This window comes from Giraffa tippelskirchi, chromosome 4 (assembly GCF_054371585.1).
Source record: "Giraffa tippelskirchi isolate mGirTip1 chromosome 4, T2T-mGirTip1v1.2.pri, whole genome shotgun sequence".
In the NCBI taxonomy this organism is placed as follows: Eukaryota; Metazoa; Chordata; class Mammalia; order Artiodactyla; family Giraffidae; genus Giraffa; species Giraffa tippelskirchi.
Window position 1 is genome coordinate 31,914,528 of NC_137278.1, and position 71,380 is coordinate 31,985,907.

A 71,380-nucleotide genomic window follows, 5' to 3' on the forward strand; every position below is an offset into this window, starting at 1 on the left:
TTCTTGACTTCCTACTTTTGCATTCCAGTCGAGCGACTTCACTTTCACTTTTCACTTTCATGCATTGGAGAAGGAAATGGCAACCCACTCCAGTGTTCTTGCCTGGAGACTCCCAGGGATGGTGGAGCCTGGTGGGCTGCCGTCTATGGGGTCGCACAGAATCAGACACGACTGACGCAACTTGGCAGCAGCAGCCCCTATAATGAAAAGGACATCTTTTTTGGGTGTTAGTTCTAAAAAGTCTTGTAGGTCTTCATAGAACCGTTCAACTTCAGCTTCTTCACCGTTACTGGTTGGGGCATAGACTTGGATTACAGTGATATTGAATTGTTTGCCTTGGAAATGAACAGAGATCATTCTGTCGTTTCTGAGATTGCATCCAAGTACTGCATTTCAGACTCTTTTGTTGACCATGATGGCTGCTCTATCCTGTGCTTTTCTAAATTTCTTGCAGCACACAGCTGCTGCTGCTGCTGCTAAGTCGCTTCAGTCGTGTCCGACTCTGTGCGACCCCATAGACGGCAGCCAACCAGGCTCCGCCATCCCTGGGATTCTCCAGGCAAGAACACTGGAGTGGGTTGCCATTTCCTTCTCCAATGCATGAAAGTGAAAAGTGAAAGTGAAGTTGCTCAGTCGTGTCCGTCTCTTAGCGACCCCATGGACTGCAGCCTACCAGGCTCCTCTGTCCATGGGATTTTCCAGGCAAGAGTACAGGAGTAGGGTGCCATTGCCTTCTCCAGCAGCACACAGAGAGAAATATAAAGTACAGCAAGGTTTTTGCTTCAAATATAATGTATCTCCCTCTCCCTCCACACCTCCCAGTTCCCTCCTCTTCTCCCTCCCTCCTCTGCAATCTGGTCATTAGGCATGGCTATGCAGACCACGGCCTCCCAGAGATGTTGGCGCTCATGTGAAAAGGACAACCGAGCAGGGTGGCCGCCCTGTGTGCTCTGTGGCAAGTCGCTCAGTTGTGTCCGACTATTTGCGACCCTGTGGACTGTAACCCACCAGGCTCCTCTGTCCATAGGATTCTCCAGGCTAGTATACTGGAGTGGGTTGCCATTTCCCTCTCCAGGGGATCTTCCCGACCCAGGGATCAAACCTGAGTCTCCTGCAGCTCCTGCATTGCAGGCAGATTCTTTACCGCTGTGGTGAAAGAGGAGAGTGGAAAAAGTTGGCTTAAAGCTCAACATTCAGAAAACTAAGATCATGGCATCCAGTCCCATCACTTCATGGGAAATAGATGGGGAAACAATGGAAACAGTGACAGACTTTATTTTTCTGGGCTCCAAAATCACTGCAGATGGTGACTACATCCATGAAATTAAAAGACACTTACTCCTTAGAAGGAAAGTTATGACCAACCTAGATAGCATAGTAAAAAAGCAGAGACATTACTTTGCCAACAAAGGTCCGTCTAGTCAAGGCTATGGTTTTTCCAGCAGTCATGTATGGATGTGAGAGTTGGACTATAAAGAAAGCTAAGCACAGAAGAATTGATGCTTTTGAACTGTGGTGATGGAGAAGACTCTTGAGAGTCCTTTGGACTGCAAGGACATCCAACCAGTCCATCCTAAAGGAGATCAGTCCTGGGTGTTCATTGGAAGGACTGATGTTGAAGCTGAAACTCCAATACTTAGGCCACCTCATGCGAAGAGCTGACTCATTGGAAAAGACCCTGATGCTGGGAAAGATTGAGGGCAGGAGGGGAAGGAGACGACAGAGGATAAGAAGCTTGGATGGCATCACTGACTCAATGGACACGGGTTTGGCTGGACTCCGGGAGTTGGTGATGGAAAGGGAGGCCTGGCATGCTGTGGTTTATGGGGTTGCAAAGAGTTGGACATGACTGAGTGACTGAACTGAACTGAACTAACCCACTGGGGGAGGCCCTGTGGGGGTCAAGAAATTGTCCACAAACAAAGAAATTAGGCAAATAAGTATCAATAAATATATTGAGGTTAATGGGGGTCAGATTTCTCAACTGTCAGGGGAAAGAGTTATAAATATGAAAAACAGGAATGGTGGAATGAACTCTAGATGTTGGTTGGAACTCGAGAAATTGATGTGAACTCATAGATAGAGAGGCAAAGTCAGTACAGTTGTAAAGTGTGTGTGTATGTGTATCTATGTATATACTATATATATATATATATATATATATATATATTTTTCATGTTCTATTGAGAGAGGCCGCATGTAGAGAGAGCCTGATAGTAGAGATTGCCATTAGAAGTAAGTAAACCATTCTCCACTAAAAGGAATCCGGACTCCTGTGATAAATCTGGAACATATTTTTTTACCAGAAAGTAAGGATGTATTCAAAACATAGTGAGAACATTTGGGACTTCCCTGGTGGTCCAGTGGTTAAGAATCTGCCTTCCAATGCAAGGAATGCAGGTTTGATCCCTGATTAGGGAAATTAAGATCCCACATGCTTCAGGGCAACTAAGCTCACAGGCTGCAACTAAAACCCTACACAGCCAAGTAAATAAATAAATTTAAATATATATATAATAGGAACATTAATTTCAAAAGGACACAGAAGCCAGCTTGATGGCACTGCCACTGATCAAATCTGGGATAATCTGAGTGTCAAAACAACTCATAGTAAAAAAAAAAAAAAGAAACAAAAACTCATAATAATGATGGATTACAATTCTTTGACTATCAAAAGAATCCATGAGTCCATACTGATATAAATAAGCAAAAAACAGATAAGGAGAAGAGAAAGCTGTTTCTAACACATTAATGTCAACTAATAAGTGTAGGAAAAATCATGGATTTAAAAGGCCACTGTTTGTCAACCATATAGCAATAGTTAATTCAAGCAGGAAATTATCAATGGATATTAAAACCGTGGGTGAAATTTAGAGGAGTGGAACGTTTACGTAACTTCACAGTACCTCCTCACAAGATACTTATTACTTACAAATGGATAAAGGGTGACTGCTTTACAGTAGAGAAGGCTGGCAGACACCACCTTAATAAGTGATGAAACTGAACATTACCAGTACAGGACAAAGCAATGTCATCACGTTCCACCCGACGGGATAAAATAAAAGGACCACAGCATCACTTCTGTGCATCACCTGACTCTAATCAAGGGAGATCTCAGAAAAACCTGAATTGAGGGACGGTCTACAAATTGACTGGCCTGTAACATTAAAGAATGTTAAAGTAGGTATAAAGATCAAGAATAGACTGAGGGATTTTTCTAGATAGGAGACTAAAGAGACATGACAGTTAAATACAACACATGATCCTGGATTGGATCCTTTTGCTATAAAGGTCATTTTTGGGACAGCTGGCAAAACTTGAACAGGGTCTCTGGGCTAAGAGTATGCTGCTGCTGTTGCTGCTAAGTCGCTTCAGTCGTGTCCGACTCTGTGCAACCCCAGAGACGGCAGCCCACCAGGCTCCCCCGTCCCTGAGATTCTATAGGCAAGAACACTGGAGTGAGGTGCCATTTCCTTCTCCAATGCATGAAAGTGAAAAGTGAAAGTGAAGACCCTCAGTCGTGTCCAACTCTTAGCAACTCCATGGACTGCAGCCTACCAGGCTCCTCCGTCCATGGGCTTTTCCAGGCAAGAGTACTGGAGTGGGGTGCCATTGCTAAGAGTATAGGGGAGTTCTTAGTGTGATTCTTACAACTTTTCTGCAAGTTTTAAATTATTTTTTAAAAACACAAAAAAACATAAACAGTGTGTCTAGAAAACAAGTCCTTATACTCCCCAGGCCCAGCTTGCACACCATTCATGTGACTTTTGGGAAATTACTTTGCTTTTCTGGATGTACTTTTCCTTATTGCAAAAAGGAAGTTTTGGATGTTAACAAATAATCACTTTGGTCTTCTAGCCCAAACAAGGTAGCAGCCCCTCACCACCTCACTCCATCCGGTTTTGAAGAGGAGGCATGTGGTTGAGCACAGGGTCTCTGAAGTGCCCTCTGTGTCCTCTGCCTTTACCACCCTCGAGGGCAGTTCTGGTGTTTATGCAGGCAGGTGGACTTGGTGCTTGAAGGGCAGCCCCACCAGAGCATGACTCAGAATCACAAATGGCTTTAGCCACCTTTCTCAGACTTGAGTTGAGTTTTCAATGGCATCACTTGGAGGTGCTCTTCTCACAAGCAGATCCCTGACAAATCCCCCTAACGCTGGCTTAAACCTCTGGGGGTTTGTCTGGCACCATTAGAAGTCTAGAAGTAGACAGACTCAAGCTGATGCAGCAGCACAACACCCCCCTCCCCACCCAAGGGCTTGATCTCATGGTCTCTCCACTCCATAAATCTTTACTTGTTATGCTTGTTGCCTGGAGGTTGCAAGGTGGCTGCTGCTCCTTGAACCAGTCTGACACACTCCTATCTATGAAGCTTGCATTTGTTTTCTCTCTCCTGGAGTCCACTTCCTTACTTCTTTCAAGACTCTACTCTAATGTCACCTTCTTAGTAAGTGACTACTAAGGGAGTGACTACAACCCACCATCACCACCTCCATCATCACTACCATCAGTACCTAGAGCTCCCCGTCTCCTTTCTCTCCTTTTTCGTGGTCACACATAATGTCATCTGAACCTGCAAGAGGTTTTTCTTGTTTATGTCTTTCTCCCCATCCTAGAGTTAAGCACCATGAAGACAGGGGCTTCTGTCTGTTCTGTTCACTGCTGTACACCAAGCACTTGGAACAGAACTTAGAATACAAGGGTAACAGGTGCTCAATAAATGTTTTTTTTTTGGTGAAGAATGTACTTCAGGGGGTGTGTTTGAATTCTAGGCAGGAAGTGGAAAAATGGGTGTTCAGGAAAAGCAAAAACATTTCCAGAAATCCCTAGCTGACTTCCATTTACATCTCCTTGGCCAAAACCATGCCCTATAGGTGTCATCCCTGCACAGACTCTGGGAATATGAGTATTTTCAGTTAAGTGCACTGCCCTCCTTGAACAAAATTATTGTGTAAGTAAAGAAGAAGGGAAGAATGGATATTAGAAAGGCAAACTGCAGTGTCCACCACATAGATCTATTCTAGATGTAATAAGGTAGAACCTCTGACGGTAGTAATTTTAGTGCAGGTTATAAGAAAAACAGCCAAGAAAAAAAAAAAGATGATCCCAGAGCAAATTTTTCTTAAGCCATTCTGTGTGATGGATACACTGGTTGTGAACATCTGTTTTGTTGACTGCCTGGAGCACACTCCACCCCTACTGCTACCCCCACCAACATTTTTGAGGAATATATTTCTACCATCATCACCTCATGTACGCGTGGTTACAGAAGTAGGGCTCTTGGAGGTCATGTTCGTGTATCATGCTCCTATCCATGGGACCCAAACCACTGAATTGGAATCACATTCCCAGGAAGTTGGCACTGGGACTTCTAAGTCTCTCCGAATGACTGAGTCATGTAAACACAGCTGTTGGCAGATGTATTTTCTAAGTCACGGACTGGAGCAGCTGAGGAAAGATCATGAACCTCACACAGAAAGAAGTGCAGTGAGATAAAGAGGGTCCTTGTGGGGTCTGAGTCCCTGGTACTAGGTTGTTCCTGAGAACGTAGTCTGTCCTCGCCCTTGGGGGTCCACAGCATGCTTCTGAGTGTCCTTATTTTGTTCAGGCCAGCTTAAGTGAATCTTTAGTAGTAGCAAAGAGTTCTAATTAACACACATTCAGCCTTAGGCAACTGAAAACAGAAACAAGTGACTCTGTGGAGATCAGGTGCCCAGAGGAAGAAGAGAAACCTGGTAGTTGCCTTATCAACAACAAAGCTGTCTACAAGAGACCCTAGCCAAGGGTAAGCTTCTGCCCTCTGGCTATTTCATTGGAATTCTGGAACCACCTAGCTCAGCCACTCAAGTGAGCGCACAGCTAATAGGAGGAATGAGTGGCTTTAAAATAGAATCTCAAGGCTAAGAGTCTGGAGATTTGGTTTATTCCCACCACTCTTCCCTTTTGTCCCTGGCTTGCACTACTTGTAGAACATGTAGGGTGCCTATCAGTTCCGAGGTGCAGATGGGCTAGTGAGAGGAGGCACAGAATCAAAAATTATAGGCTTCACAGCCTCATCACTAAGCCCACATCTTTAGCCAAGTTAATTTCCCTATATCTCATCTGTAAACTAGTGACAGTAACTCCTATCTGGGAGAACTACAGGTGTATGAAGATTGGGCACCCCAGGTGGCACTAGTGGTAAAGAACCTGCCTGTCAATGCAGGAGACATAAGAGACACTGATGCCATCCCTGGTCAGGAAGATCCTTTGGAGGAGGGTATGGCAACCTGCTCCAGTATTCTTGCCTGGAGAATGCCTTGGACAGAGGAGCCTGGCGGGCTACAGTCCAAACCCCTTGGACAGAGGAGCTTGGGGGGATACAGTCCATAGGGTCACAGAGAGTCAGACACTACTGAAGTGACTTAGCATGATAGCAAATTATTGATACCTAAAAATACCTGACAAATCCCTAAAGCAGCAGAGCCCTGGAACCCCCTTAGATCTCAGGGCTGGAGCCCAGTTCAAAGGAAGGAGGCCCCTTCAGGAAACCATCAGTGTCACCATTTTATATTTTTTTGCTGTGCCACGGGACCTGTGGGATCTTAGTTCCCTGACCAGCGATCAAACCTGGGCCCCACCACTGGACTGCCAGGCAACTCCCTGGGCTTCACGTTTTTTTAGCAGCAACTACTTATTTCCTGTAAGACTGCCACACTACAGGGAGCCAGCAGACAAACTCAGAGGGAGGAAAAGAGGCCCCGGGAAGACAGGGTAAGGAGAAGCTAGTTTTTAATTATTTTAATTCAGTACCCACCATGTGCCAGGCATACCGATGTGCTTTTCCCACATTATTGCCTGTTTTAATCTCTCTTGGCTGATAAACAGAGAAGCAGAAGGGGCAGAGCTGTGAAATGATACTGACAGCTAATGTGGACAGCGTCTAGGCAGTTCTGAAATCTGCTCATAGCTTGAAACTAGCTGGGAGGGGGATGCTAGCCTAGAACACTAACAGCTGCTGCCGTAACTCAGGCACAGGCCTCAGCCCAGAGCCCGAGCCCTGCTCCTTCGGCCCCACTGCTCAGATGGAGCCCCTGTTATGAAGTAGCCAGTGTTCCCAAGTGCTGATCACTCCCGCTGGGCTCCAAATATGCTTGAATCCCTCTTGGAAAAAACCAAGGAAGAGAAAGAAGGGAGACCATAAAAAAGAAATGCAGAAAGAGTCAAGGGCAGAGAAGGCAGGCAACCAACTTTGTAACGATACTCATTCCTTTATTATCGACTGTGTTAATTTGAACAGGGCTGGGGCCTGCAGGCTGCTGGCAGCACTGAGCTGCAGGTGCATTTCAGCTTGCTTGACAGAGAGATCTCATCCTAAGCCAAGGAGACAGAGGGTAGTGTTTTATATATATATTTATATATTACAGATGTCCTGTATCATCAACTGTATAGAGTGAAAAGAACGGGCCACTGCATTGTTAATCGCTGTCCTAAATAAAGACCATAGCAACAGACATGGAAATTTGGTCCTAATCAAGGCCCTTACTTTGTCAACCAAGTGTTGGATACATCAAAAGGAAAAGAAGAGGAGAGACAGAGAGACTGAGATGCAGCCACCCCGGTGGCCCTGTTCCCAGCATATCTTACACGGAGTGTAAAGTGTCCCCTGTGGAGGTAAACACACACACACACACAAACACGCACACACATACACAAAACTGCAGGCAGGAGCTCCTCCTCTGACCACACCTTGGGCCCAGCCCTCTGACTGGGGGTGGGGAAGTTGGGTACATTGTGCTATAAGACTGTGAGGGTCAAGTGAGCAGACACTGCAGAGTCGATATGTCCAAGTGATGAATAAGGTTAACATGTGAGGCTTCATCTACCAACAAGAAAGAGGTCAGTGGGAGAGGCTGCTCAACGCAGGCCTGGAGGTCCCTCTGTGCCCAGGCCACCTGGAAAATTTCTACACGCCACTCCTGTCCTAGCCACAGCCGAATCTCTGATCTGAATCCTGAGTCTCAAACCACCTTCTGGGCTCTGATGAAAAATGTTGTTTCCTTGAAGGACAGGAGCCAGTGGAAAATGAATGGCCCAACCACCTGATGTCATAGTTACAGCAGCAATGATAGCATCATTGAAGTAAACCAAACCACAGCTTGCTCCTCAGGGCAGAAATTGAGCTGTGTGCAAGAAGGGTTCATTTCCTGATGGAAAGAGAATAACCAGGTAGTCACTCCAGGCCGCCACCTCCCACACACCAAATGTCAGGCAGCCCTGTCAGTCTTATGCTTTTCCCCCGTGACTAAACTCCTCATATTCTAGTAACTGGTCGTTCTGCAGTCCCAAACTATGTGTTTTCATTCATGAAAGTCATTGAAAATTAATCTTTCTTTCTGGTAGAAATTTACCGGAGATACCCGGAGACATCTTGGGATGTCACAAAGGGAAGTGAGAGGATTTCCTTAGGGACCAATTTGCACAACGCTGAAGAGTCAGTCTTGTCAACAAAACAGTGCCCAACAAATGTGATTCAGGAACAGGGGTAACGGGCAGAGCTGACAGGTTGTGCCTGGGTCTCCGTCTCCTGTGCTCCATGAGAGGGGAGAAGCATCAGATTCCGGTACCTTTGTTTAACCAGAGGGAGGACACTGATCCTCCCACTAGTAGCGGGGATACAAGCAGCTGCAGGGAATGATGAGGGCTGGAAGCAGCAGCATCTCAAAGATGGAGAGTTGGCCTAATTCCTTGCCGGCCAAAATGACTACTTTGCAGAGGGAACGGAAACAAATGGACGTCCCTTGATGACTGTCCACACTGTCTCCATTACTGTTCCATGTCCCGGAGGTGCCGAGGAGGCAGCAACTGGTCGGTTCACAGTTCCCTTCCCCGAGTTGGGAAGGTGGGCAGGAAGCAGTTCGGGAAGCCTTGAGTTCTTGCCAAAGTTGAAAAGCATGGGCTGTGCGGATGGGGTCACTGGAGTCCTTGTAAGGAGCCCGAGAAGCGGAAAGAGGCTGTTTGAGGCCCGAAAAGCGGAGAGTGGGGCTCTCCCTCCATCCGGAGCACATGCTCAGCATCAGCAGGATGGATGTCTCCTGTCCTCAGCACACATCTTGTATTTCTCTAGTCCCAGAAAGCGCTCAGCAGCTGCTCACCGGCAGCGCAGGAAGAAATGGGAGATTCCAGGACAAGCCAGGTAGAAAAAGATACACATAGGCACCTGCGTCTTTCCTTCTGGGCGCAACTGACCGGAAGGAGAGTGAGGTCTGACTGGGGCAGCGGGGTGGGGTCTAAAGTCAAGAGGAGGAGGAGGCTGGGCAGTGAGCACAGCAGGGTCAGGCGAGGGCTCCTTTCCCACACGAACTGAGTTCCACGAATAAATAACATTAATTAAATAAAGGAGGCTAAGAGCCGGCAGAGGCACGCCTGCCGGGGTCCCCCCCATCAACATACGCACACGCACATGCGCCCACACACGCACACGCACGCACGCACACCGAGCGGCAGCGAGATGAGCCAGGGTTGGCCGCCCCGTCCCTGGGGGTCTGGGCGGGGGGGTACGGGGCAAGCCCGACGGAAGGTTGTCACTCGTGGTCGAGCACTGTCGTGGGGCGCAGAGCAGCAGAGGCGGCCAGCGAGGCGTGTGCGGTGGGAGGTGGAGGCCGCTGAGGACTCTGGCACCTGCAGGGGTGCGGATGAGGTTGGGGGGTTGGGGGTGCAGGAAACAGAGAAAAGTGAGAACTTTTCTTTCCCTCATCGAGTCGCTGTAGGAACTCAGCCCCCGCAGCCCCAATTATCAGTCTCCCTTCACGCCCTTTGGGCACAACCACAACCCTCCTCAACGTCCACCAGCCCCCACCCCCCACTGTGGTTTCCGCACCAAGTCCATTGCCCACTCTGACCGTGACGGTACTGACCAGGATCTGGACTTCCGGACTTTAGATGTGGAAGGTCTTTCCAGAAAGCTGTCCAACCGCATGAGCCTCTCCATGTGTAGTGCACGGGGGTCTTGGTCTTGGTCATGAGAGAATTCCATCTCAAAGACAGCTGGCGGGGACACATCCAACTCCAGAAACATGATGTTCTCAGCCTGTGGTGGGAATATCAGGCCAGAGGTGAGCACTGGTCCTGATGGCCAGCATCTTCTGGGCACTCAGGGAGATAATGGGAGTAGCACGGGTGATGAGGCAGGTAGAGGAGGCAGAGGTTGCAAGCATTCACCCACCCTTTCTATTTCCCAGTTTCTTACCCTGTACCTGGGGTGAGACCCCATTGCCATGGCAACCCGAGCATACTGGCTGATCGGCCTCTTGTAGCCCACTGCAGACGTTGGCCGCTTCTTCATTTGGCTGCTATTGCTGTAGGGAAGAGGCTATATTTTAAATCAATTTCCTCTGAACACAAAAGGAGAGTGATATCATGAAGGATTACATATCATTCAGGTAGTCAGGAGGCCGCACAGACTGCGAGTTCGGAATTTGCTTCTCTTTGCTCTGATACAATCTGACAACTCAAAAGAGTAATAACACAAGAAGACATTTCTTCACTCTTGTTGCTTCAGTTTATTTTCCACAGTGAAAAGGTCTGACTGAAGACTGGAATGAAGAAAGGCAATCCAATCTTATTTTAGCTGTCAGACTCACAGACTGACTCCACATACTACACAAAACCATTAATTAGTGGTTCTGCTTTTCATTTTCTTTCATAGGTTTTAACACAATAAAATGATTAGAAACTCAGGCTTGAAATGCAAGAGTTCCAAAATAGCCAAAACAATCTTGAAAAAGAACATAGGGAGAAGATTCACATTTTTCCAGTTTCAAAACTTATTGGTGGTACTTTAGTCGCTAAATTGTGTCCAACTCTTTTGCAACCCCATGGACTGTAGCCTGCCAGGTTCCTCTGTCCATGGGATTCTCCAGGCAAGAATACTGGAGTAGGCTGTCATTTCCTTCTCCAGGGGATCTTCCTGACCCAGGGATCGAACCCGGGTCTCCTGCATTGCAGGCAGATTCTTTACCAACTGAGCTATAAGGGAAGCCCCTCAAAACTTGTTACAACATTGTAATTCAACTATACATCAATGAAAAAATTAAAAATTTATTACAAAGTTACAGTAATCAAGGCTGTGTGATACTGGCATATGCTATGCTATGCTATGCTATGCTATGCTATGCTAAGTCGCTTCAGTTGTGTCCGACTCTGTGCGACCCCATAGACGGCAGCCCACCAGGCTCCGCCGTCCCCGGGATTCTCCAGGAAAGAGTACTGGAGTGGGTTGCCATTTCCTTCTCCAGTGCATGAAAGGGAAAAGTGAAAGTGAAGTCGCTCAGTTGTGTCCGACTCTTAGCGACCCCATGGACTGTAGCCTACCAGGCTCCTCCGTCCATGGGATTTTCCAGGCAAGAGTACTGGAGTGGGGTGCCATTGCCTTCTCCGTAAGAATCTAGAAATAAACCCTTATGTTGATTACAAGCAACTGATTCTCTGTAAGGGTACCAAGACTATTCAATGGGGCATGAACAGTCTCTTCAGCAAATGGCACAGGTACAGTTGGATAGCCACACACAAAAAAATGAAGTTGGATTCTTCCCTTGTACCATATACAAAAAACTAACTTAAAAATTAATCAGACTTCAATGTAAGTGCTAAACCTATAAGACTCTTAGGTAAAACAAAGGAGTAAATCTTCATGACCTTATAAAATGGGAGAAATTATCTGCAAATCATCCATGCAATACATGAGTTGTATTTAGAATCTATAAATAACTCTTATAAATCAACAATAAAAAGACAAATAATCCAGTTTAAAAATGGACAAAGGATTTGGATAGCCATTTCTCCAAAGAAAATATATAATGGTCAATAAGCACATGAAAAGATCCTCAACACTATTAGTTATTTATGAAAATGCAAATCAAATCCACAGTGAGATACCACTTCATGATATCTCATTGGCTACTAGGATAACTATAATCCTGGAAGACAGATAATAACACATGTTGCTGAAGATACAGAGAAATTGGACCCTCCAGGCATTGTTGGTGGGAAAATAAAATGATGCAGTCTCTGCAAACAGTATAGCAGTTCTTCAAAAAGTTAAACATAGAGTTACCATATGACCTGGTACTTCCATTACTAGAGGTACATAGTCAAGAAAACTGAAAACATATGCCCTACAAAAACTTGTACATGAATGTTCAAAGAAGAATTATTCATAACAGCCAAAAAGTAGAAATAACCCAAATGACTATACATTTATGAAAAATAAACAAAATGTGGAATATCATAGAATGGAATATTATTCAGCAACAAAAAGGAATGAAGGACTGATGCATGCTACAACGTAGAAGAACCCTGAAAACATTTTGCCAAGTGAAAGATAGTAGATATAAAAGAGCACATGTTGTATGATTCCATTTATATGAACTATCTGGAATAGGCAAGTCCATAGAGACAGAAAGTTGATAGACTGATGGTTTTCTAGGGATGGGGACACTGGGGAGCTAATGGGTTTGAGGTTTCTTTTTGGAGTGATGAAAATGTTCTGGAATTAGTGGTGTTGTTATATAACTGTGAATATACTAAAATCCACTGAATAATATACTTTAAAATGGTGAACTTTATGTATGGTTTTATCTCAATAAAGCTATTACTTATGAAACAAACAAAACTCAAGCTTGGCTTTTAAAACATGCATATTCTTTGGCCCAAATTCCCATTCCTAGGAAATCAGAGATGGGGACAAAAATTTTGGGTGTTTGCTGCAATATTATTTACAAGTGCAAACAATTAGAAACAAACCAAATGTGCACCAGAATGGACAAGTTAAATTCAGTCATGCGAAGAAATATTATGCAGTCATATTGTTTTTGGCTTTATGTAGCCATGAAAAGATTTCTACAACATATTAAGTAAAAAAGCAAATAAAAAGATGAAATTTATTTTGATTTTAAAGAAGTGTGTATACATGTGTGGATGCTCAGAAAGAAGTGTGGATATTCAACGAAATGTTAATAGTAATTATCTTTGGATGGTTTTGCAATTTTTCAAATGTATAAGTTTATATCTAATAAGTTATTTAAAATACTCAGAAAAGCACAGAAAATAATATGTTATCTGTTTACCTACCATCCAGTTTTTCTAAATCTTAACATTTTGTCATACTTAACACCAAATCTTTTTTGAGAAGCAAAATGTAGGCACAGTTTTTAAGACTTTCCTTCTCCAGAATTAATCCCTCTCTTGAGTTTAGTGATTATTAATGTCAGGCGTGTTTTTATATTTATTTATATATGTATATATTCATAAACAATATATATAGTATTGTATACCTATTTCTAAATTTTGTACTGTATAGTACAGATACATTTTTTGTGTGCCCAAACATGTCTTTTATATTTATCCATGCTGCTCTAGATTAGATTATTACAGTTTAACTATACTGATTATCTTAAGGTTTCAATATAGCATTTTATGTTTTTTATATATTCTCTTATTGATGGACATCTAGGTTAATTCCTTTTTATCTCTCACTTTCTATTTAACACAGTGCTGTTGAAAAGATTTCTGTATGTATAGGTATCTTTAAGTATATATTCCACAGTTTCTTTGGGGTATATACCCAGGAATGGAATGGTTCCAATGTGCATCTTCAGTTTTACTAGATATTGCCAAAGTGGCTATGTACCTACAAGAAAGTTCCCATTGCTTTATATTCTGGCCAACACATAGTATGTTAGACTTTTTACTCTCAGCAACTTAATGAGTGTGAGGTATTTGATTATTCAAAACAAATAAAAATAGGAAAGAAAACAAGACAGTTATTTCCACTAAAAGATTAACAGGGTTTAGAGTCAGGCAGATCCAAGTTTGAATGTTGGCTCTACCCCTTAGGCTTTGTTACCTTGGGAAGCAGCTTATTATCTCTGAGCTTCAGGTATCTCATCACCATCCTACAAAACTGCGGAGATTAACAAGACAAGCACGTAGCACAGTACACCGCAAGGGCTCAACACATGGCAGCTGTGATGATTATTTATTCTCAGCTCCACTTGCTAATTTCAAACAGCGATACGAACGAGCAATGAAAAAAGCCAAAAGGCAGACAGAAGATAGAAGAGAAGAAACAGGCTGAGTAACTCAGAGATAGGACATTCTGTCCTTGACTAGGAGAACAAGCCGTGCAGGACCTGACAGAACAATGCCAGCCTTCTGCCACAGCAAGTAGTGAAAAACCAGTCTCAGGTTTTATATAAAAGAATGTTGGACTCCACTTGGGGTTTCCACCAACCCCTGTTCATAGATGAAAAGGAAGGAAGGAGGAGGCTGTGGAAGCCCCAGGTTGCTCTGCTGCTGTGGACCCTCTGCGAGGTGGGGAGGTGGCTTTTGGCGGAGAGGAGCAGGAAAATCAGTAAAATAGCAGCTTATCATTTATAAGGTGCATCTCTGCATCTCATTCAAACTTTACAACAACCTCCTGAGGTTCAGATGAAACAGACAAGGAGACTGAGGCTCAGAAAAGCGAGATGCCTTGTGCGCCCAAGGTCATACAACTAGGAAGAGACTGGGAACTGAACCTTCCCAAATACTCCTTTTAGGATGCCACGCTGTCTTTCAGGAGCACACACAGAATTGTCTGGGCCTCAGCGTGCCTTGAAGGCTGCAGGCTCTGGGAACGGGACAAGCGAACAGGGCTGGACGAGCAGAGCCGTGGATCAGTGTGAACTGGCAGCCTGACCCAATAAAGATGCCAGGGCTATTCTGGGTGGCAGGAGGGAAGAAGGGGGTGGGGGAGGGGAGTCTGTAATTGGGACACCAAACTTCCCATCTCCTCTCTCTCTGCCCCAGGCCTACTTTCCATGATTGATCCCTCTGTAGCAAGCAGGTTGTGGCTGACAGCCCAGAATGGAGGCCTGGCTCTGGAGTATCCACCCCTCCCGAAAGAAAGCCACAGCAGTTATCCTGTGCTTAGTAGATCCTCAGAGTTCTCTTAGGACCCTCTCTCTACATAGCTTCTATCACAAGGTTATATATATTCTCCTCTTAATATTAAAAATATCAGTCCCATCTCAGAGGCTGATCCCAATCTCATTGCCAGCTGTCTGCTCACCATACCTTTCTTCTGTTCTGAAAACCAGCAGCCAACATCACAGGGTGTGTTTTATCCTTCCACGTCCTTTACAAGCACCCACCACAGCAAATCTGACTTTTCTCCGTGATCGATCAGGTCCCCCCGTCCCTGTAGGTCAGCTGTCTACCTTGCAGCATCCCTTGGCACATCTGAACTCCCCCTGCCCCCTTCCCACGGCCCCTCCACATGGCTCACCGCCTGCCTGGGAAGGCAAAAACTTCTCCTTGTTTCAGATTCTTTTTCAGTTTTCACAGACCTGGGAACAAATCTAGAGACTCAACCCAGAGCTGAGAATGTTCTGATTGAAGTAAACTTTGCCTCTGTAACAAAACCAGCTTAACCTTCTATCTTTATTCTGTTTAGAGCAAGGAATGCTCTCTCTAAACTTGGAGGCAGCATGATTTAAAAATTAAAATCTAAAACAAAAGCAACAAATCAAACTGTCCTTCTATGGCACTTGTAAGAGATGACAACAAACTGGTTTCTCTGGAGTCCCCTCAATCATCATGTTGGCTTATTGGTATGACAACAACCATTTATGGACCATCTCCTCTGTGCAAGGTAGTGGCCTAGAACAGCCCCCCACCTCACCAACACATACAGACACACGCGTGTTATTTCATTTCAATCTTGACAGTCCTGCAGGGAATTTTGTTTCATTATCCTGACTTTGCAGGTGAAGAAACTTGGGTTCAGAGAAGTCAAGAAACCTTCACAAGGCAGAACAGGGACCAGAATTCCAAATGTTCTACATCCCAAATCCAGTTTCTTTCTACTGCATCATGATACTCTGAAAAGAATCTAAGGTGGCCAGGAATGCAAAGAGCAAAGGGCTAAAGTTACAAATAGAATTTTTGAACTGCAAACCATGGGCTGTAAATACTGCCAAATATACAACCCTTAGAAGACAGTTGTGTATAAATACAATTAAGAATAAAGTCTATTATGAGAAGCCAAACATAAAAGGTCCTACTTGTAAAACTGTGATGGTTGAAGGTGGCTGCCAAGATTTTTTTTTTTCAAAGTAACTTTAACCAAAATTATTTGTGATTGTGGAACAGACCTTACCTGAAGTTACTGTATATCAGAGAGAGACAATGGAGAAAAAAGAAAAAGGGATAGACTTCCAAAATAAGTTGATACGAGTGTGTTTCAAGAGCTCCCTGACAATAACTCCTTGGTTTAGAAAGAAACGCAGGAAAGAGTGTGGGGGTAAATGCCTGCAGCTAGAGAAGGAGAGGAAATGTTTTTTCCAGCAAAAGCTTTCTAGAGGGACAGCATGACTTTTAGGTAATTTCTTTCCAACAGTGCTTTTTTCCTCTCATTTTGAGCAGCCTTCAGTGTCTCATCCCCAGAACACCACAGGCCAAAGTGAAGCAGAATACTCCACAGGTGAATTGAGCAAACGGGACAATGCTTTCATTAGTTAAATATGTTTTGGGACAGAAGAGGTTTTCAGCCCTGATCAAATTATATTGCAAACAGTGGGACCCAGTCCTCCCAGAGAGGCAGCTTGTTCTACAGTCTCAGGCCCCAGAGCTCCCCGAAATGGGGGAAGCTGCATCCAAGGCCCTCTCCTCTCTGGCTGTGAAAGGAGGGGCTTGGGGAACAGATCCAGGCCAGTGACTCTGACACCAGCATGCTACCCTGGGGCTCTCTGTGCTGAGTCATTATCTCACTCGGGAATTCCAATTAGGAGGAAAGTGTTTTTACTTTATTTTAACCACCAACTGCTGCGGAAAAAAAACTGCTTTCATAAAAATCTTCCTAGATCTGTTACTGCCTCTCTGTTGTATTTTTGTGAGTTTTTAAAAGTTCTGAGATAAATATTACTTATTGTAGTTATTAGACAATGGACAGGTGACATTAAAAAAGAAAATAATTTGGAGCAGTAATTCAGAATAGCATGTAGTTGACTAACTGGTATTTATTAATAAGTCTTTTTGAAGTAATTTATTTATTGGAATTTTTTCTTAAAGAAATCTATAATACCTGTTTATATCAATCGTATTTAAGTACAGCGGAGAACGCTGGGATGTCACAATTGCCTTCATACTTTTTACCCTTACCCAGATTATTTTCTACACAAAATATATACTCTGCATTCCAAAGAGGTACATACAGATTCTGTATGAGACAGCATGGTTAAGTTGTGAATATACTTAACTGTAACTTTGAAAAAGCTTGTGAAAGTATTTTTGTTTACAATTTTAATATAAAATTTTATGGGAACACAGTCCATTTGGGATCCAGACAGAAAGCTGCTAATGGAGACATACAAATTCGGGCTGGTGAACAACTGTATGCAGATTTAAGCCAACAGGGTATGTTATGTCGAGATTGATTCTTCCCAAAAAGTTATGGAAATGAAAACACTATAGAGTAAGCTAAAGTAAGCAGCTTTTGAGGAATGAGCCAAATTTTTAGGCTTCCCAATGACAAAGAAAACACTGAATCTTTCTCTCTTTGCCTTACTACGCAGGAGAGGGAATAATTCAACAGTAAGCAAAGATACCGACTGGAGGACTTCTATTTTACAAGCTGTTACTGGTATCTACTCTAAAAATTATTTAACATGTGCTATTTTAAGATAGCTGTTTTAATTTTTTTAAGGCTGTGTATGGATTTTCAGTGTATGCAAACCACTTTATTTTTGCAAAAAAAGAGAGAAGTTATTTTAGAAGTTTTAAAAAATTTTGAAGTTATTTGAGTAAAAAGAAGAAAGTAAACTAAAACAGAATAGAATCAAGAATGGAAATTCATAAACATTAAGCAGAAAGTGTATTTTAGCTTCAGGCAAAGTACCACCATGCTTTGAAGTCTGGATTGTGTGCTTAGGCAGTCAAGTAAAAATTGCAGGGACAATGTTTTGAGAAACGAATAAACTTCTCTGAAGCATGAAATTTCCAAAACTCAAATCAAGATCCCTTTTCAGTTCCAGATTACAGGAAGAGGCATGACAATTAAATGCAATGCACCATCACAGGTGGGCTGGTGTGGGTGGGGAAGAATTGCCTTAATGGATATTATTGAGCTAACTGGCTAAAATTGAATATTGCTTGTTGTGTATTCGTCCGGTGTCAATACAGAATTTCCTGAAGCTGATCACTGTACTGTGGTTATGTAAGAGAATGTCGTTGTTCTTAGGAAATGTGGGTAAAGGGTTGACTGTCTGCAACTTAATCTCAAATTGTTGGGGGCAGGGGATTAATCAAGCAAGATGTGGCAAGATGGTAACAACTGGGGGGTTTTGGTGAAAGACACATGGGAATTCTTTGTATTCTTGATTTTCAAAATTAAAAATTCAAATATAAATCAACTATACCCCAATAAAATTTTTTTTAAATAAAGTTAGCCAGTAAGGAAAAAAAAAACCCAACATGGCTTCTTAGAGCTTCTCTCATCCATCTCTGTCTAATGTAAAGAGATTCCTCTACCTACAAACTTTCAGCTCAAGAACTTTGTAAGCACAAAATAACCTTACAAACCAGAAGCCTCACCAGCATCTTCCTCCAGTAGATGGCAATGAAAGAGTAGTTTCTGAACCCAGCTTCCCAGTAGAATCAGCTGGAGGCTTTGAAAAAACAATTAAAAAAAAAAAAAAGTCCTGGGATCCACCCACAAGACCCCTTACATCAGATTCTCTGAAGCCCAGCTCAGAGGTGATTCTAGATGCAGCCAGGGTGGAGAACGTCTGCAATAAATGATATACGACTACAGGTCTCCACTTAGATTGGAAAGGTGGATTTTAAATCCAGACTGACACCATTGAAAAGTCCTTTACTCATGAACTGGCTGCTTACAAACTTACACATGGGGTATGTATGTCAAGATACATACATACATGGTTCTTCCTAAAGAGTCATGGAGATGAAAACACTGCAGAGTAAGCTAAAGCAAGCAGCTTTTGAGGAATGAGCCAAATTTTTAGGCTTCCCAATGACAAAGAAAACACTGAATCTTTCTCTTTGTCTTACTAGGCTAGGAGATGCAATAATTCAACAGTAAGCAAAGATACTGATTGCAGGACTTGGGCAGGATCAGCCCTTCAGAAAGTAGGCAAATCAAGTAGGCAATCGGATGCTCCAGTGAGGAGTTATGGATCTCTAAAATTAGCTTCCCACTCCAGCTTTGGGGAGAGACTCTTGCCCTAACTTGGTATTAATATTCCTAGGATAGATAAAGAATCGCCAGGGAAGTGCACTGGTGTCCAGCCTCCTGAGCACCCCTGTACACAGATTTTCAACGAAGGGACAGTGGTTCAGCTGGGTGAGGCAGGCACTCGGCTGGGTGTGCCTGTCCAGTCTTGTTCTTCAGGGCCACCAGCAGAGGGAGCTGCACACCCAGCCAATGGATGCAAACTAAGAGCTAGGATGTGGAAACAGGTGGAAATGCTGAATCACCCAGCTGAGTAAGGCTACAAAGACCTCACCTGTCTACCATTTTTTGATCTGATTCTTTTTCTGTTTTCCCCACTGGACTATGAGCTCTGACTGCGTCTTATTGACTTTCTGTCTGCAGAGTCTCCCACAGGGTCCGACACACAGAAAGTGCTTGGCAATATTATCTATTGATGCTGTTTTGGGCATCTGACAAATGAATATTCACCAGACTGGCCAAATGTTAGCCAGCTAGTATTTTCTGGACCAACGAGACACTGTATCTGACGTTCCTTCCTTCACGGAGATCCCTGTATTTGGTCCTGAAAAAACCCATCCTCCATCTCCCCCAAGCGCCTGGCCACCCCCAACCAGGGGTGAGCTTGAGAGTCCCTAGGCCCAGACAGCGGGATGAGAGACTCACGCTCCACTGGGAACAAGGGGCTGAAACTTCCACTGCTCCTCCTCGCAGTCTAGGAAAAGCCGGTTCATGATCTTGTTCTTCTCCTCTGGGGGGATGAAGTTCTCGATGATCAGGTACCTGGGAGCAGGAATGAGGTAGAGATGGGGGTTTGGGGAGTGAGACCACGCAGTATAGGTGAAGGTCGCAAGAGGAGCAGCAAGACACAAAGAGGCAGAGGGAACAGAGAAAATGGAAAAAACCAAAAAGTCGGGGGGGAGGGGGTCCCTAGAGAAACAATAGAGCCTGGAAATCACAGTTTCTCATGCAAAGATTATAGATTCAGGGCCTTAGGAGTTACCTCTGGGCAACACCCAGCATGCACTTTACAAGGTTCATCTAATGCAGGCAAAGGACAGGAAGGAGAAAACAGGAGGTAGAAGATACTCCAATGGGTCCCTCCCCCATCCCTCAGACACCTTCCATTCCTATGGGTCACGGACATGGGTGAGGAGACAGAACTGAAGCCTTCAGGAAAGAGAGGAGCCTGTCAGGGAGAGGCCCTGAGCCCGAGAGATGGCTGTGCGGGCCCCAGCTGGGAAGAGAAGGGGCCCTACTTGAGCTTGAGTTCCCGGGTCTGCTCATTCTGAGCCTCCTCCAGGTCCTGCCGCACGCGGATGTACTCATCGTGCTGGTCCTGGATCTCCGCCTTCACCGCCTGCAGCTTGGCGTAGAGCTGGCGGGGGAAGGTGCAGCTCAGAGGTGGTACGGAGCAGCACCCAACGAGGCTCGACTCCCCCAGCCTGCAGGCTCAGGGTCCACCAGCTCAGTCCAGGATGAGGCCAGGGTCCCCGTGTGAATGTCCTTCCAACCATCGGATCGGGTTATTCTAAGGGCTGCCCCATCCCTCCTACACTGTGACCTGCTGGCCCGCTCACTCTCAGCTGCTGTCCACATCGTGCAACGCTCAAGTTTGATGGGACCTGGGGAACCTTCTGGTCCAACACCCTCTTTTTATAGATGAGGAAACTCAGGCACAGGTTTGCTCAAGGTCACACAAGGTGCAGAAGAGTCTGAATCAGGACCCGAGGATCAGGACTACTGGTCCAGGGCTCAGGGGAGCCTCAGCCAGTTTGGAAGGTGGCCCATCCCACTCCAGCCTCTCCAGCGGCTCTCCAAAGGAGGGGTCTGGGGAGGGCAGCCCTGACCCCCCCTGTCTGTCCCACTCCTAACACACCGCGAGGTGTGGAAACTGGAAACTGCCGCTGGAGCTGGGCCTCTGCCAGGCCTTCTCTGGGGCAGCCACCTCAGCAATCTAAGGGCTTTCCAGGCTCTTCCAGAATCCAGGCTGGAATCTGTGGCTTCCTGCCCTAGGCCCTCAGCTCATGCACATGCCATTCCCTGGCCATGGACCTCACAGGGTCCTGGTGGCCGATACTCTCATCTCTGGAGGGCCTTGTGCTTCCTCTCTGAGCTCTCCCAGGCTCAAGTCTCCACTCCCCTGGCCTGCTCAGTGTCTGACTATCCAAACGGTGACTCACTGGTGACACCACAGGAAAGGGGGAAGTGACCCAGGACCATGAGGGTGGCAACCCTGCAGAGCAGAAGTGAAGGCATTCCCAGCCTCTCTGGCCCCTCCTGAAGCAAGAGAAAAGGTTCTATTCCACCCAGACCCCTGCATCCCCCGGCTCCTCACCCCAGCACCCAGGCAACGTAACTCAAGGGGTCAGCGGTTCAAGCAAAGTGGGGAGGGGTTGCTAAAGCACACCCCCTTCCTCGGGCAGGTGACTGCCAGGCCCTCACACACCCGGACCCGGGGTCCTGTTGTGGCAACTTACCTTCTTGAGTTTCTTGGTTTTGACCTCCACCTCCTGCTGCAGGGACGTGTAGGTGCCTCGGAGCTCCATGGTCTCCTCGTCCCGGAGCATCATCTCTTGCTGCATTTCCCGCTCACGGCGTTTCTAGGCCAGGGTAGGGGACAGGGCTCAGAGGAGCAGCACATACCGGGAAGACCCAAGGGAGCTCTGCCTGTCAGGGAACCTGGCTCCGTCGTAGCCACAGGAGCCAGGAGGGTGCAGAGAGTGTCTCGTGGCCCACGTCCATTGCTCCCACCCCATCCTCAGTGGAAGCCTCTCTGAACCTTCTTCTCAGCTCACAGGGCCATGCTTTTGCAGGCACTGCCCCACGTGGAAGGAGACCCCGCCCCTAACTGCTGGGGCCTTTCAGGGGTGTCGACCACATCCACTGATGCCCAGGTACTGGCTTTTCAACTGTCTCAGCCTCTCCCGTGTAGTATCACAGCTGATGGGTAAGACCAACAAACTGTGGTTCTTGATGCTTTCAGAAACAGCTCTACATTTGGTGAAGAACTCACACCTTTGTGGAAGGTTCAGGACCAGGTGCCCTGTAGAGGCTGACATCATGGAGAGCCAGCACCTGGGCGGGTGGACCCATGGGATGCAGACCGTTAGGTTCTCAGCCCTGTAATTCCAGGGACCCTGAGTTCATGATGACTCACTGCCCTCAGCCCCCCAGACCTAACCTCAAGGCCATGCACTCCCCAGGGATCTGAAGCCCCCAGCCCCACCTGCTCAGCAATCTCCTGCCTCTTTAGTTCGAGCATCTTCTGCTGCTCGTTGGTGTGATCCATGATGTTCCTGCCCCCGATGAGCAGCTTGCTTTCCATGGCCTGCGGACACAAGAGGGGTGAAGAGATGGCTTTTCAAAGGGCCAGAGCAGCCCCAGCTTGGGAGGTTTGGCTTCCCTGCCCTTCCAGGAGGAAACAGAAGATGTGTCCCAGATGGGGGCTCATGACCCTCACCAAGAAGGAAGTTTTCCCCTTCAGCCTCGTGGGCCCCAGCACAAGGCTCCCATTGTCAGCAAGACCACTGGGTGAGACAAGGCAGGGAAGCCCTCAGAGAATACAGGGCACCTGATCTATTTGCTTTGGATACGGATGGAAGGCTGGTTCACCATGCCCAGGGAAGGGAATGCGGGCGGCGATCTAATCCTGGCAACCAGGACCAGCTGGTGTTCAGGAGGCGGGGAGATGCAGGATACAGTCCCTGAGCAGCCTGGCCCTTCAGTTAACTGGCTCCTGACTCAGGAAGGGGGCTCTCATTCAGGCAGCAGGAAAGGGTCTGCTCGTCAGCTGGAAAACAGAAGAAAAGCCATAGGGAGAAGACTCCGCAGCACTGAAGGGCGTTTGGAGATGGCCAGAAAGACTTGAGCTCCACCCACTCACTGCAAGGTCTCAGCCCAATTACCCTTCATCTCTCACATCTGTAACCCTGGGGCCGCCCCTGCTCTGAGAAAGATAGCCAGCAGACATCCGCTGAGCGTTACTGGCCAGGTGTCTCCAACTTTACCCCCAGAGAGACCTCAATCAACAAGGAAGGGAGCTAAGAGCAACTGGCCTCAGGTCATGCAGCTGGTTAACAAAGAGGTGAACCAGTCTCCCCACTGAGTCCTGTGCTATGGGCAGCCCCTCATCTGGCCGCTTGGCACAGACATTGTGTAGGTGCTTATTGAATCTGAAGCTTAAAGAATAACAGCCACGGATAAACTGTGCCAGTTCTGACTACATAAAATGCATTTTCACTGTTGCTAGTCTGAGGGTGCTGCCCAGCTGTTCTCTGATTTCATCCCAGGCCTCCTGGAAGGTTGAAATCACCTTGAGCCACCAAAAGAAACTGGCTGCCTCCCCACTGGAATTCTTTCCAGTGGAAGTTGCTGACCGACTGAGGGCTCTCAAAGCAGGGAGTGCTGGCAGAATAGGGGAGCAGGGGGTCCCTGTGTCCCATACATCATGGACGACAGAGCAGGACAGGAGTTGAAGGTGGCTTTTGGAGGGGGTCAGAGGTGGGGCTTCTCCCAAACCAGATGCTCTAGAGAGGACTCGAGTGAGGAAGGCACAGGGCCACAGCTGATGCCCTGCTTTTTTCTACCTGATTTAAAGACTGGGGATGAGGGTGGAGAGAGAAGCACAGGGCAAGGAATCAAGAGGAAGAAAGCAATTCTTTTTTCCGCACCTGCTATGTGCCAGGTGTCTCACACTTATTTCTGCTCATAACCCTTTAAGCAGTGGATCTCAAGATTTTGGTGTACATTAGAATCACCTGGGGAGTTTTTAAAAGGCTGTGTCCAGACTACCCCCTGAAAGTGTAAGTCGCTCAGTCGTGTCCAACTCTTTGCGACCCTGTGGACTGTAGCCCTCCAGGCTCTTCTGTCCACGGAATTCTCCAGGCAAGAATACTGGAGTGAGTTGCCATTTCCTACTTCAGGGGATCTTCCCAACTCAGTGATCAAACCTGGGTCTCCTGCATTGCAGGCAGTTTCTTTACAGTCTGAGCCACCAGGGAAATCCCAGACTATATCCTACCACCAGTTAAACTGGAAATGGAGGGGGGTAGGGAGGTGGTGAGGTCCAGGCATCGGTGGATTTTAAAGGTTCCCAGGGGATTTTGGGGTGCAATCAAATTGGAGAATCACTGCTTTCTGCAGTCCCCAGAACCAGCATTATCTGAGAACTTGTTAGAAATGCAGAATCTCCGGCCCTCCACAGGCCTAGTGAATCAGCATCTGAGACCCCCTCCAGTAACTTGTGTGACATGCTTTAGGGACAAACTATAAGCATCACCATTTTTCTGATGAAAGCTCAGGGAGGTTAAGTAATCCATCCAAGGTCACACCATGGCTGTTGCATATAAATGGAGACTCCAGACCCAAGTCTGCCTGATTCCCAAGCCCAGGCTCTTCCTGCCACAGACACCGTGCAGTGTTTTAGGAAACAAAACCTGCTAAAAGAAAAGCAGCATTTTCCAGCAAGAGGAATCATGTTTGACTACTCTCCAAGAGTTCCCTCAGGGACAGAATAGATTATTCCAGTCCACGAGGAAGCCAATGGTCAGAACTTAAGAGGTTAAAGTGCTCCTGGCATGGTCCTATATCAGAGGTTACTCCATGGGGGAGGGGGAGAAGGAACAGAGAAACAGGAGGTGAAGGAGGGGAAGGAAACAAACAGGCATCTCTCCAGATGGAAAAATGTTCAAATGTCAGAAATCATGCAAGAAAGGGTGCACAGGGTGAAATTCCAACTTCACAGATGCCCCCAAATCCCTGCAGGTGGGAAAGAGCAGGAGAATTTCTAGGCCATGTGAACGGACCGAAAAATGGCAGATGAGCTTCAATTAGTTTTACATTGGGGAAAAAAGTAATCCTAAATCTTCAGTAAATGATAGCTGTGAGCAGTCAGTTATAAACCACAAAAAGAGGAAAAGCAAGGAATAATTCTCTATGGTTCCCAGAAGACATTGGCTTAATACGCTGCCACAGCTAAAAAAGCCAATAGTATCTGGCCAGGTACCATCACCAAGGCTTTTCTGGAAACAAAACAAAAATCATTCTACCCTAATACAAAACCATGATGCAGCTGAATCTGGAGTACTGTGTATAGTTCTCTCACTGCATCTCTGGGGACTTGAAGGAGAGAGAAGATTCAGAAAAGGGCAGCTAAAACCATCCAAGGGCTTAAAAAAAAAAAAAATAGAGGACTCTTTAACTGGCAAAGACAAAGAAAGGTTAAGAGAAAGGACCTGGAAACTATACCATCAAAAGGTGTGAAAAGGAAGGATCTAGGCTTTTCTAATCAACCCCTAGTAGGGAGAAGAATAAGAGCTTATACCTTGAATTTTTAGGACAAAGGAAGTTCTTCTTTACAGAAGATAATAAATTTATGGAATGTGATATCTCAGGAGTACTGATTGAATAACTCACAGTTCATCACAGGATTCTGGGGACATATTTTTAACCTTTTATTTGTCTTTCTCTGCTTCCAGAAAATTTCATTAAAGTCAAAATAAGCACAGAAATAAAACAAACTGGAAAAAAAATTCACATATTCCCCATCATAGCTAATTAGCTTTTTACCCCAGATTTTTCCATATGCACACATCATTTTTTCATATCTATAGACATAGGATAAATATAAGTTTGCCGCTGCTGCTAAGTCACGTCAGTCGTGTCCAACTCTGTGCGACCCCACAGATGGCAGCCCACCAGGCTCCTCTGTCCTTGGGATTCTCCAGGCAAGAATACTGGAGTGGCCTGCCATTTCCTTCTCCGAAATATAAGTTTATATCCTGCTACTTCCACACTATTAAATAGCTCAAGAATTTCCTGAACTAACACAACATTGTAAATCAAGTATTCTCCAACAAAAATTTAAAAACGAAAGAATTTTCTGTTAATGATTGCATAATATTTGAGCTTCCCTGGTGGCTCAGACGGTAAAGAATTCGCCTGCAATGCAGGAGATTCGGGTTCAATACCTGGGTCAGAAAGATCTCCTGAAAAAGGGAATGGCTACCTACTCTAGTATTCTTGCCTCGAGAATTCCATGGACAGAGGAGTCATAATATTTAGAGTGGATAATTTATAATATAAACCCCATTATAAGAAATTTTGTTTGGCTGGTTAATGTTTACAATAAACACTCATGCATATTATTTTTTTGAACATGCTGCTCAGCTTATAGGCTTTTAGTTCCCGGACCAGGGGTTGAACCTGAGTCACAGCAGTGACAGCGTGGAGTCCAAACCACTGGACTGCCAGAAAATTCCCAATTTTTTATCTTCTAGATGATTTTCTTAGAAGGAAATTACACAAGTGGACAAAAAGTTATAAACATTTTGTGTATCTTAGAACATACTGTCAAGTTACCTTTCTAACAGTTTTACCACTTAAAACCACTGCCAGCAATAAATAATGGAACCACTTTTATTCGAGTCATAGTCATGAAGTATTATCATGATTTTAAATTTGGCTTAGTAATAAATATAAAATTGAGTCTCCTATTTATATTCTCTGTACCTCTGTGGTAGGCTTGCAAAGGTTTGCCCTGTCCTTTTCCAACATGCTCTTTTATGCTTGCTTTTTTTGTGTTTTGAGGATTTTAAAGTGAGGAGATGGATCTGACTTAAAACAATTCTTTGTTTATTCAGCCCCCACCTTCTCCGGCCTACCCACACCCAGCTCAAGAAGCCCAGCTGGACACAGGCAGACTTTAGGCTGCCAATCAGGCCTGGAATCTGATGCATCAGTCAAGGCTACCAGGGCTGCCAAGTCCCAAGGCTCCTCCCACTGCCACCCTCATGCCATGGTTCCCAGGATTGGTTTCTGTCCTGGTTCCTGCTCATCAGACTTCATGTTAGGCCTCCTCCTTGGACTTGGAACTCTGTTTCAGGGTCTCTCCTTCTGGCCAGGGCCTGGGCTCCAGGCAGAGAATTTCTGGGAGATGCCTGACTGCCCATATCACCCCATTCCATTTGTCCACTGCTCCTACACATCTCTGCCTGACCCGCCAGGACCCAGCACAGACATGGTCTGAATGACAGCCAAATATGCCTTATTGGTTTCTTGCCAAGTCTTGTCCACTGGCCCAGCCTACACTGTCAGTCAAGCTGGCCTGATAGAACCTGTCTTGTGCTAGAAAAGGGGGCTGGTCCTGGCACAAAAATCTGGGGGTGGGCCCCAATCCAGGTGCAGAGTCTGAGCTCCCCCTTCTCCCCAGCCTCAGTCCATTGCTGCCTGCATCACACCCATGCTCTGAGACATGTTATGCGTGACTTCGGTTCTTTGCTTTGAAACAGTTTTCTGGTGGTTTTTTCTTTTTTGCTTTTCTCATTTCTCTGAGGATACCAGTAGCCATCTCCTCCTTTTCCTCAGAGATCTCTGCCTTTATCACCTAAGGAGGGCAGGGGACAAGGATGCCTCAAATCCCTGGGCCCACTTCAGGCTACAAGGGTACGAAGCAGAATATGGGGTTTCCAGTTCCCAGGAAAACTTCCCCAGAGCTCTTAGCTGCCCCAGTTAATGCTGCCTTTGCGATTTCTCAGGGAAAAAGAGTCCAGGTGGGTGGAGCCTGTAGACAGGGCTGGGTTTGGTTCTACTGGTTCTGAATATGTCCAGTGTAACTAAAAGGCCAGCAGAGGCTGTAGGGGCGGAAAACAGGGCAGGGAGTTCCAAGGACATGGTCTGACTCTTGTGAGAGGGAAACAAATCACCGGATAATTAAGGTGACCTCAGGGAATCATCAACGCCAATGCCCTGTGCTTCACAGAGGAGGAAACTGAGGCCCAGAGATGAAGACTTCTAAGTCTAGAATCTCATAATTAAGGAGTCAGTGTGTGTATCTGTTGAGGCTTCCCAGGTGGTGCTAGTGATAAAAGAATCTGCCTGCCAATTCAGGACCCGCGGGTTCAATCCCTAGGCCGGGAAGATCCCCTGGAGGAGGAAATGGCAACCCACTCCAGTATTCTTGCCAGGATAATCCCATGGACAGAGGAGCCTTGTGGGCTACAGTCCATGGTGTTGCAAAGAGTCAGACACAACTGAAGCGACTGAGCACATATGCACATGTGTATCTGTTTCTATACTGACTACACACTTTCCAAATAATTTCCCAATTTGATCAGGGCCTTGATTCCAGGTATTAGAGGCAGGTCAACTGCTGTGACAATTAGCAACTTACTGACCAGAGACATATTAACACGTCTTTTGTTACCTGAATGTTACTGATTGGAGTGTTTCAGTATTCACTTACATAACAAATCGCCGGCCACAGGCATTATTAGTTCCTGCAAAATTCCCCCAGTTAATAGCCAAGATCACCACAAGGACCAGGCCAGCCTGCAGATACAGCCTGGGATATTCAGAAGCTCCCCTCTTCTCATTCCGGGAACAACTGAAGTGCAAAATCAGGAGTAGAAAGGAGGCCCAGTGTTCATTAAATGCTGGTCTGGAAAACCAGCAAGGAGACAGCCAGGCACAGCCAGCCACCCTCTGAGGAGATACCATCAAGTATGATTTTACAGAGAAGCCAAACAGGCTCTGCCTTGTGACTGTCAGCTAATCTATAACATTCTGCAAGAGACAGGAGTCCTGGCGGCCACTTGCCATATGCCTAGGCTGGGTTGGGTCCTTTTTGCATTTATCATCCTATTTAATCATCACAAGAACCTCACGAGATAATGAATATGATCCCATCCTCAGACAGGTGAGGTGACTAGATTAAGGTTATGGAGACAGTAAATGGCAGAAGTAGTATTTAAACACCAGCCTCCTGATTCCAAGTCCTTGTGCTACAGTTTTCTCCTAGATTCAGGCAGGAAAGTACCTTGGGGGAAAGCAGCATTTGGTCTTTGCATCTTTGCCAACTCAGGAATCATCAGGAAAGCTCAGGGCACCATTTCTTTCTCTTCCAGATGAAACAGGCGGGGTTCTGCTGAAGATGCTTCTGCCTGTGTGAGGTTCTTATGGGGGTCTCTGAGATGAGTGGGATAGAGCTCTTAAGCACATTCTTGTGGGGAGGGCATCAGTTATCACTAGGGTCCCTGAGAGAGAGTGAAGCCCGAATGCTCACAGGAAGGGCCACCTCACAAGTTCCATGGTGGAAAGAAGCAAAGAGCACTGGGCCCGTCAATCAGAGAACATGAATCCTGGCACACACTCTGCCATCCTATTTGCTAAGAAATCTACGGCATCAGCTCTTGGACTTCAGTTTTTCTCATCTGTAAAATGGGGTAAATACTGACTAACCTTGCAGGCTTTGGTAAGAATGGTGAGCTGGATAACAGGTGAAGAAATACCTGGTAAATGATAATGTACAATCAAATGTCAGAGGTTACTTCCTGTTGCAGTACCCGACTGACATCTATCCACCACTCATCACACAGAACAGAACAAACAACCAGTGCAGCAATCCTGGGTCCCACCTCTTAGGGAATACAGCCACGCCTACAGTCACAAACCTGTTTCTCCTTTTGTGGCCTCTGGTTATAGATATTGAGGAACCAGCAGTAAGGGAAGAAGAAATGAAAGAAACAATGGTGAGGGGAAGAAGAATGCTATTTTCAGTGATTCTCTGCCCTCAGGAACATAAATCAGGAAACTGAGTCTGAGTTTCCTGCCTTGGGTCTCCTTGGATGCCTCAAAACACTACATGCTAGTAATTCTCTCATCCAGAAGAAGGAACAATTAGGACTTTCCTGGTGGTACAGTGGATAAGAATCCACTTGCTAATGCAGGGGACATGGGTTCAATCCCTGGTCCAGGAAGATTCCACATGTTGCAGAGCAACTAAGCCCAAGCACCACAGCTACTGAAGCCCATGCACCTAAAGCCCATGCTTCATAACAAGAGAAGCAACCTCAATGAGAAGCTCTCATACCACAACAAAGAGTAGCCCCTGCTCACTGCAACTAGAGAAAGCCCTTGTGCAACGAAGACCCAATGCAGTCAAAAGAAGAAGGAACTATTAGAGATCAGGAAACATATTGGCCAGAGAATGAGATGAACTGGATTCTACTTCCAGTCTTGCACTGGACAGGATACGGATGCCCAGAAATGCTTCAGTCCACCTTGGAGAAAAACAGGAAGAAAAAAATCAGCTCATCTGCTTGAGTAGGAAAACCACGATCACTTCAGATCTGATCCTTAACTTTGTCTTTCTCCTCTACTTCATTCACTTATTTGCATTTGCATCGTCCTAGAGGGTTTCTCTCCAACACTGGGAAAGAAAACCCAGCCAGACAGAAGAATGCTATTAATACAATGTCAGAACTAGATGAGACCAAAGGATGCATAAAGTGTAGACTCCATAGTTTACAGACCCTGGGTCATTTAGCCTCCAGCTTCCAGGCAATGCTTGATCATTCCTTTCCAGCCCCCACTGTTCCTCATCCAGGTTGGTCTCTAAACCTGGGCTTCTGACCTGCTGCTTCCACTGTGAATCAGCAAATAGTGCAGAAAGCAAGGAATCACTGATTGATCATTTCTTACAGAACCGGAAGGGGAACTGCCTTGTCCAAGTCACAGGATTACCAAAAACTGAGTACCATTAAGAATTATTCTTGACCCTGGGTCTCCCTCAATTATTCATTTAAGCCAATCTTCCAACCATGTGTTAACACATTTCTTTTACATATTTTTCTCCCTTAAAAATTCTAGATTTGTTTTTAACAAAGTAATAGAGTGAAAGTGAAAGTCACTCAGTCGACTCTTTATGAGCCCATGGACTATACAGTCCATGGAATTCTCCAGGCAAGAATACTGGAGTGGGTAGCCTTTCCCTTCTCTAGGGGAATCTTCCTAACCCAGGGATCAAACCCACGTCTCTCACATTGCAGGCAGGTTCTTTACCAGCTAAGCCACAAGGGAAGCCCAAGAATACTGGAGTAGGTAGCCTATCCCTTCATCAGCAGATCTTCCTGACCCAGGAATTGAACCAGGGTCTCCTGCTTTGCAGGACGATTCTTTACCAACTGAGCCACAAGGGAAGCCCTATATGCTTGCTGTTAAAAAAAAAAAAAATTAAAATATGAAGTGAAAAATAAAAGCCTCCTTCCTATTATTAATAAAATCCCTAGAGACAACCATTATTAGTGAATTCCTGTGATTCACTCCAGAAATTTAAACAATTTAAAGACAAAGTTAACCCTACCTATTGATTTATATTCTTGGCCATAGTGTTCAAGAAGATTTGTTGATTATACGACTGAATGGCCCCAGACTGAGGTCTGAGGCTGGGGTTTGCATCATGTGTAAGGACACAGATGAGTTAAGCATCTTAGCAGACAAGAGCTCCCACTGGGGCCTATTAGCCAGGGATCTGGCATGAAGCCCCCTTTCTGAGTTGGTGATACAGGGTGGAGGGAAGATCATGGGCTTTGCAATCAAGCAGATATCAGTTCATATTCCCTTGGATTGTTCCTTCATTACTATGCCTTAGTATCCTCATTTGTCACATGGAGATTAAAACACTATTTCATGGTGCTATTGTGAGGACTAAATAAAACAACTCGAGAATACAGTGAGTAGTAGACATTGTGCACGCATGCTCAGTCATGACTGACTCTTTGAGACCCCATGGACTGCAGGCTGCCTGGCTCTTCTGTCCATGGAATTTTCCGGGCAAGAATACTGAAGTGGGTTGCCATTTCCTTCTCCAGGAGATATTCCTGATCTAGGGATTGAACCCATGTCTCTTGTGTTTCCTGCATTGGTAAGTGGATTCTTTACCACTGAGCCACCCAGGGAGCCCATAGTTGACATTAAGCATGCACTAAAGAAATGGTGGCTACTATTATTATTCCAATTGTTGTTATTATTCTCCTGGCTCACTTGAAGAAAGAGAAAGCGTGCAGGTCCATTATTTACCACTACAGACACAGTTCAGCCCAGGGCCTGGTACCCCTCAGTTGAGTACATCTGAGAGCAAAGGGAGACAACTAGAAAGTAAGTCTTGAGTCTGACCAGGATTTAATGCCCAGGAATTTCTCAGGATATTCAAAATTCTAGATATATAACAACTCCCCAGTGCAGGGACTCTACAAGCTCAGAGCACTGGAATCTGCCTTACACAGACTTGTCATGGCTGAATGGTTAGACTGGGTGGAAGTGAGACCATTTCTTATCTACTCAGGCTACCTGATTCAGCAGCTCTCAGGCCCTATCAGCCCCAGAAGTGCCCCCAGACTGGCCAGGGGCAGCAGACTGGCAGGGCACAGATGGGAGGGCGTGCCCTTCTCCTGCTGAATTCCAGGCCCTTCCTCCTAGTCCTCAGAGCACAATGAGAACATTATCATAGCCACTTCATCCAATCTTGCGCTGTCTGGGGGCTGGAGATGACTAAGGGCAATATGATAATACACTCCTCTAGCCAACACACAGAAAGAGAAACCTAACACTGGACCAAAAGGCCTGCTGAGTCCCAACATAACTTGAATCCCAGAACCTCTGATGGAAATGTACTAGTCTTACGTACTTCCTGCAGGTCAGATCTTTACATTACAAACTGCACCCAGCTCATAGCAATTCTGTTAACTGATCACACTGCTAGGGACAGGAAGGAATGTAAGTCACTGCTCTTAGTGGTGCCAAGAAGCCATGGACTCTGACCTAGATGCCAGACCCAGCCTGGAGCTCTGGTTACTTGCTTCTCTCAAGGATCACAGAGGACTCAGCTGGAATGGGTGGTGGCAGCGGTGGGGAGGGGTGGGGGGGGCAGTATACACAGTTCCCTGATCACTTGGCCCTATAAGTCTCAGAGGGTCTGGCATGGGGCTGGTGTCCCTGGGGATATGGGGAAGGAACCAGACCAGCTTTGGGAAGATAGGTGCTCCCTGGATTATTGAGGATTCTTTAGAGACTGGACACACCCCTTGGAGACTAACCTCAAGATCATGTCAGTGGAACGATACTATTTCATGCTCTCCCTTAAAGCACTTTTTCTTCCAATTGGTGTTTCTTCTCCACAGAAATTCTGTTGTCCATCTCTTCATCCACTATCTCTCCATCTTTCTCCCCAACTCTGACTCCATTTGTCTTTCCTATTTCTTTCCTGTCTTTCCTCCCATTTTCTCCTTCTCATTGTCTTTCTCTAACCAGTCATGATAGAGAGCTGAAAATCTCTTCTATTATTGGTTGAATTCATACATTAACATTTAAATCCTACCACCTTAATTTTCAAAAAGATGAACTGAACATTCTATATTTTGCTTTAAAAAAAATACTACTTTTAACAATAAAGGACTTTGAAGAGGAGGGGACTTTAAAGATCACCTAGTTCAATGGCTTTTCTGGCTTGTGAATCCCTTTAGAGCAACTATGATATTCAGCTTCTCCTTGGACACTTCCAGGGATCGGAGACATTATCTCTTGAAGCAGATCAATCATAACTATCAAGAAGCTCTTTACATTGAGTTTAACCTGCTGCCATAATTCCCACTCCCTGGTTACCAGGACAACCTGGGAGATAAAACAGTACAATAAGCAGAAGGGCAATGAGAAACATCTTAAGTTCAAAGTATGGAGTAGAGGAGTTGGCTGTTAGGTTCTCCTATCACTTTCTTAGGTAGGTGACATGGGAGAGAGATAACCAGGCTCTGGAAGGTCTTGAATGACAAACTAAAATGTGATGTGTTTAACATATCAGAAAGATGGCCAAGTGAAGACATCCATTAGTTAATCAAAGATAACAGTAATGAAGTTATTATTTATGAACGCTTACATGCCAGGAACTGTGCAAAGTGCTTTAATGTTGATTATCACCTTCTCAAGAGCACTATGACATAGGTACTATTATTATCCCACTTTATAGATGAGGAAACTAAGGTCTCAAAACTGGTAAATCAGGCCTGCCTGACTCTGATATCACCTCTGAATACAGCATTCTACAAAAAAAGGTCAGCAAAGACCCAGACAGGAGATCTTGATTTGGGAGTCACTTACATTAAGGGAGGGAGGGTCAAGAACAGTGGGCCATGGGTGTCATTTGGGCTCTCTTCTACAGATGAGCCCCTCAACTCCATTTCCAGTCCTGCGCTTGTTTTTAAACTCCCCTGTTGGGACTCCCTGGCCGTCCAGTAGTTAAGACTCCGCCTTCCAATGCAGGGGGTGTGGGTTTGATTCCTGGTCGGGGAGCTAAGATTCCCATATGCCTTGTGGCCAAAAAACCAAAACATAAAACAGAAGCAATATTGTAAAAAATTCAATGCAGACTTTAAAAAAATGATCCATAACAAAAAAATCTTAAAAAAAAAACACCTCCCCTTCTCCATCTCCTGCTGTTCACTGGACTCTGTCACCTCAAATTCAACACATTTACACCCACTCCTGTCATTTTTCACCACCTCCCCAGCAACCAGTCCTGGTATTCGTAATTCTTTAAGCTCAAGAGAGGATCAGAGTTTGTGTCAAACTGACCTGGACTCAATTAGATTTGCCATATACAAACCACGAGGCCTTGGGCAAGTCACAAAATCTTGGTTGTCTCAAGTATAAAATGTAAACAGAATTAACACTTTCTTGGAAGGTGTCTGTGGGGATTACATGAGATAATCTGGATACAATATATGGTATAGGGCCTGGCATATGACAAGTGCTATGTGAACGGCATGATTCTTGCTATTACTGTTGTTTCTCAAGCTTCAGACTCCTTCTCTTGCAAAACTATTTATGGTGAACCCCAATGCTGAGAAGTGGGGGGAAGAAGAGGGACCGACAGAGAGACAATGAAAATTCAAGCAGTCTGTACTCTCTGTAGTGACCTCATCCCTCTGGCTTCAGGGGCAGCTTCTGCAGGGTCTCTTTCCCATACCCACTACAGAGAGAGTTGGGCTCTAGCCAAGCAGCCCCCTCCCTCCACTGCCTCCAGACCTACTCACGTGGGGATCAACAAGCAGTGTGTTGTCTCTACCTCTTCCAGTCCTCTCTTCATTTCGAGCCTGCATTTTGTATCATCTGCAACCCTTGCCTCCTCTACACACCCTTCTTTCCCTCTAAAGATCTAGAACCAAAGCTTTATAAATCATCTAGTCCAAGCCCTCAAAAAATTAACCTCAGAATGAAAACAGTCATTAAAACATGTTCCTTGCACAATGAAAGTGGGCTTTCTCTCGATCCACCCACACACATTGCATTCTCACAGCAGTGAGACCGTGCACTGTGCACAAACACTGGAATTGCCGTCATGCAGAGCCGTAACCTCAGCCGTGGGTCTGGCCTGTGGCTTGACCAACACCCCTACCTCTCAGGTCTGGTACATGCTCAAGCCCCCTGGAGACACGGCCGAAGTATGGATGGCTAATGACTACCCAGAAACAGGGCGCTGATGACAATCACAAACCCTTACACGTTTGCACACCTCAAACCCCCTAAGCCTCGAGGTAAATGAGAGGAGATGAAAGGAGACTCCTAGGAGATAGGCATGGTGTTTGTAGACAGTGAGGGGAGAACAAAGGGAATGGGGACCCTAGAGGTGGTGGGCAGGAAAAACGGGTGAGACAGACTGTAAGATGAGTCAGAGAGAATGAATGAGGGCACTGGGTCACATCAGCTACTGCTCAACTGCCCCCAGGGGCGGTGTGAACTGGAAGAAGGGAATTGAGGAGGGGGATGAGAAGGGGGGCTGATGTCATAACTCAGAAAGCGGGAGCTGGAGTGTGTCGCACATGGGGAGCAGAAACTCATTTCCAGGAGGGACCTGAGCTCCCGCCTTCTGAGAGCTCCTAGATCCTTCTCACCTGGCTCTGCTCCCGCAGCTGAAGGTTTATGGCAAGGCAGCTGGGATGGCAGGGGAAAGAAAGCCTTAAGCCAGAAACAAAGATGTCAGTCCCGGAGATCACTGGACCCCTGCTTGGCAGACAGAAGCCACCCAGTGGCTGCTAACGCCCTCCACTTATTTAGTGCTTTCAACTTATTTCAAATGCTCTCACACTAATGATTTCACTTCATCTTCAGCACAACCCTGTGAACCAGGCAGGCTTGGGATTACCTCTACCATGCTCTTCCCCTCATTACCCAGTGGAACCCTCAAGAACCTTCAAATTGTTTCCTCCATCCTAAAAACAGCCAACTCTGAACCAGCAGTGCCTTAGGGAGGCTGGGGTCCTCTGTCCAGGCTCCGTTCTGAGCTTGCTGGTTGCTGTTGGTCCTGGGCTGGGTGTGACAAGAAGTCACAGGATGTGGAATCATTCCTCTCCTGGAATTTCCCAGACGCCCCTCCCGCTTTGCTTATATCTGAAAGCCTGGCACATAATGACCATGTCACCCAGTCCCCAAGGAGCTGCGTCAGACTTCCCCTCATTAGGCAAATGGAAACCCGAGGCCTAGAGAGGCAAAGGCCTTTGTCAGAGTCACACAGAGAGCACACACGGAGGGGTTCATGAAGACTTGGAAACAGCACAGCATAGACCTGGGTTCCAGTCCTGACTTTGCCACCTATCAATCCAGGTCACTGAGACCATCACCAGCCTTGGCTTTCATCCCTGTCAAATGGAAATAGTAACACTCATCTCTGGAGGTTGCTGCGAGGATTCCATGAGATCAAAATATAAGAGTTACATAAAAATGAATTACTCTGACTATCAAGTAGCCAGGTAACAACAGCAGGACTCTAGTGTAATAGAAAGAAGCTGGACCAAGTATAAAGAGTCTGGCTCTCCTTAACTCACCTGTGTGGCTCTAGGCGAGTCTGGGCCTTGGTTTCCCAAGGCCTCTGGCAGTTGTAATAAGGGGGATTCAGTGGGCTATGCCTCTACTGCAAGAATTCTGGCACTGGCCACTGATCTCTTGACTGCCCCATTATCTGTGCTCCAAGAATCTTATGGAGGGAGCCAGGGAGTAGCCAGCAATGGGAGATCTATTGTTCCCAGTGGAAAGGATCCCAGTGGATCCTTCGCTCCATCCCTTCTACCCATTTCCTCAGGGTGCCAAAGAGCACCCTTTTAGCCTCTTTTGCCCCCTGACTTTAAGGATGGGTAGAGGCGGAGAGCAATGGGTAGTGGTGAGGCTCTTGGTAATGAAACTCATGACACACCACCCCTGTAAGATTTCCCAGTGGAAAGCACTGGACTGCCCAGAATTCCTTCCACTTGGGAGAGCTGAGTCTAACTGTCCTGGCTTTCACATCCTGCTTCTTCCAGGAGTGCCCCAAACGTGCCAGGCCCCTGATCCTTTCTTTGAGGAAGCGGTTCAGCATAATCCTTGCTGAGCTCCTGGTGGTGAATTAAATATTAAAGAAGCAAGGCCAGAACCCCCTGGGTGCAGCAGCACATTCTCATAACACAGACAATGGTGTGCAGCTCAACTGTCCCTCCTCCAGCTGCTGCCTCACTCCCTCCCAGGCAGTGCTTCCCTTAACCCCAGCCCACACTCCTGAGAGACACTAAGAAACGACAGTGTTTTGCTCTCCCCAGCAAGACATCAGCTCATGGTTCCCTGCATCCTTCCTCCAATCCTCAGTGTTAAGGACTCTATGGACCTGGAAACCCCTGGGACAGGGACTCCTGGCATCTGTGACAACATTTAACAGGTCGGTGGCCGGCCAGGCAGGGGGACCTCTGCAGCTTAGCTCCACTGGGGCCTGGAGGTGTCCCTGGGGCTGGGGGAATGCTGAGGCCCTGAGATCTCTCAGGGCAATGGGTAATTGGGTCTTACTGGGATGAGGCCTGGGTGTAGGAGCTAGCTGGTTTGCTGCTCAGATTAGAAGAACCTCAGAGATCACCCAGGCCAACCCTCTATCTTACAAAAAGGGAAACTGAGGCTTGAGGAAAGGAAGACACAGTGAACACAGGGTCACTCAACGAGCTATAGTACATCTAGCCCTAGACTCCAGGTCTCCAGTGTGGAGCCAGAGGCGCTCTCCTATCCTATGCATGATCTCCTTCCTAAGATTCCAAGCAATAGGCCCTGTGGACTGCTGGACTGCCTTCATGGGGAGTAGGACCCATTCATAGTCCCGCCTTGCCATTCAAGAATTAAAAGGGCCCAAGGGCCACTGGTTCCAGCTCAGCTCTGCTAGTTTGTAGGATGGAACCTCATGTCATTTTTCTGAACCTTAGCCCCTCACCTGTAAAAATGGGAGGTTAACAACCAGGACCCCGGATAGCTACCGTGAGGATCAAATGAGAGCATGTACACAGTTATGGAAACTGTGAAGTGTTATCCAAATGTCAGGTATTAAAGCAGCGTGAGGTCTGATGGTGCTGCAAAGGGAGGACATTACAAGGGAGGTGGCTAAGCAAGAGTGAGAACCCACACCTAAATGAGGCTGAATGCCTGCCCGGCTGTCCATGGACCTGACTGGTTCTGGGGGCCACCAGCAGAGACTGCCAGGCAGCAGGTCAGGCCAGCCTAAGCTCACTGGCTTGAGAGACTGCCTGCCCACTTTTGCTGTGTGTGTGAGTGTGTGTTTCCTCTTAGGTGCTCTTCAGCAGCTCTGCCTGGCAGCCCAGAGCTGCAGAAATTTGCCTGGCTTCTCCAGGGGAGCACTTGGCAGGAGGGCAGGACACTTTGCTTCAGGCCAGATCACAGACTCTCAAAGCAAAGCCTGCCAGCCCAGACCCCTCTGGGGGCCTCTGGAGAGCCCCTGCTCCCTTGGGGGCTCTTACCTTGTACTTGGCAGCAAGCAGCTCTGTGGCTTCCCGCTCCCGCCGCAGGTCTTCCAGCATCTTCTCCTTCTCCTCCAGCAGCTTCTGCTTCTCCTCGCTCACCAGACTGCGGTCGTCCTGGATGGCCGCCTTCTCCTCCTCTAGCCGCTCCTTCTGCTCCTGCAGGTAATTCTCCATGTTCTTGTCCAAGGCTGTCTCCAGGATGGGCTGGGGCGGGCGGTGGTTGTTGTTGTTGTCATCCTCCTCTTCGGCCACCCAGGCCTCAATCACTGGTCCCTCCGGGTACCCGGCTGGGGCTGACACGGCCTTCTTCCTGCGGCTGCTCTTCCTGCGGAGTCGCTTTCCCAGCATCCCCTTCTTCTCCAGCTGGGCCTTCAGGCGGGCGATCTCCTCCTGGAATTCCCGCAGCAGTGTGTCCTTGGGGTCCTCGTTCACCCGGGGCTTGTTCTTGATGTTCTTGGCCCGGTTGGCAAAACGCAGGGTGGAGAGGCTCTCGTCGTAGCTGTGAGAGGCTGGCCCCAGAGTGGCCACCATGATGGTCTTGGCATTTCCCCCCAGAGAGTCCTGGAGCAACCGGGTCAGCTTGGAGTCCCGGTAGGGGATGTGGGTGCTCCTGTTACCCGAGAGAGCAGCGATCACGTTGCCCAGGGCGGACAGCGACAGGTTGATTTTGGAGGCTTCCTTCGGCCTCTCTCCACCACCACCACCACCCCCTCCACCACCGCCACCACCAGTGGGCTGTGTGGCGGTCCCTCCAGCGGTGTTGGGGCCTGCTTTGTGCTGCCTCTCGCTACCAGCCAAGTCCACCAGGTTGAGCTTGCCCACACGGATGTGGTCCTGGCCGTCTGAGCCATGCTCACTGCACTCCACGGTGATGACGAAGATGGCATGGGAGCGGGAGCTGACCTCATTCATGTGTGTGCTGCCCACTGCCCGGGTCTGGTTCCCCAGGTTCATCACGTGCTCTATCTCCTTGACATTCTTGGTGACGAAGGAGGACAGGTCCTTGATGTAGACGCCTGTCTCAGGGTTCTCCTTCAGCTCGAGCCTCTTGCCAGGCTCCTTGGAGAGCAGGTCTCGAATCTCCTCCTGGTAGATCTCTAGGTAGGAGGCCCGGACCAAGTACTGCTGGTTCTGGGAGCGTGAGATGTGGGTGAAGATATGCTCAAAGGCATTGGGGATGACCCCGCGGAGCTCGGGCTCCACCCAGGTCCCCTGCATGGTGTAGGTCTTGCCCGTGCCTGTCTGTCCATAGGCAAAGACGGTGCCGTTGAAACCTTGAAGCACCGAGTCTACCAGGGGCCTCACAGTTTCATCATACAAGTCTGCCTGCTTGGAGCTGGCATCATACACGGCATCGAAGGTGAAGGTCTTGGGTAGCTCCCCCAGGGCAGCGCGGGGGTTCCGCAGGGTCACCTGGCCTAGTTTCACGTCCATGGTCAGGATCTGCTCGTGACCAGCAGCCTCCTCCTTCCGGCTGAGGGGGCGGCACCGGGCCACCACCTTCAGGGCCTCGCTGGCCTTGGTTTTACTGGCCATCTTGCTGCTCTGTCCTTCCTGCACCCCCCCCAACCCCCGGCTCCCCTCCGCAGTCTGGGTAGTCCTGCTGTCCTCCCTAGGTCGGGATCAGCGGGGCCGGCCCAGCCCCCAGGTACCGTTCTTCAATCCGCATGCAGCCTCCTAGGGTGGAGATGCTGGGAGCTGGCCCCGCCGCTGCTGCAGTCCGGGCCTCCACCGCTCTCCGGTCCTCGCTGCACCGGCTGCGGAGGGAGAATTAGGCAGAATCGCCCAGCAGCCGCGGGAGCAGCTCCTGCCGAACGGCAGTACCCGGAGCCCGCCCCATGCTGGGGCAGAAGAAGCGCTACCGTAAACAGCGACGGTAACAATGAGATAAAGGAAGAGGAAAATGGGATGGGGGTGGGCGGCAGGGCTGTATTCTCCTCCTCCTCCTCCTCTAGGGATCCATGGCGGGGGGTGAGGGAGAGGGTGCTGCAGGTCTGGGGGGCGGGGGTCCCGGCCCTCCCAAGGGCAGAGGCTCACCTGGAGTCCTCTCCCCCAGCTGGGGGATCATTCATTGCAGCCAGCGCGGCTGCTGCAGCCTCTGCCTCCGCCTTCCCCGCCGTCGCCACCGGAGAATGAGAGAGAAAAACAGAAGGGGATGGGGCGGAGCAGCCGCGGCGAGAGTGATGTTGCCGCCGCGCTGCGGCCCCAGCTAAACCGCCCGGCTGGGGTGGGGCAAGGGGCGGGGCCGCGGGGCGGGAGACGCGAGCCCGGCGCGGCCAGTGCGCTGGGGACCCGGGTGCATCGCCCGCCCGCACCGCGCCCCACCCGCCCACGCAGAACCCCCTCCGGAACGACAGGCTCCGGTGCCGACCCAGGTCCTGCGCCCACCAGGCGGGTGCAGCGCAGCCACCGCCCGCCGTCACCCCACTGCGGCGGGGCATGCTGGGAGTTGTAGTCCTGCCTTTGTTAACCCGGTTCTGGCAGGTCGCTAATGACTTCTCCAGTCCGAGAAGCCCCTCCCTCTCTGGCCTGCAGCCTCAGGAGTGACTGTTAGGGTTGCAGCCTAGCTGCGGGAGGATGCGGGGTATCCACTGCCCACACCTGTTTCCTCCACAGCCAGCATCCTCTCTCTCTCTCCTGCTCCTGCCTTTCTGCCTGCAGACCCCTACACGTCACCCCCTCCCCTTCAGGGTGTTGCCAGGCATTCTAACACAGAAATGCTTCTTGACTATCTTTTCCTCTTTCTGCCCTGGTTTACTTCTGGCCTTCCTTTTCTCTCTCCTGGAACCACCTTCCAGCTAATTCTCTCTTAGCATCCTTTCTGCACAGGCACTCTGGTCCCCTCCCCTCCTCCAACACCAGCCTTCCATATTGTATAAAAGCCTCTCCATCTTCTGACTCCTGCCACTTCCCAGCCTCACTTCCAGCTACTCTCCCAGACAGAATCTGTGTTCTAGACATTCATTCCTTTGAACAGAAAAGCAGAGACATCACTCTGCCAACAAATGTCTGTATAGTCAAGGCTGTGGTCTTCCCAGTTGTCACATATGGTTGTGAGAGCTGGACCATAAAGAAGGCAGAACACCAAAGAATTGATGCCTTCTAACTGTGGTGCTGGGGAAGACTCCTGAGACTCCTTTGAACAAAAAGGAGTTCAAACCAGTCAATCTTCAAGGAAATCAATCCTGAATACTCATTGGAAGGACTGATGCTGAAGCTCCAGTAGTTTGGTCACCTGATGCAAACAGCTGACTCATTGGAAAAGTCCCTGATGCTGGAAAAGATTGAGGGCAGAAGGAGAAGAGGGCGTCAGAGGATGAGATGGCTGTATGGCATCCCTGATGCAATGGACATGAACTTGGGGAAACTCTGGGAGATGGTGAGGGACAGGGAGGCCTGGCGTGCTGCAGTTCATGGGGTTGCAAAGAGTCGAACATAACTGGGTCCTGACTGAACAACAACAAGCGCCTGGTAAACCCCAGGCCTCATTCTAGGAACTGGACCTTCTTGTCCTCAAGGAGCTCACAATACTGGAAACCAGGTTTTGTTGCCTTTCGGCTGTTCCATGTTGCATCTTTGTGCCTTTGCCTGTTACTCTTCTGTACTTGGTGCCCTGCCCTTGCCTTCTCTGTGAAGCCTTCCCTGACCAATCTCTCTTCTTTTACAGAGAGATACACAGAATTTGCATAGAACAAAACCTAGACTCAAGCTACAGTTCTGATCTCCAAGCTACAGTTCTGATCTCCACCCAACTGTGTGAATTTTGGCAATCTCATACCTTGCCCTAGCCTTAGTTTCCTCATCTGTTTAAAGCTATTGGTTTTAAAGTGGTTGTGAAGTTCAAATGCTACTACTGATCATAAAGTACTGTACCAATGAAAAGACTCGTTTTTAAGAAAGCCCTTAAGACATAACATGTGTCCTGGCTTGGCTTGCCTAACAGCTCTGCTTCCTTAAGTATCCTGGACAGACCAGGTCTTCATTTGGCATTCCACTTTTGGATCGTCATATTTTTTTTCCTCTAGGATACAAATCAAATGTAATTTCTCAAGTCCAGGGACCAAGCCAGTGTCCTACCCCTGTTCCATTCTGCAAAGGGGAGTTGAATCTATGCATTGGGTCTGACTTGTCCTTATTCTCCCATCTTGAGGCCGTTCTTCAGAGTCACCAGAAGAATCTTTCCACAAAACATTTCCAGTCATGTTATTTTCTATTTGCTCAGTTCTTCAATTCTACAAAACCTGTCTCCTCACCTCCTCCCTATCTAAAAATCCCGGGTACCCAAATGCTAGCTCAACTGGAAGCTTGAAGCTTAGCTGGCGGCTTCTCCACTTCTGAAGTTTCCTGACCTTCCTCAGCCCTCTCTTTGACCAAGTTCTACTGCTTGTGATTAACTTGGCTTTTGAACCATTTACTGGGTGAGGTTTTGGCTTTGGCAACTTGACTTCTGAATGGACCATTTGGCTCTTGAACTGTTTTCTTGTTGCACTTGGCTTTGGTTTTTGGACTACCCTTTCTCTGTTTTGGCTTACCCCCTTGGCACTAGAGTGCTAAATAAAGGGGATTCCAGCCCTGTTCTCCCCACTGAATGTCACCACCTGACAAGGCACTTGCCCAGATCAGACTATTGCTTACAAGTTGTGTGGCCCTAAGTAAATTATTCAGCTTCTCTGAACATCTATTTTCTCAGTGGGAAAAGTGAAGGTAGGGATGCTTACTGACTCACAGGGTTTACATGAGAATAAAGTCAGATAACGTATGTGAAAACTCCCAGGACATAGAAGATAGTCATGAAATAGTAGTTTTCCTTCCTTTTGTCCTTTGCATGTAAGGTTGTTCACATTCTGTGTCTCCCTTTTTTGGCAGTCCTTAACCAACTGACCTCTTTCAACCCCAACATTCAATGTTGGAGTTTCCTAAAGCTTGGTCCTAAGTCTTCTTTTCCTTCCAATGCTACCCTCTAGTGATCACTATAGCTTATGGCTTCACTCTGTGTTTAAATGATTCCTAAATTTGTACCAGTCCAGACTTCTCTATTCTCCACTTTTATATATCCAATTCTCTAATACATGCAGCCACTTGGATGGTCCAAGTACTTGAAGTTGTACTTGTGAACACCAAACTCATCATTCTCCCCTCCAAACTTGCTCCTCCAAGAATGTCCCTAGATCTGTAAACACCTCTTCCCCTACCCTCAACATATTTCTTCAAATGCCAAATTCTATCGACTCAACTTCCTAAATATTTCTCAGATCTATCAACTTCTTCTCCCTTTTCACTGCCAATATCATGACCCAAGCCATCATTTTCACTGGCCTGGCTTCCCACGGGAGTGTCCAGTCTGGTCTCCTTAGGTCTGTTCTTACTTCTACCGATTCATTCAGTATGAAATATTCTTTTAGAAACACTTTTCTGGGATTTCCCAGGTGGTCCAGTGGCTAAGACTCCGTGCTTCCAATGCAGGAGATCTGGGTTCAATCCCTGTTCAGGGAACTACATCTCACATACCACAACTAAGATTGAAGATCCTGTGTGCTGCAACTAAGACCTGGTGCTGACAAATTTTTTTTTTTTAGTAATCAATATCAGTTGCTAAGCAAATGAATGATAGTTCAGAACAAGAAAATGGGGAGGCAAGAAAAAGAAGTGACAGTAATAAACTCATATTTGTAGACTGATTTTCAGTTAATAGAGTATGATCATATACATTACTCACTTTACCCTTACATCAACCCCCTAGGAAAAGAGAAAATATTAATATTCCCATATTGTGAGGACTCTAAGCTTTAGGCTAATCAAGTAACTAAGGAAGGAATCCCAGTCACCAAGTGGCATAGTCAGTCTTCAGACTCCCAAAGTGAAACCCTGGGGGTCTTTCCTCTTTGTCATGAGGAGAGCTTACTGTGAAGATAGCAGAACAGTTGCTTCTTAGTTCTGGTTTGAATGACAGTTTCCTAGGAGTCCAGACTCATCTCCTTAGAGGGAGGAAGAAGCTCCCTTTGCTGCATTTCCTTTGACAATGAAAGTTCTTTTTTCCCAGGGTATTCCAATACCAGCATCTTCTTCTGGTGTGGTCTCAGTAACGGTCAGAGTGAGACTATGTTAAGAAGCCAGAGTTGGCTTTTCAGTAATCCCCAGGAGTTCGGGGGGGGGGGTTAGGGTTGGGGCCTGAAAATTTTCACAAGTAAATCAGTATTTGTTTACCTTGCAAAAACAAATTCTACCAGCAGAGGGAGATATGACTGTGTCACTAGATGGGCTGCAAATTTCTGGGCTCTCAATCACTGTGAGATTATCTAACTCAAAGGTTTCCAATTGTGTCCAAGTCTAGATTACTCATAGCTCCTCTTCTCCCAGAAGCTTATTTTTTCCTGTCTCTGCTGTAATATTTTTCTTTCTTTTTTTTAAATTGGAGTAGAATTGCTCTACAATATTATGTTTGTTTCTGCTGTACAACAATGTGAATCAGCTACATGTGTGTATCACCTCCTGCTTGAGCCTCTCTGCCACCCCCCATCTCACCCCTCTAGGTCATCACAGAGCACCCAACTGAGCTCCCTCTGCTTTATGAGAGCCTCACTGACATATATATACTACCATGGGTAATTTCTGGTAAATGGAATTTCAGCCAACTGCTAACCCCCAAAATAAATAAAAGAAAAATCTGAAAATTAAAAAAATCTGAATACTAAAAAGAGCTGTCCTTAGTAGCTACCATCAATAAAGCACCTAATAGGTGGATAACATTGGTTTTATTTACCCTTCACACTAAAATGTAAATGGCAATATTGGGTCATAAGCCTAGTTTCTCTAACTCCACCACCCTGTACTGGACCCCCGGGCTTAGCTCTCAGTCTGCAGCCCACCTGGACTAACTCTACTTTCTTCTTCTTTCAATACCCCTTTCACCTTCAGCGTCCTCAGTTAAAGACTTTCCTACCCCCTCCGGGCCTCAGAGGGTCTCTTTTTTCCTTACCTCCTATGGCAGTTACCTTCTGCTTTTTTTTTTTAACTTTTCAGATTTGGGGGGCACATTGTGTGGAATGCGGGTCTTAGTTCTCTGACCTGGGATCGAACCTGAATCCCATGCAGTGGAAGTTTGGAGTCCTAACCACTAGACCTCCAAGGAAGTCCCTAGCTTCTGCTTTTTCTAAATGGTATTATCCATCCATCTATGAAAATATCCTGTCCCCCAGCTGCCTTTCTTAGACTCTGCTATATTTAAGTTTCTCATTACAGAAATAATTTAAGAACATGTTTTAAAGAGTTTGGATCCTGTATAGAATTGTGCGTCCTTTTAAGAAAAATATTACACTTATTATTGACTCCTTTTCCTCTTCCCTTATATGCCATCCATAGAAAAAAAAAAATCCTATCTGGGTTCTTTCTACAAAAATCTATTGATCCTGACTCCAAAGTACTGCGTGCCACCACCACGTCATTCTAGTCCATGCCACCTTCATCTCTTGCCTGGACACTGCGGTAGCCTTTAAAAGGAATCCATGCCTTAGACTCCCTCCTCCACAGCACAGCTAGGGTCTTCCTTCTAAACTGTAAATCAAATCATACCACTTCCTGCTCTCAACCTTCCAGCAGCCTCTCATCACTCTTGGAGTCAAATCCCGACTCCCTTGCCAAGCTGCGTCGGCCTTCTGTGACAGGTCCCTGGTTACTTCTCCCATTTCGTGTCTTCATGCTCTCCCCTGCCCTCCCTCCAATCCAGTAACACTGGCCTCCTTGTTCTTCAGTCCTGCCGTGCGCATTCCAGCCATAAGGCCTGTGCACTTGCTGTTTCCTCTGCCACAGGCTTTATCTCCCGTGGCTGCACGTGGTTTCTCTCTCACTTCATTCAGCTGCATTTTCAAATGTCATCTTCTCAGAGAAGCCTTTCTCACCATGCTTCCTGAAATCTCCCTTCATCACTCTCTATCTCCTTGCTCTGCTTTATTTCTCTTCATAGCACGTATCACAATATGACATTCTATATGTTTCAGTATCTGTTTATGCATTATCTTCCCATTAGAATGTGAGCACCAGGACAGAACTTTATTCTGTATCCTGGTGCTTACAAATATGGCTTGTTCACAACAAGCCCCCAGGAAATGTTTGTTTGGTGGGTAAATTAGTGAATGAAGTTATTAATAGCCTTCATGATCATCATTTTGAAAAACTGCTTCACTTAATGTGTTATTTTAAATTATGAAACATTAGGTTGAACCATATGAAATCACTGTTAGGTTTAACCATTAGATTAAGTTAGCTGCCTGCTCAGTCGTGTCCGACTCTTTGTGACCCCCAGGAACTGCAACCCACCAGGCTCCTCTGTCCATGGAATTATCCCAGCAAGAATACTGGAGTGGGTTGTCATTTCCTCCTTCAGGGGATCTTTCTGACCCAGGGATGGAACCTGTGTCTCCTGAGTCTCCTGCATTGCAGGCAGATTCTTTACTGCTGAGCCATTGGAGAAGCCAACCACCAGCTTAGAATGGTTGAATATTGTCACTTTCACACAGTTCATTCAGGACTATAAAACACACACTCAGAACGTTGCATTACATGAATATACCACTTAAAGAATTATCATTAAACATCCAGGGACCGACTACCAAGGCCAAAACCAGAACATTGCCAGCATCCCAGGAATCTCCTTTAGGACTCTGCAGTCATAATCCCTTCTTCCTCTCTAACGTAACCTCTCTCCTGACTTTCATGGTAATCACTTGCTTGCTTCTTTTTGTTCTTTTACCATCTAAAGATTATGGTTTTCTTTTGTCCTTTTTTCAGCTTTACATAACTCCTAAGTGTGTATCCTTTTGTGTCTGGCTTTCTTCCGGCTTCTTTTACTTGAGAGATTCATTCATGTTCTTGTGTCTGGCTGTCATTCATCCACATGTTGTGTCTGGCTGTCGTTCATCCATTACTACTACATAATATTTTGTTGTGTGAATATATCACCTATCACTGCCTCTTGATTGACATGTGGGTTGTTTCCAGTTTGGTATTGTTACAAGGTGTGCCGCTTCAGGCATACTTGTTCATGCCTTCTATGCACACTCGACACATTTCTGTTGCACATATACCCAGGAGTGTGACTGCTGGGTTACAGGGAAGCCATCTCTTCAACTTCAGTTAATAATGTCAAACCGTTTTCCATCGTGGGAATAGCAAGATTCACTACCAGCACTGTACAAGGGTTCCAGGGGTTTCACACCAGAACACTTAATATTGGTATTCTTATTTTTAGATATTTGGTATCTCAAAGTAGTTTTAGTTTGGTCTTCTCTGACACCAAATAAAGTTGAGCACCTTTTCACATGCTTAATATGGCACTACTGTGTCTTCTTTTGTGAATCTCCCCTTCAAGTCCCTCCATCATTTTTTATATTTTGGCTTTGAGCCTTTTGTTGCTTACATAGGCATCCCAGGTGACTCTAGTGGTAAAGATCTTGCTGCCAATGCAGCAAACACAAAAGACGCAGTGGCTTCAATCCCTAAGTTGGGAAGATCCTCTGCAGGAGGGCACCGTGGCTTGACATTTCATGCTTTTGGTGCAGTGTTTACACCTTTTTATATCCAGAATTTCTTCATTTTCATGTAGACATTTGTAAATCCTTTTCTTTGATTAGCACTTTTTGCCTTATGCTTAAAAACTCTTCCTGTGGCGTGCTGCAGCCCATGAGGTCGCAAACAGTCCAACACAAGTGAGCAACTGAACTGAACTGACCCCCAAGGTCACAAAGACATTCTATTTTCTAAAAGTTTTGCTTTGGATGGTTACTTTATGATTTATTTCAGCTCACTCTCCATATTGCACAGTTAGGTAGTCTCTCTCTCTCTTTTTTTTTAAACGCTTATAAATGTGGGAACAGCTCCCATCACCCTTCTCAGTCTCATTCAGCCCCTCGGGGGGCTCAGGGAAAGGAAGTGGAGGTTGCGGTGCGGTGGGAGACCTGGCCCACCCGGCGGGCTATCATTCCAGCCTCGCCCTCCTTCCAGATCGCGTCTCCCTGCCTGCCCCCTTCCCTCTGGAATGCTCGTCATCACCACCGACTTGAGGGGAGGCTCCTACAACAGAAACTCGGGAGACCTGGGTTGAGGCCAGAGCGGGGCCACCCAGCCATTTGACCTTGACAGGAAAGCGCCCAAATCTCCTTGGCTGATCTGGCTCTGCTGTAGATCAAGGCGCAGAGTCCCGCATCTCCAGACTGCCGGTCCCGTGCCCTTTCCCCTGACTCACGCCACCGCCAATCAGCAGTCAGACCGAGGGCGTGGCTCTCGCATCCTGGAATGTTGCAGAGGCGGTTTCCTGGTGTGATTCACAAACAGCAAGAATGTTTCAGTCTGATCGGGAGACCGACTTCAGGGGAGGGGGACTGGGTGTCCTGAGCCAGGAAGCTTCCTCCCAGCCTCCCAACCCCCAGAGGTCTCGGTCTTTCTGAGCTCACTCTGTCTTATCCGGGAGGATCACAGTGTCCTTGCTTTCAGAGGATGCTCGCGCCGTAATGTTTGCTGTTATTTTCCCGTGCGCTGCTGTGTCTCCAACTGTGAGAACTCGGGGACAGGGAGCTGGCCTGTGTATCTATGCTCGCCCTACCCCAGAGGCGACACGGGGCTGACACTCCCTGGTTGTGAAGATGAGCCATTGAGTGGTGTTTGTGCAGCACTAGGCAACAGCTCTCTTTGTGGTTAGAATCACACCTGAAGGAGGATCCTAATATGGTCCAAAAGGCACACCTCTGGCCTGACAGCTGCCTGACCACTGTCACAGAGGAATGACAGAGCAGCCTGGGCAAACTCCTAGGGGCCCAGTAGATCCTCCTCCTAAGTAGATCCTCCTCCTAAGTAGACCCTCAAAACCCAACCTGTCTCATTGGCAAAAGCTCAAGTGTCCCCTGAAATGGCCCCACCATGCTGGGCTTCCCTGGTGGCTCAGACAGTAAAAAATCTGCCTACAATGTAGGAAACCCAGGTTTGATCCTTGGGTCAGGAAGATCCCCTGGAGGAGGGCATGGCAACCCACTCCAGTATTCTTGCCTGGAGAATTCTATGGACAGAGGAGCCCGGCGGGCTATAGTCCATGGGGTCACAAAAAGTCGGACAAGACTGAGCGACTTAACACTTTCACTTTACTTTTCAAAGGCCATGCTAACCACCATGGGGAAGTTCATCCTCTAAGAAGACCCTGCCTGCACCCTCTGTGAAGGTTTAGGATCTAAAAGAATAACATCAGTATGTGCTGGGAGCAGAGCAGCTCCAGGACCTGGGAGCAGGCCCTGAGCTGTGGTCAAGAAACCCAAGCTCAGACCTGGCTTGACCACAACGCGCCCCGTGACACCGGCCCTTCTGGTGACTTCACCCCCTCTGAGCCTGTGCCCTTATATGCCCAGCAAAGGGCAGCCCTGCCTGGCCACTGTACAGGAATGGAGTCAGAACAAATGACACAATATATATACTAAAGTACTTTGAAAGGTGTAAGGTGTTATAATGTGATAAAGGATTATTAGAAAGAAAGCGCTGAGAGCTGAAAGAGGTGTGGGCCTCTGACACTTCTCAAGGTAGTTTCCTCAGTAGCAGGAACAATCCTTTATTTGTTTAGTATTTGATAGTTCATAAAGGTTTCTAGGCTCTTTATCTCACCTGAGCCTCCCAATAACCCAGCAAGGCCGGCAGGGCAGGTTTTACCCTCCCTGATCACTGACCAGGTGAAGAAAAGGAGGCTTAGGCCATGATTTTCCCATAGTCCTCTAGTCACAGATCTAGGACTAAAACCCCTTTCTTTTTAAAAAAAAAATATTTATTTATTTGCTGGCTTCCCTGGTGGCTCAAATGGTAAAAAAAAATCTGCCTGCAATGCGCGAGACCCAGGTTCAATCCCTGGATTGGAAAGATCCCCTGGAGAAGGAAATGGCAACCCACTCCAGTATTCTTGCTTGGAGAATCCCATGGGCAGAGGAGCCTGGTGGGTTATAGTCCATGTCCACAGAGTTGGATACGACTAAGCTACTGACCCATTTGCCTGCAGTTTTTGGGATCTTAGTTCCCTGACCAGGGATTGAATCTGTATCCTCGGCAGTGAAAACCGGGTCCTAACCACTGAACTGCCATGGTGTTCCCCTAAAACCCCCTTCTTGTAGCTCCTTATGGTGAGCCTGTTAAGCTGCTCCTTCTGTTTCACTTGCAACCACGTAGGGGAATTTCCCACAAGACCTGTGTGCACACATCCTAGCAGGCCTCCTATGACCGGAAGGGATGAGGAAGGAGGGGGAGAGGGGTGAGGGGAGGGGTGTAGTTATCCAAAGAGCAATGGGAAGTTATTTAAAGGTTTTAAGCAGAGAAATATTAGTACTATGATTTGGGTGGTGTTTTAAAAAATGCTTCTCTTCTCCATCTCCTCCTTCCTTTCTTACTCCTTTTCTCCTTCCCCATCTTCTTTCTCCTTCTCCTTTTTATTCTTCATTTACTTTATATAATTCCCTAGGAAGAGAAAGAGAGGAAAATTCTGGGACCTTCCATCACCAGAACCCTTGAGTGTTCAACCAGCCAGGCCCCTGACAGGCTGGCTCCTCGAATTTATAGGGTGCCAGTGTCCAGCCCAGAACTCAGGGTCCCGTCCAGAGACTCCCTTCCTCATAGGGACAGTTCTAGGGGTTTCAAGCTTCAGGAGCAAGGCCAGGGTTCAGTGAAGGAGTATGATGTAGCAGGCATGCGCCCAGATGGCTTGCCTCCCCAAAGGCTGCAACCAGTCCCCTGGGTCCCTCCCTGGCCCTCTGGGAAGCGCCTTGCCTGGAGAACTGCCTGAAGTGGCCAGAACCTGAGATCCTGGCTGTGTGCCCTTCTCCACTGGGTGCCTGCCATTCAGAGTTACACACTCCCCAGGCCCAACCAAATGGCCAAGTGATGATGCGAACATCCTGGGGTGCCCGTCCAGGCCGACGTCTGGCCCTCTTCCTCTCAGCTTCCTTAGGCTACTGGCCCAACTTCCTTCCCATCTGTCTGTGTCCCGAGCAGATTGCATGCCTAGCAGCTGGATCCCTAGTAGAGGCTTCGGGGAAGGTGTAAACAGAAAGAGCAAGTGTGTGTGCCTGTCTGAGTATGCCTGAGTGTGTGTGCATGAGTGTATGACATCTTAGGAAGAAGTAGACACTGTCGCTGTTGGGAAATTGTACCTAATGGGTCTTGCTCATTATCATATCCCCAGCACCAAGCAAGAAGTTGGCTCCTAACAAATACTCTTTGAATAAATGAATGAATGACCAACAAATGAGTGAAATAAGATTAGAGTTGAGGATTATCTGTTGCCTGGATATGGCGACCAGTAAGTCCGTGGAGATCTTGCTGGCATGCTTCTAGGAGTGCCAGCAGGGTAGGCCTGGACTGAGGGTAGAGGAGTGCAGAGAAGGGGAGCAGGGAGCACAGGCAGCTTTGAAGGAGTTTGAAGTGAAGGAAGGGAGGTGAAGGGGAACTGGAGGCAGGCTGGGGGTGGGAGCGCCTGTGTGAGCTGAAAGCAAGAGTCCTATAGAGAACGTCACTGGCCACAAGGCCTGTCTTGCACCCTTGTCCACATCAGCAACGCCTGGCCTCTGTTCTCAACCTTGCTGTTTCTCTTTCCCAGGCTCAAACCAAGTTCTCTTTCCTGTGGTTTTCCTTGAACGTAGACCTTATACCTTGTCCACACCAGGACTTGTTCATCACCCAGCTGGTCATTTCTAGACATTTTGGACAGAGTTTCCACGGGGTGCCCTCACTCAGCTGCTATAATGATGGCTTTGCCTACCTGTGAGGTTCCCAGGGCACTCCAGCTTCTTCCAGGGAGGCCCTCCCTCTGAGGAGGCAGAAGGACCTGGTTGGTAGATGCAGAAGAGAACCAAGGAAAGACCACGTGCGCCCCAGAGATATAGAGACAAGAGCCTCCATTTCTGACTTCCTAGATCCCTACGCGAGTTAACTCAACAAGGATTCTGTTCCTTCCAACCAAATGATATTGATATTACAGATCCACTGTTGGGATGTTCCCACCTGAATAAGTTCAAAATATAACCACATATACCCCCCTTAACATCCCCAGCCAGATCCTTCCCTCTCAACTACCCTATCTCTGTCATCATTACCAGAATTTGGAGCTGTATTTTTCTCATTCCCTCATTCATGTAGGAAGCATCTCTTACCTCTCTACCTGCTTCCATCCATATTTCCACTGCTCTACTTCATCCTTCCTTACCCCAAGCCTCCATCTCAGACAGCTTCCTTCTTGCATCTCTGATTTCAGGGTCTCTCTTCTCCATTCCATACTGTAATCACTACCTCCACATTATTTTCTTTTTCATTTTCCAAACACATTATTTCATGGTTTTATTTAGAAGAGAGTAAAAAACACGTGTGTATAGTTGAGTGAACATATATGGGCCATAACTATTCCCCTGTTAAGAAACAGAATATTGCCTGTACCAGTATTTTCTTTAAATGTCTCTTTTAAATTGTTCAAGAATCTTTTTTTGTAGAATCAAAAACTTTCATTGGATTATAGTTGATTTATAATGTGTTAGTTTCTGTTTTACTGCAAAGTGAATCAGTTATACATATATATATATCCACGTTTTTAAAGTCTCTTTTCGCATGTAGGTCATTACAGAGTATTAAGAAGAGTTCTCTGTGCTATACAGTAAGTCTTTATTAGTTGTCTATTTTGTATATAGTAGTTGTATACATCAATCCCAATCTCCCAATTTATTCCTCCCCCACAACTTTCTCCCCTGGTAGCCATAAGTTTGCTTTCTACATCCGTGACTCTATTTCTATTTAGTAAATAAGTTCATTTGTACCATTTTTTTTAGATTCTACATATAAATGAGATCATATGATACTTGTCTCAAGAATCTTTTGAAGCTCCCTGTTCTTTGTCTGCCTTCCTAACTTGTCTTTTAGTCAGGCCCTACCAGGCAGACTCCACCGTACTTAATAATCCTTTCTTATAATACCATCACTCCAGTTATTAGACTTATTAATAGTTTTAAGAACACAGGATCAGAATTTAAACATATTGCCTAAGCTTTCTGAATCATCCAGGACTCTGTTAGTAGCAAGTAACAGAAATCAAATTCAAACTGGCTTAAATCAAGAAAAGAATGCAATGGCTTACCTCTCAGAAAAATCCTAGGATAAACTGGCTTCAGGCACAGCTGGATATAAGCACCCAATGTCAACAGAAAATGGTCTCTGGGCTCTGTTTTCCTCTGCATTGGCTTTATTCTCTTCCTTGGTTATTTCAGCAAAGGTTGTGGATGTGAGTCTCATTGGCCTTCTTGGGTTACATACCCATTCCTGAACTATTGTGGTAGTTCAGTAGTAGACTAGATCTGATTAAGCCCTCCCTGAATTCAGGGATGAAGTCAGAACCCTGGTTGGCCTGAGTGGAGAGAGATATTTTTCCAAGGAAAACCAGGATGCTAGATGTAGAAGATGGGAGAGAGGGAGGCTGAGCAACAAAATCAATAGATACTCTCCATTTCTCACTTAATTTGTGAGTGGGAATCTCTCTTCTGCCAAATGTTTGAGGCTGCTGAAAAGATTAAAAAAAAAAAAAGATCAAGGCTATGAAGTTTCTTTGAAAACTTTAAAATTCAATGGAAATGGGAGTGATTTTGAAGGTGATTATTTCTTTGCCTTTTCCCCATACTGTTCACCTGTCCAGAATGCCCTTTGTTTGCTTATCCCCAGAGGAGCCTGGTGGGCTACAGTCCATGGGGTTGCAAAGAGTTGGATATGATTGAGTGACTGCACAGACATACCTGTCCTTCAGCCCTAGAGAACAGGACCTTTTCTAGCACCTGGAGCCTCTTGGATACCCGTGGATCCCCTCAGCCCACATAGTTTAGTATTTAATTAGCTATGGTCTTTCACTATCTTGTTGATTTGTTTTCTAGGGCTATTACAGTTTCTCTGATAGTTCACACAGGGATTGTCAACACTTACAGATGAACTGGAAACAATTTTGATCTCAGCATCAGGATAGCTCCTCCCTTCCTCCTGGGATGCTTCACACTCTCACTGTGGCCCAGCTGGTGCTCAGGGAGTTCATACTAATTTTCATTTTGGCTCAAAATAGAAACAAAATGTTGTATCAGTTGTATTATCCCTTAGGCAGTTCAGATGCCTTATTCTCCTCTCTCTGGTTACTTAGTACTCTCTCTGAGGCAAGACCCCGTGCCCCGTGTCTCTTGTTCTCTGCTCCTCATAAGCCCCAAGTCACAGGGAACATATGTTGAGTGTGCTATATATCCCCGCTGGTTGACTTAAAAGTTGACTTTGTGGGATTTCCCTGGCTAGTCCAGTGGTTAGCACTCTGCGCTTCCACTGCAGGGGGCACATGTTCTATTCCTGGTCGGGGGAACTAAGATCCTGCATGCCACATGGTGCAGTCAAGAAAAAAAAAAAGAAGTTAATCTTGTGAAGAAGCTGAAAAATAAACTAAAAAGCTAGATTGGAAAGGTATCTATCTACTCATATCATTGTTCACTCAGTCCCAGGTCCAAATCTCCTGTTGACATCTGGTCTCATCATGTACACTCCAGTCCCAGAGCTCCAGTGCAACCGTGGCACCTTTCCCGTGTTCCTTGTGCTGGCTTTTGTGCCCTCCTGGGGAGGTGCCATCTTACCACTTATTTCTCTAGAGCTACTCCCTTTTTTGCCAGAGCCAAGACAGAGTCTCGCTCTGCCATTCCCTGGAGCCCTTCCATCAGTCCCAGTTTCTACTTTAAGGAATATACTTTTTGTCCAGGTAACTGGAAGGAAGGCAGAACTTGAACATGAACCTCACCTTTCAGAAGAGTCTCTGCCCCCTCTGACAGATGGGGGGGTCCTACTTCAACTATTTAATGCCCTTAATCATGCAGCACACACATACACAAAGTGCAGTGAGGGGTTACAAAGTGTCAACCCCAAAAGTATCTTTCTTTCAGAGGAATATCCTTCACCCTGGCAGGTCATGGGGAGATATGTGGTACTGTGCTCTATGCTCAGTCACGTCTGACTCTTTGCAACCCCATGGACTGTAGCCCTCTAGATTCCTCTGTCCATGGGATTTTCCAAGCAAGAATACTGGAATGGGTTGCCATTTCCTCCTCCAGGGGATCTTCCTGACCCAGGGATTCAACGGGTGACTCTTGGGTCTCCTGCAGGTGGATTCTTTACCTCTAAGTCATCTGGGAAGCCCCAAGATATGTGGGGGACCTGGGATTTTCCTTTCACTTTCTTGTGCTTTCAGAAACCACCTCCAGTGACTCAGTAACACAAACCTAGGTGTTAGGTGGGTGGGCATGGCTTCCCATCCAGGGTTACCCAACTTTCCCAGGCATAGGAGTGTGCTGAGGCTGCGGGCAATAGAGGAAGCCCAAGAGAGAGGAAGGACAGGGTGTTGGTTCCTCAACTTGCTGAGACCAGAGTCATGTAGCAAGACAAGCTGGAGCACGCTCAGCATTTCTCCTTCCTGGCATGGGTTTCACCTCAGCCTCAGTTCAGTGGCAGCCCTGTTGGCTCAGAGGCTGAGGGATCCAAGAGGAGGAAGCTTGTATAATCCCTCATCTAGTAGAGGTGGGGGCAGGGTGGAGTTTTAAAGTAAGCTTCTGTCAAAATCTGAGTCAGTTATATTGCCCCAGTTCTGGATCTGGCTTCTCCTGCTTCTCTACCCTACCCACCCTGCCCTCCGGTCACAGCAAACTTCTTATCATCCCTGACCATTACAGGTATGGCTTCTGTGTACAGCCTGATGGGTTGTGCACTGCACAATTCCTGGAGGTGCCATTCCCACAGACAAAGAAGTGTAAAACAATTCTAAGAGTCATGCACAATTGTACCAGGCAGCCCTGAGCCAGGTCCTTTTATGACTTTCTCTCCATATGTTGCTTCCTCTGCCAAGAATGCCCTTTGTTTGCCTTCCCTCCCACCATATCTTCACCTAGTGAATCATCAAACACTTAGCTTTCAAATTCTGCTCAAATAATGTTGATGAACACAAATGTAGTGACGGGATGCTTTTAGAAATACTCAAAGCCATTGGAAAGAAACAGCTTATATACAGGAATCTCAAATTGGCACACTGTTAATTCATTCCACTCAGTAGTTTTATTATGTCTGTATGGTGTTCTGAAAGGCAATGTAAGTAAAATCCATCAGAATAGCTAAAATGCAAAAAGAAAATAGTGAGTATTGGTGAGGGTATGGAGCAATTAGAACTCTCATACAATCCTGGTAGGAATGTAAATTGGGATAACTACTTTGGAAAACTATTTGGTGTTATCCACTAAAGTAGAAAAGATGCCTAGCTTTATGACTAAGCAGTTCTATTGCTAAAAATGCATACATATGTACATACAAAAATATATGCAAATATGATCATAGTGGCACTATTAATGCATACATGCTAAGTCGCTTCAGTCGTGTCCGACTCTGTGTGACCCCATAGACAGCAGCCCACCAGGCTCCTCTGTCCCTGGGATTCTCCAGGCAAGAATACTGGAGTGGGTTGCCATTTCCTTCTCCAGGCACTATTAATAATAGCCCCCAAACTGGAAATAACTCAAATGCCCATCAACAATAGGATAAATAATGTGGTATATGGGCTTCCCTGGTGGCTCAGATGGTAAAGAATCTGTCTGCCATGGAGGAGACCTGGGTTCGATCCCTGGGTCAGGAAGATTCCCTGGAGGAGGGCATGTCAACCCACTCCAGTATTCTTGCCTGGAGAATTCTATGGACAGAGGAGCCCTTTGGGCTATAGTCCATGGGGTTGCAAAGAGTCAGACACGACTGAGCAACTAACACTATTTCTACACTATATTCATAAAACGGAATGCTACACAGCAGTGGAAATGAATTATTACTTCACATAACAACATGATGAATCTGACAAACATAATGAGTTTGAGTGAAAGAAGCCAGACACAAAAGAGTACATACTACATAATTCCATTTATATAAAGTTCAAAAACAAGCTTTGTGATGCTAGAAATTAGAATAGTGGTTACTCTGGAAGGAGAAGTAAAGGCCTGGAAAGGAACATGAGGTTTTTGGGTGCTAGTGACGTTCCATTTATTAATATGGGAGGTGGTTACACAGGTGTGTTTATTTTGTGCAAGGTTATTGAGCCATTCACTTAGAATTTGTACATTTTTATGTGTGTTTGCTACACTTCAATAAAAAAGAGCACTTAAAAGAATAACAGCTACCTATGGCTGATTCATGTTGATGTTTGACAGAAAACAACAAAATTCTGTAAAGCAATCATCCTTCAATTAAAAAATAAATTTTTAAAAAAAGAATAAGAGCAGTGTCTACTTTCGACCATGATGAAGTGGCAGGATCTATAATTAGACTCACCTGTGAAAATGAAAGTTGCTCAGTCGTGTCCAACTCTTTGCAACTCCATGGACTATACAGACCATGGAATTCTCCAGGCCAGAATACTGGAGTGGGTAGCCTTTCCCTTCTCCAGGGGATCTTCCCAGCCCAGGGATTGAACCCAGGTCTCCCACATTGCAGGCAGATTCTTTACCACCTGAGCCACAAGGGAAGCCCAGGAATATTGGAGTGGGTAGCCTATACCTTCTCCAGTGGATCTTCCTGACCCAGGAATCAAACCAGGGTCTCCTGCATTGCAGGTGGATTCTTTACCAACTGAGCTATCAGGGAAGCCCAGATATCATCCTCTCCCTTAGTCAAGTATAACGCTGAACAAAATATGTAAAACAATGGTTTTAAGGCATTGGATAATAGGCAGGACAATGATCCCTAAGAGAATGAAAACAAACGGGATGAGTCCTACCAATGTCCCAGCTCACTGTCTGGAGAGAGTTTCCAGGCTACCACACACAGAGAGATGGAACTCCTGAAGAGTTGGTATTCCCACCAGCTAAAGACCTCACAACACACTGGACATCAAGTACTTAGAAAGAGACTGCCTCAATACCAAGTCAAATTAGCCCCCATCTGAGAGGTGTTCTGGCCCCACCTAACAAAGCTTAAAAGCACACAGTAAAAGGGTTAAACTCTTTCCAAGTAACTGAACTGCATCCCATTCCAAACTCCCCAAGTATCTAAAAGAAAAAATTCTAAAACAAACCAAAAAATCCTAGTACCCAGAAACATAAATTTTAAAATACCCGGCATCCAATTTAAAAATTACCTGTCATTCAAAGAAGCAGAAGAAAAATCAACCAATAGAGGCAGATCCAGAAATTATACTGCTGATAGTATACAAGGACATTAAAACAGCTATGGGAAACCAGATATGGCCAGGGAGACCAGATGGTCAAGAAAGTAGAGGAGAGCACAAGCATCATAAGAGAAAATAGAAGATATAAAAGAGACCCAAATCAAAATTCTGGAGATGAAAAATACACTGAATGGGATTGATAGCAGATTAATTAAATAAGAAAATATTATTGACTGTGAAAACGTAGCAATAGAAACAATTCAAAATAAAACACAGGAAAAAAAAAAGACTAATTAAAAAAAAAAGAACAGAACATGAGTGAGTTTTGTTACAGCTCTAAGCAGCCTTATATGCATGTAACTAGAGTCCCAGAAAGAGAGGGTGGGGTAGAAGAGAGGACAGAAAAGATATTTGAAAAAATAATGACTGAAACATTTCCAAATCTGATGAAAACTATAAACTAACAAATCAAAGAAGCTCAACAGACTCCTAGCAGAGAAAACATGAAGGAAACCACATCAAAGCACATCATAACCAAATGGCTAAAAAAACCAATGATAAAGGGAAAAATGCGGGACTTTCCTGGTGGTCCAGTGGCTAAGATACCTAACTTCCAAATGCAGGGGGACCGGGTTCGATCCCCGGTCAGGGAACTATATCCGGCATGCCACAATTAAAAGAGTCTGTCTGCTGCAATGAGGATCAAAGATCCCACATGCCACAGTTACGACCTGGCAGAGCCAAATAAGTATTTTTTTAAAAAATGAAGGTGAAATACAAATACGTAAGCTGTGACTCTGCTTTTCTGGGTGTGATAGATTGAGACCTTACCACATGACTCTTCCCTGAAGAAAACACGGTAAAATCTTGGCTCAATACAAAGAGGAACTATCAGAGGATATTAGAGAAAGAACAGAATCAGACAGACTATACTATACTTCTCTGACCCTTGCTGACTCATGAATGGAGCACACAATGCAGACCAGCCAAACGCAAACTGAACTGAAACTGAAGCTGGTGCTATGCAAGCAGTGGAGAGCGAGCAGAAGTAGACAGACTGAGCCCAGAGCCAAGTGTGTCTCAGGTTGCACACAAAGGGCAGATAAGTTCACAAGACACACAATCCCATGGCCTGGGAAACTAGGAATGAAAACCCAGGGCAGCCAAAAATACATAAATAAAATACAGCTGAGATATGTGCAATGTGAATGAATCTTACAAGCATTATGCCAAGATAAAGAAGCCAGACACAAAAGACTACAGAATGTATGCTTCTATTTCCACGAAATTCTGGAAAAGGCAAAATGACAGCGATAGAAAGTAGGTAAGTAGTTATCAAGGGCCAGAAGTTAGAGGGAAAAGATTGATTGCTAAGGACCATGAGGCAACTTTCTGATGTAACAGAAATATTCTATATGATGATTGTGATAATCAACCCTGTATATTCATTGGAAGGACTGATGCTGAAGCTGAAGCTCCAATGCTTTGACCACCTGATTTGAAGAACTGACTCACTGGAAAAGACCCTGATGCTGGGCAAGATTGAGGGCGGGAGGAGAAGGGGGCAACAGAGGATGAGATGGTTGGATGGCATCACTGACTCAATGGACATGAGTTTGAGCAGACTCTGGGAGATATTGAAGGACAAGGAATTCTGGCATGCTGCAGTCCACGGGGTCCCAAAGAGTCAGACATGACTTAGCAACTGAACAACAACAACATCATGACTGTGGTAGTGGTTGCATATCTGTATACACTTGTCAAGTCATTGAATTGGTAAATTTGATTGTATGTAAATTACACCTCAGTGAAGCTTACCCCCCAAAATGAAATAAATAAAGGTTCACTTGACACATGTAGGGCTTCCCGGGTGACTCAGTGGTAAAGAATCTGCCTGCCAATGGAGGAGACGTGAGTTTTGATCCCTAGATCAGGAACATCCCCTAAAGAAGGAAATGGCAACACACTCCAGTATTCTTGCCTGGGAAATTCCATGGACAGAGGAGCCTGGGGGGCTACAGTCCATGGGGTTGCAAAGAGTTGGACATGAGTGAGCATGCACGCAAACATGTGTAGGTTAAGTTCTTGCTACTTCCTCTCTGCCTCCAGTACCCACACGAGTTTGCGGTCTCTGACTAGTGCTTTATGTTTCTGAAGCTCTTTCACATACTTTATTTAATGTGTTACTCTGGCTGAGATTTGGAAACATCAGAATTTGCCTTTCAGAACTTTGTCTCCTTGGAACCCAAGAGGAAGCAGAAGTTATACAACTTGTTAAGCTGTGAAAAGAAGGGAGGAAACATATAGGGCAAAGCCATGACTGCCACTAGGTTCTGCGAGTTAAGCAAAATGTCCCCTTCTTCAAGTTAAAAACATTTAAAATTAGCTCAAGCTGTGCAGTAGTGTGTGCTAGCTCCACTCCTGGGCTTGGCCCAGGGGGCCTGTCAGGGTCTTAGCATGAATCATCCGGGGCTGGTTTCAGGCTTGCTCACACCCTTGCTCTTTCCCACATAACCTAATGCCACTTCTTTCCCCTTGTCAAGTTGTGAGCCCACCACAGCTCCACCATCCCCCAGTTTCCTAGGTTTAGAGTGAGGGGAGGAGTGAGTGTTAGAAGTTGGGGTTCTGAGAGCATGTGTGGTGAGAAAAGAGACCTCAGGTCCACCCACAGTGCACTTAAGGCAGACATGGCTGTGCAATGGCTGTGAATGTGTGCAAGCATTTGCTGCCAAGTCTGTGCATGACTGTGTCTGCAAGTGGGGTTTGCATAAGTGGGGCTGCTCCCAGGAGCAGGAGGCCTAGACTGTCTGCACTGCTTGCCCATTCTCATTCAGCTTGGTATATGTCTGTCTGGTCATGAATGTTGCCTCCTTCAATGTGGTGCCTTTGTGCAGTGCACTACCTGAACTACTGTACCTGGTGTCCCTGGATAAAGATCCCTAAAACCTCTCCTTCTTCTGGAAGGAAAAACCCCTCCCAGTCATCTGAGAAACAATAGGTAGAGGTATCAAATCTATTGAACATTTTGTTTCCACATCTTCCTGAATGGTAGTTATATTATACATGACTCAAAGTCTCCATGCCAGCTTTTCCACACAGTACCAGGAGGAATGCTGTGGGGTAAATGAGCATCCCCTATTGACTACCTCCATCTCTGGGGCCAGGCCACAGCATATAGGCCACATCCTCTGTCCCTTGTACCTGACCACTCAGGAGCCTGCTCCTTCCTTCTAACACGTTCTCTCCCAGAACAGCATGGACAACTGTCTTTGTAGTTCACACTGTTGCTAACAAGTGACAGGGGACCTCAGCCTAGCATGGGACCTCTTTTGCGTCATGCCGATGCTGGGCCTCAAAGAAAGAATTGCATTTTATGCTTTAATAGTCAGAGGTTCATGTTTCCATTACATTTTGTTCCTCTTTTTTTAATGAACAAATCTGTGTTGAGCAACTACTGTCTGTCGTGTGCTGGCCAGGTGCCAGAGATATTTCAGTGAACAAAAGATATATATATATATAATTATATACTTTCATGCCTTTATTTATTACATCAGTTTTTTTAAAGCAACCGAAGGACAATTGCTTTTACCAAATATTTTCTCCTCCCTGTGTTCACCGTCAAGGTAAATCTTTCGCCTTCAAAATCCAGTCCAGGACGTCCCTGTGGTGCAGCGGATAAGAATCCACCTGCCAACCCAGGGAACACTGGTTTGATTCCTGCTCCAGGAAGATTCCACATGCCTTGGGGCAACTAAGCCCATGCGCCAGGACTACTGAAGTCCCTGTGCTCTAGAGCCTGTGCTTCTCAAGGTGAACCCACCACGATGAGAAACCCGTGGACCACAAAGAAGAGTAGTCTCTGCATGCCACAATTAGAGAAAGCCCGAGCGCAGCAATGAAGACACAGCAGAACCAAAAACAAAAGTAAAAATAAATAAATGATTAATTAACTTTTAAAAACTAAGTTCAAATAGCGAAGAGACTGGAAGATACATACCACCAAATTGTTACCAATGGTGCCTTTGTGGTTGGCTTTAAACACCCTTCCTTTCTGTATTTTGTAAAGTTTCAACATTTGTTATTTTTTTTTAACATTTATTTTTATTTATTTGGCTGCACCAGGTCTTAGTTGTGACATGTGAACTCAACTCTTAAGTTGTGGCATGTGAACTCCTAAGTTTTAGCACATGGGATCTAGTTCCCTGACCAGGGATTGAACCTTCGCTCCCTGCATTGGGAGCATGGTGTCTTAGCCACTGGACCATCAGAGAAGTCCCCATTTGTTATTTTTGTGAAGACATAAAAGAGAAGTTACTTTAAAACAAACAAAACCTCAGTTTAAATATTCCTTCCTCAGAGATACTTTCCCTGATCACCCATCTCTCCAGTAGGACTTAGGGATCCCTCTTCTCAGCACACAGCACCCTGCTCTTCCCTGTCTCCTTGCCCACAGGAGAAGCACAGGAATCATTCATATGTGCCTCCTCCCTTGGACTTTGAACTGAAAAGCAGGACCATGATGTATTCACTTCTGAATTCCCAGCTGCAAATTATCTGTGTCCAGTTAAGAGTACAGAAGAGGTTCCCAGGTGGCACTATTAGTAAAGAATCTGCCTGCCAATGCAGGAGACATAATTTGGATTTGATCCCTGGGTTGGGAAGATCCCCTGGAGGAGGGTATGGCAAACCACTCCAGTATTCTTGCCCGGAAAATCCCATGGACAGAGGAGCCTGGCGGGGTACAGCTCACTGGGCTGCAAAGAGTCAGACACGACCGAACGACTTAGCAGGCACACACACACGCATACAAGAGTTCAGAAAGTATCTATTCGGTGAACAAATGGATGAGGTTATCAAGTCATGGCCTAGGAAACTTGACTGAGGTCCAGGGGCTAGACCTCCAGCAGGGAAGGAGGCGATAGATCTCACTGAAACACACCCAGGTCCAGGTCAGACCAGAAAGGAAATTTGATGCGGCAGCCTCTGAGATTAGGCTAAAGCCTCTTTTAAATTTCCCAGATGAGTATGAGAGGGGAAGGTTTGCAGAACCTGGGGGATAGCTGAGCCTGTGTGAAGGAATTCAGTAATCCTAGGTGAGGAGTCATTGGGGTGTCAGGTATGACACCCTAGGAGTGTCATGGTATGAAATGATCTATCCATTTGTTTGCTTTTCTGCTGCGTGGCACCCCTCATTCGAGTGTGCACTCCTTGAGAATATGGATCTTATCTGACTTGTATCACTAGGGCTTGCCTGATGCCTGGATGGCACTCAATAAATGTATGTTGAATTAATATTGAATGAACAAATTCACTCTAAACCAAACTCATGAGGGAGAGACCAGATATAGCATTATTCATTCACCCTGTAAAATGTAATTGACAATAGGCCTGAAGAAACCCGTCAGCACATTCTTTACTCTGTGGGAAGGCGGATTTTTAGAAGCCAAAAGTAGATCTGAGGGTTGCTTGGTAAATACAGAGTGGGACTAAGGGCACTTGAAAGATCTTAAGAGATTGTGTCACTGAGCTATGGCACCCCAATGAGTCACGCTTTCCCACAGAGGAACGGATGTCCCTTGCCAAACAGGATCCTGCCTTGCTCAATGCCGCCATCCCTTTCCTGTCACTGAGGGAGAAATACTGACAGTCTGTCCTGCCCCATTCCCCTTGCTCCATACTCCTTATCAGTCATAACGCCTCAGTCCTTTAGGCTTGACTTCATGTTAAAGTGTCCAGGATTACACAGTGTCCCTTTTGGTTACATTTTCCATTGCGGCTTCCTGGGGAGATTTCAGCCACAACTTCACATATCCTGCTCAAGATAAATGATCCTAGACCCCAAATTAAGACCTTCCACTAAATGAGTTGCAAAGTCACTCATTGTCATTGGACCTCAGTTTCCCTACCTTTGAAAGATGAAATAATAGACCCTTTTTCATGTATCCTACAGAACTGTGAAGCAAAAAAAAAAAATTGAAGACTATGAAGACTACTTGGAAGTTGTGCTTTGACCCTTACAATTAAAGTTCTATACCAGATTTGCCATTAATGAGGTATGTGACGTTAAGTCATTTTGTGAGATGCTTAGCCCAGTATCTTGTTCTTAGTAAGCCTTTAGGGAACACTGTTGTTTAGTCACTAAGTTGTATCCGATTCTTTTGCGATCCCATGGACTGTAGCCCACCAGACTCCTCTGTCCATGGGACTTCCCAGGCAAGAATACTGGAGTGGGTTGTCAATTCCTTTTCTAGGGTATCTTCCAGACCCAGGGATTGAACCCAAGTCTCCTACATTGGCAGGGGGATTCTTTACCACTGAGCCACCAGAGAAGCCCCTTCAGGAAATATTAGGATATGAGAAATCGTATGATATGGCTCTATGACCGTGGAATGAACCGAGACACTTCCCACTTTCCCAAGAAGCATGCTTGGGGAAAAGTAGTTGACTGTTTTTCAGGTAGCTAGCCTACTTTTGTTGAGTGGGTATAATCTTGAGATCATCGTCCACTGGTTTGGGAAAAAAGGAGGACTTTCAGAAGATGTATGGCAAGAGAGATGGAGAGAAGAGACTTGACAGTAGGGTAGCAAGGGAGAAAACTTTGGGAGGAAGAACAGGTCTAGCTAGTCACATGGAGGGATCTAATTTTTTTGCATTGTGGGGTGTGATGTAATCCTCTTCTCCATCTTCCCATGAAGCCTTCAGTAAAATTTCATGAGTCAAAAATATTCTTGAATTTGAATGTATTAGGGGGATACAAACCAATTGCTCAGTCTGGCCTTAATGTTTAGAGAGAGTGAGAAGCAAAAGCTGATCATCAGCTTAAAAATGAGGAGGTGTATTTATGACCCTAAGGGCTCTTTCAGTTTTAATGTTCTATGATTCTATATATGTAAGAGACAGAATGTTGCCAGGAAATTCTGATGCGGTAGGTTGGGGTGGGGCTTTGGAATGCCTATTAAAAAATTTACCTAGGTGATTATGATGCACCCTAACATCGGGCATTGTTGGACACATACTCATCATATTCTAGTCAAATGTTTTATCGCCCACAGAAAAATCACTCTCCTTCCCAATCTCCAGAGGCCACATTGCTGCCAGAGGCAATTAGGGTGTGATCAGAGATTATAAATTCACATTAATGTTGTCCTAAATAAGACATGTTTACAAAAACAATGTTGTATTAGTTGGGGGAAAAAATACAACAAATGGTGCTGGGACAACTGGATGGCCACACCCCAAAGAATGATGTTGAATCCCTACCTCACACCATAGCTTTTAAAAGTAAACTTAAAATTGATCATAGACCGAGATATAGGAGCCAAAACTATAAATGCTTCAAGAACAAAAGAGGAGTAAATCTTCTTGACCTTGTACTAGGCATTGGTTTTTTAAGACATGACACCAAAAGCATAAGTGAGAGAAAAAATAAGGGAAATTAGACTCTATTAAAATGTAAAATATTCATGCTTTAGTGAACACCATCAAGAAAGTGAAAAGAAAACCCACAGACTAGAAGAAAATATTTCAAATTATATATCTGATAAGAGGTTGTATGAATAACTTACAAATTAAAAAGAAAACACACACACACACACACAAAAAAGAAAACACAGACTTCCCTAGTGGCCCAATGGTTAGGAATCCACCTGTCAGAGCAGGGGACACAGGTTCAATCCTTGGTCTAGGAAGATTCCACATGAGCAACAAAAGAAGCCACCACAATGAGAAACCCTCACACTGAAACAAAAAGTAGCTCCCGTTGGCAGCAACTAGAGAAAGCCTGCACGCAGCAACAAAGACCCAGTGCAGCCATAAACAAATAAAAGAAAAAAAAAATTTTTTTTTTTTTTTAAAAGACAGCACAGGGGACTTCCCTGGTGGTCCAGTGGCTAAGACTCTAGAGCCCAGTGCAGGGGGACCAGGTTCCATCCCTGGCCTGGGAACTAGATCTCACATGCTGCAACTAAAGATTCCACATGCCAAAACTAAGGCTTGGCACAGCCAAATGAATAATTAAATAAAATAAGTAAATATTTATTAAATATTAAAACTAGGCAAAGGTTTTGAATATGCATTTTTCCAAATGGCAATAAGCACATGAAAAGTTGCTCGACATCATTAATTTGGGGAACACCAACCAAAACCATAGGCTTCCCTGGTGGTTCCGACAATAAGGAATCCTGCAAAGTGGGAGACCCAGGTTGGATCCCTGGGTTGGGAAGATCCCCTGGAGAAGGGAATGGCAACACACTCCAGTATTCTTGCCTGGAGAATTCCATGGACAGAGGATCCTGATGGACTAAGTCCATGGAGTTGCAAAGAATCAGACACGACGGAAGCAACTAACACTTCATTTCACCCATTAGGATAGCTAAAATAAGAAAGACAAAATAACTTGTGTTGCTGAGGATGTGGAAACACTAGAACCCTTATACTTTGCTAGAATGAATTTAAATGGTGTAGCTACTTTGGAAAATAGTTTGGCAATTCCTCGAAAAGTTAAATAAGAAGTTACCATACGGCTCAGCAATTCCATTCCCAAGTAGGTACCCAAGATAACTGAAACACTTGTACATAAATGTTCACAGCAACATAGCTCATAATAATCAAAAGTAGAAAACACACAAAAGTGCATCAGTGAGGAATATATAAACAAAATGTGGTATTTCCACAGGATGAAATATTATTCATTTGCTGCAACATGCAAAAACCTTAAAGATATTGTGTTAATTTAGAGAAGCCAGTCATGAAAGTCCACTTATTGTATGATTCCATATATGTGAAATGTCCAGAATAGGCAAATTCATAGCAATGGAAAGTAGATTAGTGTTTACTATTCTTGCCAGGAAAGTCTGAAGGACAGAGGAGCCTGGTGGGCTAATGTCCATGGGGTTGAAAAAGAGTCAGACACAACTGAGTGACTACGCAGCAACAGCAGCAGGGGTTAAAGGAAGGTTGTGGGGGGGGCGGGGATTGGAGTTGGAAAGTGGTGGCTAATAGATACAGTTTCTTTGGGGGAGTGATGAAAATAAGAGGGTGGTAATAGTTGCACAACTTTCTGACTATACTAAAAACCACTGACTTGAATAAAGGGTGAATTTTGTGGTGTATGAATGATATCTCAATAAAGTTGTTTTTTAAAAATGTTGCCTATACCATGTGACCGTACAAAAAATTCTTAGGGACTTCCCTGCGGTTCAGTGGTTAAGATGCTGCCCTTCCAATGTAGGAGGCCCGGTTTCAGTCCTGGTCAGGGAACTGGATCCCACATGTTGCAACTAAGAGTTCACAGGCTGCAGCTAAAGATCCCCTGTGCCACAGCTAAGACCTGGTGCCACCAAATAAAGAAATATTTTAAAATAATAAAAGTAAAATAAAATGCAAAAACAAAAAATTTGTATACAAAATGGACTATTTTATCTTATTTTATTTTTGGCTGTGCTGGGTCTTTGTTGCTGCGCAGGCCCTTCTCTAGTTGCAGCGAACGAAGGCTACTCTCTAGTTATAGTATGTGGACTTCTCGTTACAGAGGTTTCTCTCATTGTGGAGCATGGGCTCTAGGGCCCTCGGGCTTCAGTAGTTGTAGTGGGTGAGCTCAGTAGTTGCAGTTCCAAGCTCTAGAGCACAGGCTCAATAGTTGTGGCCCACGGGCCTAGCTGACCTGCAACATGTGAAATCTTCCCAGATCAGATATCAAACCCATGTCTCCTGCATTGGCAGGTGGATTCTTTATCATGGAGCCACCAGGGAAGCCCCACAAAATGGAACATTTTAGATTATGCATTCCATTGCTCAACCAACAAAACACACTGTGTTAGTCAAGTCTTCTTCTGCAAGTGACAGAAATCCAGTTTAAACTGGTTTAAGAAAAGAATAGAATGTACTGGCTCACATAGCTGAAAATTACAGGGGTTGTTGACTTTTATGCATAGTCAAATCTAGAGGCTCAAATGCTGTAATCCAAGAATCCCCTTCTCTCCACCCTTTAGCTTTGCTTTCCTCTATGTTGGCTTCATTGTCAGGCAGAGTCTCTCCAAGTGATGGCAAGTTGGCCACCAGGGTCTATGGGATTACAACCTAATTTAGCAGGGAAAGAATATATGTTTCTCAACAAAAATCCAGGATTAGATGTGACTTTTGTGACCTGGGTCATATGTGTGGCCAAGGGGGTGTGCATTGGCCCAGCATTATGATAGGGTACAAAATATAGTGAGTTATTGTTGATGCTATAAATTCAAAATTGTATTATTTAAAGCAAGTCACCTTTGGGTGTCTTAGAGAAGAAAGACGGATACTTGGAAATAACATTAATTCACTTAAACAAATGGATCAAACTATTAATTTAAAACATAGATTGCAAAAGAGGCACATAAATGCTTGGCATTTTGCAGTTTGATTTTTGCAATGTGCTAGACAAGTTTTTCATGATATCTTTGTAAACAAAGAGTGGATAACTGAGTTAACTGGAGTCATGGTTCATTGATCAGCCATTTCCAAAAAGGACTGATGAATAAGTCAACCTAGTAGATCTTGGTGGATCACAGAGATCTGCTGTTAGTCGTGACCTGGTTGACTTGTTTACTAACTACTTAGATACTGATACAGAAGTGATACTTACTGGATGGAGGGAGATTACAGGGCTAAGAGCAGTTAATATGTTGGATGACAGAGGCAAGGTTCAAAATAATTTTCTTTTTCTTTTGGATAATTTCAAACATTCAAAAATGCAGACATTTTATTATAGTACAATAAGCCCCATCTGCCAATCATCCAGCTTGGATAATTTTCAACTCATGGCCAATCTTCTTTCTCTTATTCCCCCACCCTACCTTCCCTTCCCTCATTTTATCCTGAAGCAAATCCCAGTCTATTTGTTAAAAACAAAACTCTAACACTATCATTACACATAAAAAGAAAATTCAATAACTTCTAAACATCATAAAACATCCATTTTTTAAGCTTCCAATTGTCTCATAAATATTAAAAAATTATTTGCAGTTTATTTGCTCAAATCAGAATCCAAAGTCCATACACTGTAATTGGTTGATGTTAGATCTCTTTTATTCTACAAGTTGCTCCCTCTGCCACTTTTTACCTTGCAATTTGTTTGTTAATGAACCAAAATAATCTTGATAACAAAATGACAGTAGAGATAAATAGATGTAATACTAAAATTAGATCTTATGAAGTCGGCTGTAATGGTGCAAAATGTGGGAGACACCTTTAGTTTGTGAATAAAGGTCTAGGATTTTTCAGTTGGCCACAAACCTAAAATACTCACAACACTATGATATAGTCGCCACAGTCCAAATACATACACCTAGGTTACATTAACCCCAGTACCTACACATACCATGAGACATGGTGGGTCTTTTCTACCACACCAGCTCAAACCCTGCCTGGAATATTGTCCTGATTGTGGCTCCCAATCCAGTTTTTCAGAGGAACTGAAAACTCGTGAGCATAGACAAAGCCCTGATCCTGGTAGGAAACCTGAAACACACTTCCTTTGGCCAGAGAGTGGCAAGTAGATGGGAGTGGAAAGCTAGCTGTTTATTTGGGTGTGTGACTCAAGGCAGAAGGTTCTTAGAAACTGGGCATGCACAAGGCAATAATGCTGGGACAAGTGACCCTGGAACATTCACATTTAGGAGTTCTGAAGTTAAAGAAAGGGAAGAAGAAGCTCATAGTTAGTGGGAGACACAGAAATAATCAGATTCAAGGGACTTTGCTGGTGGTCCAGTGGCTAAGACTTGGTGCTCCCAATTAGGGTGCCCTGGTCCAACTAGAACCCCCATATGGCCACTAAAGATCCTACATACTGAGACTAAGCCCTGGAGCAGCCAAGTAAATAAATAAATATTTAAAAGGGTGGGAGTGAGCCTCAGAAAAGCATGCTCAGTGCCTAGAAGCATGTGGTTTAAAAAAAAAGAATTAGGTGCAACTGTGTGGTGGTGACAGATTGAAAGTGTATAGAGTCATGAAGTCAGGACAGTGGGGCAGCGTGGTCTGGGCTGGCAGATGATCAGAAAACCACTGGCCCATGTGGGAAAGTAGGTCTGGAGACACAAGAGCTGGGGTAGCACTAGGTCTCAGGCTTGAAAACTTTGATGTCAGTCCAATTTGAGCAGGAGCCAGTCCCCAGGTAGAGTGACGGAAAGTGATGTGTGTTGTACACCTACTAAGTGCTATACATACACAACTTTGACCCTCACAATGAACTTACAAGGTAGGTATTTTATTCCTACTTTATAAAAACTGAAGCTCATAGAGGTCAGTTACTAGCCCAAGGTCACATGCGTCTAAGTGACAGGGCCAGGATTCAGAGCAG

At 45.8% G+C, this 71,380-nt stretch overlaps 1 protein-coding gene and 2 long non-coding RNA genes across 9 annotated transcripts; 1 reads left to right on the forward strand and 2 right to left on the reverse strand.

Moving 5' to 3' along the window:
* Positions 1–7,229: 7,229 nt before the first annotated feature.
* On the reverse strand, positions 7,230–48,025 carry KIF3C (kinesin family member 3C). Of its 7 annotated transcripts, none has more exons than XM_081592791.1 (11): positions 46,413–48,025; positions 40,881–42,117; positions 40,496–40,600; positions 38,841–39,974; positions 22,478–22,579; positions 21,729–21,851; positions 20,508–20,626; positions 19,915–20,031; positions 10,228–10,336; positions 9,892–10,068; positions 7,230–9,659 (listed from the first exon to the last, which is right to left on the reverse strand). In XM_081592791.1, the coding sequence occupies exons 4-11, from the start codon at positions 39,795–39,797 to the stop codon at positions 9,423–9,425; spliced, it is 1,941 nt and encodes a 646-aa protein (XP_081448917.1). In that variant the 5' UTR covers positions 39,798–39,974; positions 40,496–40,600; positions 40,881–42,117; positions 46,413–48,025; the 3' UTR covers positions 7,230–9,422. The 7 variants fall into 7 exon arrangements, 4 of the variants coding, with proteins under 4 accessions (XP_081448917.1, XP_081448914.1, XP_081448916.1 ...); XM_081592788.1 differs by having other exon boundaries at positions 9,896–10,068; positions 38,841–40,317; XR_014082729.1 differs by lacking the exon at positions 46,413–48,025 and having other exon boundaries at positions 7,230–7,352; positions 9,476–9,659; positions 9,896–10,068; positions 40,496–41,219.
* Positions 25,680–38,271, reverse strand: LOC145546298 (uncharacterized). The gene is made up of 2 exons (XR_014082731.1): positions 28,326–38,271; positions 25,680–25,985 (listed from the first exon to the last, which is right to left on the reverse strand). It is a non-coding gene; the product is annotated as an uncharacterized LOC145546298 (long non-coding RNA).
* A 1,100-nt stretch (positions 48,026–49,125) lies between the features above and the next one.
* On the forward strand, positions 49,126–50,311 carry LOC145546297 (uncharacterized). Its single transcript, XR_014082730.1, has 2 exons — positions 49,126–49,387; positions 49,983–50,311. It is a non-coding gene; the product is annotated as an uncharacterized LOC145546297 (long non-coding RNA).
* Positions 50,312–71,380: the final 21,069 nt, after the last annotated feature.

Bases quoted from the DNA above. Each gene is read 5' to 3' on its own strand.
- KIF3C (XM_081592788.1), bottom strand. From the start codon at position 41,284: ATGCCCCGCCGCAGTGGGGTGACGGCGGGCGGTGGCTGCGCTGCACCC. The intron at 22,580-38,840 runs GTAAGAGCCCCC...TTGTGTCCGCAG, and splicing joins TGCTTGCTGCCAAGTACAAG to GCCATGGAAAGCAAGCTGCT. The intron at 20,032-20,507 runs GTAGGGCCCCTT...TCCTGCTCCCAG, and splicing joins ACCCGGGAACTCAAGCTCAA to GTACCTGATCATCGAGAACT.